The sequence below is a fragment of the Calypte anna genome, chromosome 2, assembly GCF_003957555.1.
Source record: "Calypte anna isolate BGI_N300 chromosome 2, bCalAnn1_v1.p, whole genome shotgun sequence".
Lineage (NCBI taxonomy): Eukaryota > Metazoa > Chordata > Aves > Apodiformes > Trochilidae > Calypte > Calypte anna.
Genome location: NC_044245.1, coordinates 111,221,568 through 111,293,656, shown reverse-complemented (window position 1 = coordinate 111,293,656; position 72,089 = coordinate 111,221,568). Strand labels below are relative to the sequence as shown.

Here is a 72,089-nt window from a genome sequence, read left to right as displayed (position 1 = left end):
GATTTGCTTTGATCTGAGTGCTTCTAGAAAGATCTGATGCTCCCTGGTTTTAGAATTTTTGTAGCCTAAAGTTAGGGTGCTCTCTTCAGAGATGTGGTCTGAACAGTCCTCAGGTAGAAAATATAAGCTTTGATTTTCTTTATTCCAGGTAAATTTGTAACTACTGTGCTAGTGAGTAAAAATGAGCTGCCCCTGTTGCTTCTCCTTCGGTGTGTGTGTATGTGAATACTATTTTGAGAGCTGCCTCAGCAAGGAAAGTCATCATTTATAAATCTTGCTGGAGCTTTGGTACAATACTGATGCCTGGCTCATCACCAAAAATTTAGAAGACTGTGGAAGCAGACCTGCCTTCAGACTACAGATGGAACCATGATTAGTTGACAGATAACTGTGGTATTTTGAGGATCTACAGTTTGGACTTAGTTATTCAAAGCGGGGGGTAAATCTTTAAGTCTTTTAATTGATCTGTGGTGATGTCAATTCAAAGACTCCCCAAAACTCAAGAAATTGTTGATAAGGATCCGTTTTGCTTTTAGACAGAAGGAAGTAAATAACTGAGAATGGTCATGGAAGCAGTTAAACCAAAGAAAATAGTGTATTCCATTATGAAAGCTATGAGATGGTTTGATATGGACAGAAATATGTGGGGGAAGGAATAGCTGTCAGATATAAGATTTGAGCTGAAGTCACCTTGTGTCTCAGCAAGCTGTGCAAGTGCTGGAAGACAAAGTTTTGAGTGTGTTGCATAGTTCACCATTTGCATACTCAGACCTCTCTAGGCACTGGCTAATTTTTGTGGGTAGGTAGCATGAATATCTGCATGTTCTGAGTCACTCAAGAAACTACAGTCACACTGCTGAGAGCCATGGAGGACTAAAACCCAATAAGTATCATCTGGATCAGAAGACAAACAGAGACAAACAGTGATTTGATGAAGGTTTGTTTTTCTCTTCAGTTGCTTTGACAATGATGGCACAGCAACCCTAGCTGGTTTCTGTTTTTCTTGGAGGAAGTGAGAGGAGAAATTTTCCATCTATGTCACACACCAGTGAGGGAATTCTTTACATCGCCAGCAATGCAAAACCATTTATTCCGACAGTTTCCCAGTTTTTTGTCCATCAGCTCTGCTTTTGAGTGCACCATTCCAAAGAGACCAGACACTGCCTGCTGAGTCACCCTTAGTAGCTGCCCATTAAGTATGAGACACACATTGGAAAGCAGAAAGGGAAGGTTACAGGGAAGAGATGCCTACAGACCATGTAATACAAGGTAGCCCAGTAAGTACAGCTGTCTGCTGGCCTCCAAGGGAGGGATGAATAGCTCACGGGGGATGCTTCAGTCCAGGTGGCTGATACCAGGACATGGAACTGGATTCAAAGTAGGGATCAAAAGAGGTTTTCTTTATTTAAGGACTATGGGATATTGGAACATATGAAAGTATGCTAATGTTCCAGCTAAAAGCACAATAATAGAAGTAACAATAACTCCAGGATTTACAGAAGGATCTGCCTGATTATCTTCCCACCTCCTGACACCTGACTTTTGTTCCATGATTTTTACTCCTGCAGGAAACTAAGTGATCACTGCCATCTATTGGCAACAAATAAGCTCACATTTCTGTCTCACTGGGATAACATTTGAAATTACATAATTTACCTGAAATTTAACATACTACACTGTTGTTATGATGATACACACTGTTACAGTGATGATAATGATATCTTCTCAGCCTACCGAGTCTCATGCATTATGATTTTTATTTTTTTTCTTTTAATGAGACTATTACATCACATGGAATATGCTAGCTTTTATTCTATTTTTAATTCCTTATTACTTGAATGTTTTTGTCTGTTACAACACAGCTCTTCAGTTATATGATTCATGTGAGACTGTGCTCATATTTTCAATAGAAAACACCTGTCTGGGAGAACTTCAGGGGATTAACAAACTGGAATTCACAAGTAAGAGAGACCTTGGTCACCTGAGGGAAAAATTCCTTGCTCGTGGCACAAATCTAGTGAGAAGTGCCATGAGATCTCGATGAAAGGCACTGATTGACACATTTTTGTTTATCTTTATTACATTGTTTGGAAAAAAAAAAAAAATCAGGGAAGTGCTTTCTGCATAAGAGTTCTACCCATTTAAATGTGTAAAGGAGAATAGTCCCTACCAGCACTTATGAAATTAAACAGAGGCAAAGTAAAACAAATTACTAAGCTCTTACTAATATCTAAACCATTTATTTCTAGTGTTTGAATAGCTTTTAATGAGCGCACTGACAGTACAGAACTAACAAATGTAATAATAAACCATTAGTTTCTTCAAATCTTTATTTTGATTGTTCAGCATTTAGAATATCTACATATGTACAAATAAAAAAATCAAAATTAATTTTAAACAAGTTTTCAGTGGCTCAGCGCCACCAACTATATTAATTCTTGTACTTATTTATGCTACAAAGATGACAGCATAAATTTGCTGCAAGGCCACAATTGCAGCTGTGCTATAACTAAAAAAAATTAAATTTTATCCTGTGTGCATCTTTATACGTCTGTTACATTATTTCAACTCTAGATTAGGGAATTAGGCATTGTGAATTTGGAAGAAAGAAGTGTGTTGTTGTAGAGAAACAAGATAAACCAGGTGCCTCGAGTTGCCAAAGAGTGGGTGTGAGTCCACCTGTGCCTGGTTAGGACAGGCCCCCTATTACCAGGGAGCCAATAAAGGTGGGACATGCACCCACAGAGAGGAAGCTCACTCTTGTGTGAGGCAATGGAGAGGTCAGCAGCTCATCGAGCCTCAGGAGCAAGAAAGGCCCTTTATGCTACTTGTTGTTTTCCATTTTTTAGTAAATATCTTAGAAACTTCCTTAAACACATTGAGAAAATCTAGGTCCCCTTGCAAACTAACTGATGTATTTTTTCAAAAGGCTCAAGTTTGATCCATGATCTTTATGTTGCTAGTAAGACATTGGGATTTTAATTACTTCATCTGACTTTTTTTTTTTATAAATAATCAGTGTGTAATCTACAGTCATGAACAAAGATGAAAAAAAAATAGCTATGTAAAAGTAGAATATTGATTCAAATTGATAGCCTAAAATTTCATTTTTTATTCATCCAGTGAGTATTTTTCAGATCCTTGGATAGAAATTTGACTCTTTATTCCCCCTTCCAAAAAAGTTGAAAACAAGCACACTAAACTCCTACCCCAACCTTGGGAACCATAATCAGGTTAGAAATGGGACTGGGCTGCACGTTAGAGGTAGGGGCTGGGCAGGGCTTGCACATCCACAGTGGCAAAAGAAGCACAGGAGGTGATGTCATGGTCGTGGTTTAGCAGAGCAAAAAGATTTTGGCATCATCTTACAACTGGCTTCAGCTGACCCCAGGAACTGCTACTCACTCTGATCAGGAAACTGTTTGGCACAGCCCAATGATTTCAGAGTTGTGTGCCATGGTAGAACAAGGCAAGTGAGGCTGCTTGACTACCTTTATGAATGTTTCTTTGAATTTTATAAGGGAATATTTTCATAGAGTTGTAATCTTTTTATCTCAAAAGGATTGCTGCTTAAAGTACTGGTAACAAAATCAAGAGTGGGAAGAAACAGAGGCCTGGCAGTATCAAGAAGATCAAAGCACGCTGGCATCTAGAGCTATATTTAAGTTGCAGGTTTACCATATTAAATTATTTTGGTACTTTACAAGGGAAGACATATCTCACTATCAATAAGCGATACTGCATTTCTAACTTTAGTTTAAATTGCTTTTTTTTTTCCAGGAGCACATCTTTAATTTGCCATTATCTAATAAGTAAGATTTGAAAAATCATTTCTGTAACAGGAAACAAATTTTTTTTCTGCAGTTGTCTAAGGCTTAGGGGAATGAGTGGTTTCCACATCCAAGACAATGAAATCTTGAAAACAGAAGGATTCCTACATCTTTCATATTATAACTTCTCCTTGTCATACATACAAGGAGAGGAAACTTTAACAAGCATTAACTGTGGCTTTATATTGGTTTTCTTTCTCATATTTTTTATTTTTATCTCTGAAGACTGCCAAACTGAGGTTTTTTTTCTATAAAGAGTAAGAGCAGGAGAAATGTAAGAAAAAATATTGCTGACACAGAAACCTTACTTCACATATATACATATTTGTGAATATAAATATCTCACTTATTTGTGTTTTCTCTTGCCTTCCTATTTTATTCATACTTAATAAAGCTTTAAAAGGCATTTAGTGATCAGTGTTTAATGCAGGACTAAAAAAGCTACACTCTCCCAGTGTATCCTCCCAGTGCATCCTCAGGCTCAGATATAGTTGTAATAATGTGCAGTGACAATGGCCTGAAATCTCCTTAGACAGATGAGCTCTCTGAAATTATCTTCCCTAGTTTTGGCTTCTAGTTGTCTACTTAGAAACTTCACGTCAAAGGACAGCAACAATTCTTTACAGCCAGCTGGAAGAGGAAGATTTAGTTTCTCACAAGAAACAGCATTTTATAATAGATGTATGTAAACATAGGGTTACATTCACATTAACATTTATTACATACATATAAACACACACACGTGTGTTTATCTTTCCTCCTGGTTCAGGATGAAAAGTCAAAAACTTGACACTTTTCATGGGCACGAGTTTCCCCTAATGCCTCTCTTGATTCACCAGCTGCCAAACTCCTTTGCTTCCCACCTTTCTCTTTGCTTCCCTGGATGCTCAGCTGCCCAGCTGCTGCCCTGGCTTGTTGGCTGCCTGAGGAGGCAGCTGCTCTGGCAAGGAATATGGAGGATTCTGGGGAGCAGGCATCCTGCCCACCCCACTGCCAGCCAACCGGCTAGTGCCTTGTCAAGGCAGGACTGCCTGGAAACCTGTATTATTTCTGTTGAATTTTTTTTTAATGGACTCCTGCAGGATCCATATGTCCTGTTTAATCACTGCTCTCTGATGGAGAAGTATTCCTCTGCAGACAAAACCAAATGAGCTCCAGTGTTTCTGTGGTGTGTAGAAGTGCTCTCCTCAAATGTGTTCTTTAGCTAACAACTCTGCTAATGCACACTCAACACACTTTTTTCAGATGTACAGATGTATCAGATGAGTATTCAAACAGGGACCAAGAAAAGTGAAAAGAGAGCTACAGCAGTATTGGAAGCTGATGACAGCGAAAGGCACTTGGGTACTACAGAGAGGGAGCAAAGTGGCATTCCAGAAGGATAAGAAAGATCTGAGAGAATGGGAGGAATTTGTTGGGAAGGCCTGATGAGCCAATGTCTTTAGCTTTTCCACATTAAAAGCTATGACTATGTCATGCTTCAGGAATGCTTAGGGTGAATTTATAAAAGCTTGAGATTGTTGCACAAATAGATAATAGCTAAAAAACATCATAAGTGGTTATGCAACAACAAAGCCAAGTTCACTGTCTTTCACTTACCTCATCAGCAAGCCAAATGCCAATATAATACCCCATGCCAGAGGAAATGTTTTGTTTTGGGATATTTTTCAGCTAGTAAGTAGCATAAAACCCAACCAACATACCAAACAAAATCTGTTGAAGACAATTCATGTTTTAGAAGAGTGTATGAAATTCATCTTTCTTATCTGTGTCTTTCTGATTTGTGTTTTGTGACATTTTGTCAATGGTCTTTCTCCACAAATTATTATATTTAAAGCAGTATTTTGTTTGTAAATGTCTCTCCCCTGGTTTATAAAATTTTGGAGTTTCCTTAACTTCTCTGTTGTTCAGCTCCAGATTAACTCTTCCTTTGGAAAAAACCCTTTATTTTCTAAAAAAATTAGTTGAATATTATATTTAGATAATATATTTAGATACTCCCCTCAGCTTCTTCCCCTTTATATATCAAACACAATTTTTTTACTTTTTCTGATTTCATCACCTAACCCAGCTTACTATCCTTTTCTTCTTCTCTACCTAGTCTATGCCAGTTCCTTAATTTCTTCTTCATCTGCTTCAGCTTCTTCACATTATAGCAAAGGTGTGGAGTACAACTTCCTTCCTTCAGCCTATTCACGATTCTCATTTCTTTCAGCTTGCCCTTCTGATTTTGCTGTAACAAATTTCTTCCTTCCCTTTAACATTCAATTTTTGATTTCTTCTTAATCACCTCCTCCTACTCTGCATTGACTCAGACTTTTTTTTCCTCCTCTCTTAACCCTCTCATACCTTGCATGTTTCCTCCTCCCCATACCACTTCTTCTGCTCTCACTCAACAGCCCTTTCAAAAATTTTTCTACCTCCTCCTCTCAGCTCTTTATCTTTTCTCCTTGAGTCATTCAGTGTTATTATTGTTAATAATAGTAGTAGAAAAGAAGCTTTTCACAGAGAGAAAAGGAGAAGGTCTCTGCCAATGAACTGAACAATATTAAAAGAGATTATAGAGACAAAGGCTAGGTGAATAAGACTAAAAAAAGGGAATGGCACCTAATGGGACAAGGCAGTCCTTGTTGTTTAGTTCTCTGTAATTTTGTCATTTAAGTAAACCTCTACTGGAAAAAAAAATCCAGTTAGAGATTAAAGTACCTGCAAAGCTCATTTTAGATAGGTAGCTGCATCAGATAACTGAGTGGGAGTGCTTTGACTGTGTCACTGGAGCCACTTGTCAAAGACATCTATATTCTTCCTTCTTTTCCAGAACTGTCTGCAGTATTTACTCTTCTGCCCTACACCACTCACACTGTCATACAGAAGAAAAAAGGGGTGTGGGGGCATCTTTTTATTTTTAATCTGAATTACCTTCAAAATATTTAATAGGACTTACATACAAATAAGTTAAACCTGCTCAAATCAGATTTAGTAAAGGTCCATATGTTGCAGGCAGGCAGTGTGAGAGGTTTCCCTACTCTTAGTCTTCGTCTTCAAACAGATAAGGGTTTTTGTCTGGGCCAAGAAGATCTACTTATCTGAGATTGACTAGCTTAAGTAACACATTTTTTTTACAGTGTTTTATAAACCTGCTAAAGCATCATGTCTGGCGGCTGAAATATTTTTTTTATATATATAGTTTTTCTATTTAGAAAGGCGAGGGAAGAAAGGGCTTGGGAAACAGGCTTTGCCAGCCTTTGGTCAAGTTTTGCACATCTAGGTGCTGCCTAGCAGGTGAGGTTCAGGGCTTCTGCAGGAATCTTATGCCCTTTGCTCTGCAGCAGATTCAAATTCTTGCAACAATTACATTTTACAATTGTGGAGGAGGTTAAAACAGGAGGTGAGGCAGGAGAGATGGAGCAGCAATAAACACAGCATTGGGCCCATCTTCTGCTCAGGCAATTCTCTCTTAACCTCTTGGGAAGGAGGGAAGAAGAGCAAGGCATCCCTTGTAAAGATTTTTAGTTCCTTTTGCTCCCTAGCAGCCTCATTTGGATATGCAATTTGAAAGCTAAGAAAAGGCAGAGGCAGCCAAGAAGTCTTGTAAAATTTAGAAGTATATCTGTGGGCTCATCTCAAGCACTGCTTCAGAAGTTGGAGACCTGGGATTTGAATGGATCTGAATTTGGTTTCTTGCAGACCATTTCTGCCACAATTACCTCTCGTCTCTAGAGTCTCTCACAGGCAGGATCTCCCCTGCAAAACACTTCACAAATCTTGGCATGCCTCCTCCAGAAAAAGGCTGCTCAGAAATAACCAGACTGAAGAAAAGCTTTGCAGGTACTTCTCCTGAACTCTGAATTCTAAGAGTCTGGGGGAGTCAAATTGCTTTGGAAAACCTACATAAGAATCTAAATTCCTCTGTTTCAGCTTAAGGGCAGTGTAGCTCCACTACTCCCCCCTGAGCTCCTTCAAAAAGCCAGTAATTCAGAGAGCAGATGAGTCAACTGAGATGGTTTTCCTAAGGACTTGAATGGTGTGGTTGGTATCTTTTATTCCTGTGAGGCTTCAAGCTTTGAGTGAATGAGTGTCTGATTGCTATGTCTGGTAGGAAAGAGGAATCTTATGCAGATGTCTTCCCCAGAGCAGAAGCACTAATTTTTTATGTTCAGAGAAATATGAAGCTGTCTTTATCTGCTGTTACACATCAGTCAACATGTTTGAAATGGCCAGTGCACTCAACTGTTTTTAGGATGAGCAGAGGGTATCCCAGTCTTATCTGTAGCCACATAACTGTGAACTGTAAATCAACATTGCTTCTGGAAGATGCAGTCCTGCCTCTCCCTTTCTCCCAGTTCCTCACTGACATCTCCATGCTGTCCATTGCTTCAAATCTGCATGAAGAGCTGGGTGCTATACAGTGGCCTGCATGGGGAAAATAGCCATTAGGTACTAATTTCAGATTGAATCCATGTCCTGACCCATTTCAGCAAGCAAAAACTTGAACTCCTGTGCCAGCCTAAGAGAGGTGGCAGCTCAAGGGGAGAAAGCTGGTGGCACTATAAGGAGTGGAGTAGTGTTGAGAGGTAAAACTGAGCAGTGGGTAAATCACTTCATATGCTGTTCTTTATTTCCTTTAGGTCAGCCACATCACTACTATGGCCATTCTGGTGAAAACACCTCTCCAAATAGGCATTTATCACCCCAAAAGCAGTCACCAACTAAAAACAATAGATGCCCTTCACCAGTGTCTCAGGATGTTCTCTTAGATGGGTCATGCCTTCCCTCCCTCTGTGCCTTTGCTTCATCATCTGGGAATCAGATGCCCTGGCTGCTTGCCAGCAGCCACATTTTGCTGAGAGCAAGGTCAGCAACTTCCTGGAGCCTGGGAAGGGGCTATAACACCATGACAGGCAAAACTGCTTCTTAGCAGCCAAGTGACCACCTCCCAGGCCTGTTTTCATGGTGTGCCCTGTGGTAGTCCTGCCAGTGATTGAGAAGGGTTGATAAATCTTGGTTTTTTAAATTTTTTTTTCTGCTCCATTCAGTCCTTTCTATGCCAGTGGCACTCCCTTGTTGTTACAGAACCCCCACTTTTAACAGAGATGACACTTATGTCAAGTGATTGACATGAATCAAGAAGACTCTTCTTTCAGTGATGCACAGAAAAACAGAGAGTGGAAGTTATTAGATAGGCACAACTTTGCTCCCATAAGGTCCCACTGCTAGGATTTGTGGCAAAAGATGCAGTAATTCAGAACAAGGAATGTACAACCTCAGCACAACTTCCAGTTTTAATATTGGTTTCAAACAAACTGAAAATAATCTCTAGCAACAATGCAGCATGGAATTAACACAGCTTGGTTTTCTGTCAGTCAGACTTTATTCACTTAAAAATGACCAAGTCAATTTCAAAGAAGAGTGCCACAGAAAAAGAAGAAAAATCCATAAATGGAAACTTGCCTTTGTTACAACTGAACCACACAAAAAATGTAAAAATGTTGCTTACCTTGTTTATTAAATTGTCATAGTTCATGTTCCAAGAAATGAACAATTAGTAGAAATGTTGTGTGTGCTTAGTATGGTTTCTTCTTGTTTTCCTTGGTAACAAAGAACATAATATATGGCTTTCTGTTTGTTAAAAAACACAAAGGATGAGAAAAAAAATGCATGAGTGAACCTGTGTGATATTTCAGCTGTAGTGTCATGTGTCACTTTAAATGAAAAGAGAAAGAACAACGTGGGGATGGATGGCTGAAAAGAGCAAGGCAGGATCAACCAGTATGTACCAAGGGGAAACTGACACAGTTGAAAGAATAGGCAAGGTGAGTATTTCAGGTCTGGATGTATCATGGAAGAAAAGGGAATAAGAAAAGAGGACAACAAAAGAGGCAAAGTCACAAAGAGTCAGGAAGACCTAGTTCTTTTTTGGGGGCATGATTTTGGAACTGGGTTCTGCAGCTCTCCTATCTTGCCATACAGAAGAAGGGAAAGCAAAATGAAATCCTTTTTCTTTTCAAACTTAACAGAAAAAAGCCCAGTTTACATACTGTGTAATTTATTAGTACCTCAAAACAACAAAAACCAAAAGCTTCAGCTGGGACCAAGGATATGGCAAGGTCTGTAACAGAATTTCAGATGCGTTGTTAACAAATTAAGTAGTTTATTTCTTTTATTCATAAGGTCCAAAGACATTCATATAATTCCATGGAAGGTGATTTTCTCTGTCATTAGACATAGTTTTACAAATTAACATTTATTAAAGGACGAACATCTCAAAAATAGAAAAAAATAAACTATCAAATATTCCTCCTTAATATTTAATTTTGGAGAATCAATACAAAAGTTTGGAATAAATAAATAAATAAATAAATAAAGGCTTTAGTTCCACTGCCTCTGTTAATGAAACTATGCTGCACCTAGAAGAGGTCTGCTAGAAATAATAATTGGCTGTATCTGAGTGAATTTGGTAGTTTTAGGATGTCCACCTATTCCATTTCCGATGAAAACAAGGGCCATTTCTTAGAACTCTTTCTTCTACTTTTTCTTTTGTTTCAGGAGAGGGAGACAAGGAAAAGTTTGGTATTTTTCCTTTCCTTTCCTTTGAGTCACTGTAGACTTTCACAGCTGGAGACAGTATGTCAAAAAGAGCCATTGGTAATTCATTAAATTTTGAGCCACTTGGCAAGTGTATCATAATAACAGGCTCAGATATAAATCAGTCACCAGGGTTAGAGTCACCATGATTTTTTTTCTCTAGGTTAGGTAGGCAGAAGCATTCTGACATTCATAGTAAAGGGGTGACCTGTTTCCTTAGTCAGTTTATTTTAAAAATTCCCTACTCCTACAAGGCCTAAAGGCTTTGGCATTGTTCGTGTTTTTCCCCCTGATGTTCCTTCAGATTTGTCTTTGTTATAGATTTGTCTTTTAGCCTTTGAAGGCATTTTAAATTTGCCCTAGCCTATTTAAAAATATTGTGTCATACAAAGTCTGAAAGAGCATGGGGAGTATATGTTTTACACTCTGTTTGAAGCAGGTTTCTAATGCACTCTTACTAGTAATTCAGGTTTATAGACTGAATGACCATGATGTTCTTTTCCAAATTTGTGTTCCTAAATTAACAAGTCATCTAACACGAAGTTCCTGTTTTCTGGGAAGATATTTTTAGGCTAAGCTCAAGGTTCTCTATGATAAGCTGGAGTCTTTGGCTTTTACATATTTTTTTGGAACTTAAAAGCAAGTTCTTATTTGTCTACAACTTTTGGTATTCTTACTGAGGTGTGAATTAATAATTCAAGCACCAGATTTGAGTAGCAGCCTTGTCACTAAGAAATAGTATTAGTTGAGATTCTTCTTTCTGGACACCAACCACACACTGCATTGTTCTTGCCAGTTATGACTTTATTGCCTTTTATTTCAGAGCACCTCTTTTGTTTTTCAAGTTGGAATCCACACTCAGATGCCTTGACTGTCTGGATTTGGCTGCATCCTGATAGATTGCCCTCTTGGTCCCAGCATCCATAATGGACTGCAACAGAGACCCATTTTCATTATCACTTGATAGTCTAAAATCCAATCCTGACAAAAATCTCTTACCAAATGGACACTGGTGTTCACGCTTTTCAACTAATCAGGGATATACAACTAAAATTTATACTGGAGCTTCTCATTGAACCAGTTGTTAATCCACTGAACCCAGGTCATGTTACCTTTCTAAGTTCTTGACTGAGCTGTCATGTGGAGCAAATCAAAAGCTTCTTAGAAACCTCTTGCACTGGGACTATCAGTGTGCAGCAGGTCTGTAAACTTTGCCAGCCTGCTGAGAAATCAGCCAAGAAATCAGAGGTCATCCAGGAGGGGCCACTGTAGGAGTCTGTCCTTGATGTAATACATCATCAAGAAATGTCTTTGCTGTAAGGAATGACATCAAATGTCTGAACTTCGTATCTGAAGGTGGCATGAACCTGAGCTGGCTGACTCAGTGTTGTCTCTAAAGGTCATTTTCTTTCTTTTAAAGATTACTGCCTCAGTAGAAGGGGTCAACGGTCTACAGATGCAGGCCACTGTGATGCAGCACCCCTGCAGTGACTCTCCATCTGTGGTGAAGGAAGGTTGCCATTGAACATTTCCCTTCAAAAATCCATAGGTCCAGGTTCTCCTGATTGAGAGAACTCTCATTGTGAGAAGAAATTAAGCATTTTTTCTGAATCTCTGGAGTCTCTTCAGGTTTTGAATCTAAGGTCCTCTGTTTGATATTGCCCCAGCTGCCAAAGCCTTGAAAATGCCACTCCTTTTTTTGAGAGGAATTAGATCTGTCTGTTTAGATGATGGTCCTCAGGCTGGACAGACAGAGCTCCTCAAGGAACCCATGTCACATGCACAGTTATTCTGGTCAGCTTTTTGGTGGTGTCAGAAAGTTTCTGTCTGCTGTCATGAAGGGCACATGGTGCAGATGTCTTTTGTGTCAAGAAACATATATATTTAACTGACTGCATCTGTAAATTAATTCTTTTAAGAGCTATAGTGACAGGTGTAATAAACTATTATTACCTTAGAAAGAGGAATTAATCTTCTGCAGTACATCTGACAGAGCTGAGAATCCAGGATTGGGTTCAAAGAGAAAGACTCTAACCAATGGGAATTTTTGGTGCCTCTTTTTTATTTGATGATGGGCTAAGGAAACAGCAGGCGTCTGCTGCAGAACTCTTAAGGGGATGGTCTGCTACTTCCTTCTTAAATGGAATTCTGGTCAAAATCCTAGGCCAAGCAACTATTGGAGATTTTAGAAGAAAATCTTTCAATCCCCAGAGTCATGGTAATACAAGTCTTTGCTTTCAAATTGTCCATGCTACAACATTCATGAAGGATTTCATGCAGTTCAAAAGTGTCCTTTCAGAATGGTTACTGCTCAGCCCTCAAGACCCGTTTCCTCAGCACACCACTCTTGGGACCTGCAAAATCTGAGGGAGTTTTGAAATATTTTCATTTTTCATTTTTTGAAAGTTTGAAGAAGGTCTTGTCCAGGGAACAACTTAATAAGCAAGCAATGTTCACTTCTTGCTCTTAAGTTCCCAATACCACTTGGCCTAAGAGAGAAACTATTTGGATTAGATGCTTGTGAAACAATATCTATAGACCCAGACTCCAGTTTTGAAGGCAGTAGTTTCTCCCATATACCTCCTTCAGCTGAATAGTCCTTGCTGCAGACAGTGCTGGAATAAAACCATCACTACTGAAATTGCTTTGGGAAAAATAAAAGGGGGAAGGAGAACTTAATTTAGAGTCCTACTGGGCCCTTTGGACTTCTCTGTTCCTAGCTTTCTCCTCTATGGCCTCTTTGCTTCCTCCTGAACAACTTAGGAGTTAATTTTGGGCTTTTTGCTTGAAGTACCTCAGTCAGAAGCTGCTTCTTTTCCAGCTGAGCCTTCCAGAGAGGAGGAGAGACAAAGGAGAGACAAATTGCTTCTTATGTCTTAATTGCAGGTGCAAAATGCTCCCCAAACCCAAATGGTGATAAATTCAGGGTAGAATTTCTTAATGATAAAGTCAATAAAGGTTGCTATCTCTTTAGTTAAAGCATCTCTATAGTAAAAACATTTAAATATATTTGTAATAATGAAACTATTCTGATACTTTTTAATTGGAAAGATGATCTTTTTTAATGGAACAAATATTTCAAGCCACCATTTAATATTCAGTTAAGAACATCCCTCAGTTCCCTGATGTCCTATTTCTACAAAAAGATGCTGAAAAATAGCATGAATCTAAACAATGCACTAAGTTTCAAGTTGTGATATGTATATGGCATAGTGAGCCTCACATCTCATTTGTTAATATTTACTTCTTTAACTGTGTGGCCTTCCACTACCAGACAGTTCACTGGAGTACCCCATGCTTTAAAGGCTGCTTGCAAAAAACGTCTATAGATTCATTGAAATAAAGGATTGTGAAAGGCATTCAACAAATAATCTGATCAAGTTCTCTATGCTGAGGCATGATCCACTGTTTTTATATCTGCCTCAACAGTCATATCTATCTATCTATCTATCTATCTACACATATTTATATTTATATATAAATATACACATATTTATATTTATATATATGTTCCTGCTTAAAAACTATGAAATTAAGGAAAGAATGTGTTCTGAAAACCGGCTGCAATATATCATTACTTATCAGAAATTACAGCAGCTACCTGCCTTGGGTAAAACATTCATATTTTTGAGGTAATTTTTCACTTCCTCACTTTTCTGTTAGTAACAACCCTGCATTAAATCCCAGCTCAACAAACTCAGAAGGAAATTCCCATGGACTTCAACAGAACCAGGTTTTCTCTCTGTTTTTCTTTTTGATTTATCTGGGTGGCCATGGGAATCTTTGGTTGACAGATTTATTTAGAAATGGTGAGACACCTTAATTTCAAATCTTTGCTTTAGCCTGTCTTTGAGCGTGTGCTTTGGGAATACATTTAGATAATTTTTATCTTTCATTGTAAATCCCAAGGAAAAATGTCACGACTAAACCAGTATTTACCTATTGTTCATTGAATGGATTTGAGTTGAAGTGTTGAGCTTGACGAGAAGAATTAAAAGTCAGGTTTCTTACTGAGCCCTGATGATGTAGGTACTGTTGCCTCTGCCTTGGGCAATAGAAAGCACTAGATCATCTCCCCAAGTCCCTGTCAACCCTCTGATACTTTACTAGTTTGCTTTTAACTTCAGACATAGACTTATGGCTAAGACAGAGTGGGAAAAAAAAAATAAAAGAACACGCCACATAAAAAAATGTGATAAATTCTTTAAATCCACGGACTACAAGAATTAGGTAACCAGACTTATTTGGGCTCACTATGAACAGGTTTTTGGGTCCTAAATAAGATAATGAGTGCAGTCTTAAGATGCTCTCTTTGATGTAAATCTCATGCTGAGGGTCTTTCTCCATCTAATGATGAGGAGGAACATCAGAGCTACTAACAAAAGGGCCAACATAACTGTAATCTGAGAATGGGTTTTCAACCCCCCCAGAATTGCCTGGGATTAGTAAAACAGTCATCTACCTCTGGCTGTTCTTTGGTTGCCATTCTTTCCAGTGCCTCTGAAGAATTCAAATATCAAAACAATTTAAAAAGAGACAAGGCTTTGCACAATCAAAGAAAACAGATCTTTTTTTTTCCATTGTTTTGTTTTTAAGTAAGTTTTTAAGGCTCTTGAGCATAGAAAGAATCTGAAAGAGGTTCTTAAAACTTGTGATTTAGGTGTGCCATACCTCTAATTAGTTCCTTTCATTTTAAAGCTTACTCCAACTCCCAAAGCAGTGAATGGGAAACCATTGCAGAAATCTTCAGGGCCTGATAGATTTGCCTCTCAAGTTGCACTGCAGGGACACCCACTCTTGTTTCTTCAACTTCTTGTGTATTCTTTTGAAAATACACAAAGGATAACATTAAAAAAAAAAAAAAAAAGTCCTGGTAACAAATGAAGCAACTGGCCTGTCAGTTAGGTTAAATTTATTAGAGTAATTTAAAAAGTTTATTGCCCTCTGGATGAGTATAATGTCTGTCCAAGGAGAGAAGGATGCAGCTCTTCCAAAGGAAGGAAACTTTGCAAAGGAGAATGGTATAACAGGGTGGCTCGTAATGGTAAAGGGCCTCATTTGCTCACAATACAAAACTTTAAACCCAGATTCCTCAACATGTAAGTTAAAGAGCAAAATTTATTGGCCTTCTTTTTGAATGGTATTTGCATCTTAGAAACTTACAGACTATAGGTGACACTTTTGACAATCTTTGCTCAAGTAGTCACGAAGTTTTCCAAACTAAAAGCTCCAGCATGTTGTCTATCAAGATTGCATAGTCTGTAACTGCAGTCTGCAGACCTTTTAGATGTTTGTTTTTTTTTTTGGTGTAGAGGAAGGGCCATGTAGAATGTAGATGGGTTATCTGTTTGATCTGTTTGCCTTCTGCAACATTCCTTTGAATTCTTGTGAGTATTCTGCTACCTGCCTCAAACAGACACCAAAAAAAGACCTTGTTTTTTTTTTATCAGTAGAAAAAATATTCTGTCTTAATGGTGCCACAGATCTTCTTCCCCTGTGACCTGCTTTCAGGGCTAGAACAAGTTGTAAACCTAATCCATGACTACTTATGAAGGTGGGCACAGGTGTTTGAGTCAAGGTAACACTTTGGTTATTTCTAGAGGAGAATTCAGTCTCATTATGTGGTGGCAATATGTGTCTCTGAGGACAAAATAAAAGTAAACAAACAAAAAGCAAATGCAAAGAAGCTTTAGGATCTGGTAAATTAATATGCTGCTTTATTTCTCAGTTTATCACTGCTCTCCCTTTTGTTCTTCACTCAACCTAGCTACCAGCTTGGCCAAAGAAAACTCCTTATATGTTCCAGATAAAGAGGTAAAAACAGGAAATCATGTAGTGACAAAGAGATTGACACTTCCCTTCTGTTATCCTGGGAGCCCACAGACTCAGAACAGTTTATCTAGTGCAGTACACTGACCTCTAAAAAAAAAATATAAATAAAAGTGTGATAAAACTCATTTTAGTGTTTCATCAGTTAAATTTGGCTTGATCCCTGATCTTTGTGGCATCACCCCCTCAAAGGTGAGTGAGAACAGCACAAGAGAAAGAGAATGTGAGGAAGAATCTGGCTTCCCATCAGTGGCATAGAGATGGCCTCAGTGAGATACAGGCCTCAGATAATCAGAGAAGGATAAGAACGACAGTTTTGGGAAAGATGCAGTTGGTAGAGAAATGTTATGTGCCAGACAGATGCAGAATAGTTTAAATCTCCTTACATTTATATCCAGATGTGCCAGTTTCCAATATTCAAGGATGTCTCAAATCCTTTTTCTTTCTCTGTCTCTCTTATTAAGTAAATATCTCAGTGGTACCTTCTGACAAGGAGTCATACTTGTAAATTCTGTCATAATGTGACCTATTGTCTGGTAGAATATAAAAAAATTGAGTTGCTTTTCAATCTACACCCAGACCACCTGTATTCACTGGTCCCGGAAAGTTGAAATCTTGTTCTCTAATTATTTGCTTACATACTTATGGTTCTACAAGGCACGTTTTTTTTAACCTGTGGGATTAATCATTTCATTAGGTACCTTTCATTAGTACATTTTTAAAAGATTTTCATTAAATTGCATCGTCAAAACTAAAAACCTGTTTCAGATAAACAAACTTTTACAAAGTCCCTTTACAAAGACATTTTACCACTTTCCTTGCCATCAAAACCGAGTCAAATTTATTCACACTTCACTCACGGCTTCTTTATTCAACATGAAAAGGTGGTGGTGGGGGAAATAGTTCTCTTGCTGTATTCCCAAGGGAATCCCACTAAGTTAAAGCACATTTTAATCCACTGAGCCGGCAGCTTTCTTAGTAAGCATTTCCCAGTCTTCAGGGAAATCTAATTTCACAAACAGATCAGAGCCACTTCGAACGCAGCTTTCAGTTGCCATCCACCGGGGGACAAACGGGGAGGAGGAAGTTTGTCAGAAAAGACCTTCTTTGAGCCCAAGAGTGATTACCAGAGGTGTCTCCATAGACTGCCACCCACCTAAAGTCGATAGTACTCAAATGAGTACGCCGGTGCGGACTATATAAGAGAAGCGCATGGCTCTGGAGGGCGCATCCCCCCTCTCCGGGCGCAGCACCGACCGCCCCGCTCCGCGCCCGGCGGAGCCTCCGCGGGAGCACAAGCTGTGCAGCGAGGGTAGAGGACGGCTCTCCGCAGCCCGCAAGCACTCGGCGAGACTTGCCTCTGCTTGAAGGTAAGAAGCCACCCGATGGGGACCTTTGGCTTGGAGCGAGGGGCTGCCGCTGCCGCTCCCCCTGCAGCGGTGCCCGGGTCTTTTCCCTGGTGCTCCCCGGGTTTGCCGTGCGCCCCGGCGGGAGGCAGCGCCCGAGGCCGTCGGGGAGAGCCGGCTGCCTTGTGGCTCCGGTTAACTCTTTCTCCCAAGAGGATTTGCAAGTGAGGTCAAGTAGAAAACAGTTGGTAAATAACAGAATTTTCCTCCCTCTCTCCCTCTTAATCCTAACTGTTTGCTATAATTAGAATAGCTTACTTAGGGGCATTAAGCACTGCTCTCGAAGCCTCGGCTTCTTGTAATTGTTTTTGCCCTTTGCACCCTGGTTTGCAGCAGCTCCTCATGTAACTCGCCCCGCTCACTAAACTCCATCCAGTTGCCCTGCAGAGCGCTCTCGCCCAGGACGCGCCCTGCGGCGCTGCCCGGGCAGGCGGGCGGGCAGATCCGCGGGGATTCCCCCGCATCCCCGCTCCACCGGCGGAGGAAGGAAAGGAGCAACCGCAGGCGCGGAATCGCTGGGGGCAAGAGAAACCGAGCAAATCCCCCGCAAAGCCCTGGACCACAAATATGTGTGGCGGGGTTAATGCCCTAATCCGTGTCTATAAATGCGCCCTCCGGGGCTGCCCGGGGGCTAGCGGGAAGGCGCGGCGGGGCCAGCCCGTGGCGACCCGTCGGGTCTCCGCCTCCGCCAGCTCTCCGCGGCGCTGCGCCCGGTCCCGGGCGTGCAGGAGCTACGGAGGGCGCGCACCGCTTGCCGTGCCCGCGGGGGTGCCCCCGGGCCATGGGGGGCGGTCGGTCGGGCTGCGGGCCGGGCCCGGCGCTGACCGTCTTCGCTCTCTGCCTCCTCCCAGCTCCTCCGAGATGCGAGGGGCGAAGAAACGCCAGGCGCTGCCCGCCATCGTGCTCCTGCTGCTGGCCTCGGCCCCGCCGCCGCCGGGCGCCGAGGGCAGGGACGTGTCCGCCGCCGGAGCCGAGCGGGGGACGCTCCTCGACCTCCTCCTCCAAGCCCTGGGCGACGACGGCCGCCCGCTGCCGCCCCGCCCTCTACGGCGGGACCGGGTGATCTCCCGGCGGTACAGCGGCGGCGGCGCCCCGCCGCCCGACCCCCGCTCCGTCGCCTCCGTCCCCCGCCCGCCCCCGGCTGTCGCCGCCGCCCCGCAGCCGGTCCGGCTCTTCGCCGCTGCACGCCACGGAGGTAAGAGCCGCCGCGCTGCCCCGTGCAAGGAGCCTGAGGGTGCAGCCCCCCACCCCGGGGCCCGTCCCTGCCGCCTCCCCAAATGTGTCCGAGCCCGACGGCGCCTCGGACGGAGCGGCCCCGCTGCAGGCGGGAGGGGGAGAGAGGGAAGGGGTGCGAGGGTTCGCTCCCCGCTTCCGTCGGGCAGCACCCGAGGAGGTTTCTGAGGGCAGAGCAGCCCCGTCTTGCTCCCGCCCGGGAGCCGACATCGCGGCTGACGTGAAGGGGAAGCAGCAGTGGGATGTCCCGACCCCTCTTCCCGGTGGAAGTTTAGTTATGGGGAGGGGGATATGCTGGACACAAGGGAGAAGAGGGTGCTTCGTCGCCTTCTGGGACGTCAGGTGTGGACACAGCCTCTTTGAGCAAGTCTCCCAACTTCACTGTGTTACAACGCAGCCAGCTCTGAGGAAATCCTGGTTTCCCCCAATTTTAAGACTGTTCCTCTGATTTACACATAGGGAAGAGATGACTGATCTGAGAGACAGATGTCTGGACTTACTCTTTTCAACTTCCTCTTCAACTTAACCGGTTCCCACGTGATGCATTTTTCTAAGTTCCTGGGGCAGGTGTGGAACATTCAGTCTGTGCTGGTTGTGGGAGCTTGTTCCACCTCCCAGAGGATGCTCAGACTGGGGCAGGGAGCCATCCCTGGTGCTGGCACAGGTCAAGCCGGGCACTGACAAGGTGGGGGTAGTTCTGGGCCAAACAGCTGCCTGGTGACACTCAGATTGTTCTTGGCCAGGAAAATAGGCAGTGGGTCACCTCTGCCACAGCTAGGTTTAATGCAGAGCCATACAAAACATTTCCTACTGGCATGGAGCTGCCTGAGGGGTTCGTGTGAGATTATAGTGACTGTCTCCTCGCTGTAGCCCACTAACATTTTTCTCTTGTTGCCTGCCAGAGACCCTACTAGAGGGAAACCAAGTTGAGGAAAACTAGGAAGTTTGGTTTCTTAGGGATATGTGTCCCTGGAGAGCACCCTTGTGGCTGATGGGTGATAACAGGTGAAACTGAGATGCAGCTGTCCAGTGGTCTGTTTCAAAGGGAACTAAACCCTATTTTGGAAAAAAATTGAAGTCAGGTGACAAGTTCAGAAGTTAGTAGGTAAGTAACTGATCAGGGGGAAGGCACTTGCACAGTGAGATCACAGCTCAGCATAAGGAAAGTGGATTAGAAAATGACAAGGCAAGCAAAAAGCAATGTTCTGGCCTTGGAAGCTTCTGCAGTGTATGATTTGCCCCACGTACTGGGCGGCCCATCAGTAAGGTGATGTAATCTCCCAGTAAAATTCCAGATATTCTTGCTTTTTTTAGAGCATAAAGTCTCTGGTAGTAAAGGGAAAGCCAACCCAAACCAAACCAACACAGATTAATTTGCTGACTGGAAAAGGTGCTGCTGGTATCAGCATGACTGCTCATGAGTGATTACTCACTCGCTGTGGCTTAAATTCTTTGTGCTGTCACCAAGCCCTCAGTATACACTTTTCCAGGAAAAAGTGTAAGAGGGTCTTTTTCAGGAAGAATACGTGAAGCCTTACATATGTCTTATTTTTAAGAGAATGAAGCAAAGAAAAGTATAAACTTGGGAATAATAGTTACTAATATCAGGAGGCTTAAAGAAAAAGGCCATTGTGCACATCAGAATTTCCCATTTGAGGTGTTTACTCCTAACTAAATAATGCTATTGAGTTATAAAATAGCACAAAAACTTAATAATTATATGAATTTGAAGGGAAATTTTCTTTACTTCATCAGTATTATACATAATAAGGCTTTGCTTTCTATTAACGTTACCTGTAGTAACTACATTGGTTACAGAAGGGGTGGAAGTGTTGAACATCCTCAGAGAAGTTCACCAGTTGTCTCTGGCATAGGTGCAGTGTCCTATGAGCATCCACAAAGGCATATTTCTCTCCAGCATAGAGAGATCTACAGTTTAAATAATAAAGTTTTCATATTAATTTCAATTTTTTATAACAAACAGCAAGGGTACAAACTAGTACCTGTGTTTGGTTTTGGGATAGAGAACTTTAAACAAAGCATTTCTTAGAACTCATCAACCCTTTTCTTACACTTCCCATCACCAACACCTTAACAGTTTTTTTCTCTGGCTGGTAGTACCTGAGTGTCAGCTGAAGAGAATGGCTCATCTTCCATCAGTCAGGAAAGGTGCTGCTTTCAGCTGAATACTCAGCCAAGCTTTTTAAAATGGAGTTGCATGTTTGGATTATTTGTTAATTGATGAAAAATCAACCCCAAATGTCTGATTTAGAAGAATATTGAGCATTACCATTGCTTTTTTTGTTTGAAACTGAAAGCACCCCCACCAGTGGCACATACAGAATAGAGCATGCAAGAAGAATAATTTCTGTGTATTTTCTCTTTTCCCTTTTTTTTTTTTCTGGGGATGCTGCTCAGTACTATCAATGAGCTGAACAGCAGAAGGGCTCAAATGTATTCCCCCTCCTGTTCTCCTCTTTCCTTTACTCTCAGAAGATGGTTCAATCTTTAGTCTCCACACAAAGAACCAATTCAACTCACTGGGCACCAGTTCTGCACACACCTTTATTTATTTTACTTTATTTTATTTGGGGGCTTAGTTAGCTGTTTGTATAGTGAGGATGGCTCGCTTGGAGTGCTGTTGGGTGAATTTTAGGAGCAGCACAAGGCAAGTGGCTGGACCACATGGCCAAGGACAAAGGCTGAGAGGGAATGTGACCTCCTCCTTACAGCAGTACAGACCTGCTTATTTATTTCAGGCCATAAGGAAAAAAACAAAACATCATAGGGTGCCTTTAGTGAGGCTGGAAAAAGAATGGTGTACAACTGACTGTCAGATATCCTACCTGTACCACTCAGCTATAGATAAATAAATAAGGTCTAAAAGCAGGAGTAGTTGATCTGGGATGCTACATCTGGAAGTGACTTGCAGGTGATTAAAAGGCAGGTCCTGGGAATAATAGCTGGGCTCTACTTCATACAGGTTCACTGGGGGGGGCAAAGGGACACAACTGCACTGAAACAGGAGGGACATTCAAACCTGCCCTGCATGCTAGGGCAGTGAGTAGCTGTGACCTGCCTGGAAATGACCCCCCAGGTCTTTCCCTCTTCCCCTCCCCAATAGTCAGGGATATATTCTTTGTCATGTGCTTCTTGGCTGTATGAAGGTTTGTGTCATGAATATTGTAGGACCCAGAAGGAGAGCCACATATGGAATAAAGATACCAGTTTCATGATCACTTTACCTGTCTTTTCATCTCTTTTATGCTTACATGTTCAAAAATCTTATCTCACACAGATCTGTCCCTGTTTTTCTCAGTGATCTGATTAACGAGAGCAAGCATTTACTCTGAAGAGTGTATTCAGAAGAAATAATGCATTCCAATAAACCAAAAAGCAACCTTCATCTTTTTGCTAGAATTTTTGGTAGGATGTCACTAAAAATACGAATTGTTCCTTTGAATTATTCTATCTAGTGAGATTAAATTTTCTGTCACAACATACTTTACTTGCCTGAAGTTCTGATGCTTAAGTGTGGGGTTTTTTCTGCGAAGTCTCTCATGAAGTTCTTAAGATTAGTTATAAAAGGTTCTCAATGAACAATCTTTTTCATGACTATCTGCTGTTTCTAATGCCTAACTGTGATCTATGTTTAAATGAAGAACTCAAATATGTATTTTCACAAAGAAAAGATTCAGCATCAGGTTATTTTTGAATGTCAGATTGGCATAACTAGAATAGTTTGTCATTCTTAGATTTTCTTTGTTACCTTCATCTGAACACTTTCCGCAGAACCAAAATAGCTTCCATGTGATTTGTTTTAAATGTCTGCATTAACTACTCTTTCCATACATATTCCCCATGACAGTGGAGAAATGAGCTATCCGCAGTTACAAGGGGTATGGGGCTTGAATTTACCTTTGTGATAGGAGACTAGAAAGACATTTTAAAACATTTTGATTAGCTGTTTTTCAAGCATGCTGGATTCCAGATAAATATTGGTCTCAATTTTACCAGTATGTTCAGATTAGTCTCCTGAGCATATCTACTTCAGATTCAGAATAACTTATCAAAGGAGAATTTGACCACCAAATTATTTAAACTTCAAGGTTAAACTTAAGAGTTCATATTTTTGGCCAAAATTTCTTACACATCATCTGAAGAATAAGTTGTCCCACGGCATGGTGCTAATTTAACCATTATTCATAATGATCTAAATTTGAAAGATATGTTTGAGGTTCATTTTAGTTTACGGTTGAATCAAAAACGTAACCCTATATAAGGTAAAAGCAAAGTTTTGTTCTTTTTACTCAAAAATATCTCCTGTAAGTATAATGATAGTTGCAGCTGGAAAATCTAATACTGCAAGACCTGCTGTGTCCACTAGTGTACTACTTCAGTGAATGTAATTGCAGGTCTGGAATAAAGAAAAGAAACTGCTGAAGAATGTAAACCTTGTCTAGGAAGTGAAAATGTATGGTATGGTATAGTATGGTATGCTATGTTATGTTATGGTATGGTATGGCATAGCATAGAGTTCTTTGTAATACTTATGACTCATCCAATTATTATATTCCAATTAGTAAAATAGCTTTTTTTAATTTTTTTTTTTTTAAATATAGCAATTGTTGGCATTGAGGAGGCTTCAAAGAAGATAAGAGTTACTAAGAATGACATTCTCCAAAATTATATGTTTACCAAAACAGACATTACCTCAGAAATAAGCAAAATAGTGGACGAAATTGGTTTCAAAGAGGAATAACTGTTACATTAAAAATCAAACTAAACTTAATTGTAATGTAGTAACTATTCCTGGCTCCATGTCCAATATTTCTAATAAATTATTTCCAGAGTGAAGCTGGTGGCTTTACTGGAACAGAACCAGGCAAATATATTCTGCTTTCAGAGGCTTAGTATAATTTGTATTCTTAATTATTAAAAGACTTATTTTCTTTATTTTTTTATTGAGATGGACATGATGGGCAAATAAATTACACTTCTGCATATCCAAGACCTAGTAGTTAATAGAAGTGTATTCTTGTAAATTAACAAAGCATTGAATCATCAGAAATGATTTCTCTCAGCAGAACATCTATACAGCAGTGCCTGTAGGACAGTGCAGTATGGATGCCATAGGGCAATAAGCAACCCACGCCAATGTTTACTGGGACAAGATCAGAGAGGCTGCAAGGTTCTTACCACACCAGGATGCAGAAATATGGTGAAGGGTGAAGGGACTCGAGCACAGACCCTATGAGGAGAGGCTGAGAGAGCTGGGGTTGTTCAGCCTAAAGAAGAGGCGGCTCAGGGGAGACCTCATCACTCTCTACAACTCCCTGAAAGGAGGGTGTAGCCAGGTGGGGGTTGGGCTCTTCTCCCAGGCAACTCTCAGCAAGACAAGAGGGCATGGTCTTAAGTTGTGCCAGGGGAAGTTTAGGTTGGATATTAGGAAGAATTTCTTTATGGAGAGAGTGATCAGGCATTGGAATGGGCTGCCCAGGGAAGTAGTGGATTCTCCGTCCCTGGAGATATTTAAAAAGAGACTGGATGTGGCACTCAGTGCCATGGTCTAGCAACCGCAATGGTGGTTCAAGGGTTGGACTTGATGATCTCTGAGGTCCCTTCCAACCCAGCCAATTCTATGATTCTATGTACAGTCCTGATGGGTTCAATGGAAATACCCATTATCTCTGCTCATACCAAGATCGAGTGTCAGCTCTACCCAAAAATCACAAGTAGGCTGGCTAGCTTTTTGTTACAAAGTGTTTCATTCGAGTGAGGAGAAAGAATTACTTTTCATTAAATATATTGATAGTATTTTGATCGCAAAGCCATTCTCAAATATTCCTTGGTAAATTCTCCTAACCAACTTGATATTGGCACTTTTTAGTGACCCCTTATTTACTGTTTCCTGTAATAAATATGGAGATCCACACACCAATAGGTTCAGTTCAGACAAGTGCATATTTGTAACTGTATTTGTACTTGTATGTACATTTTGTTTTTTCCATATTTTTTTCTGTTTTTAATAGAATGAGTCTTGAATTTAATACCTTTCATTCAGGTCAGCTGCTATCACCACACCAACATTTCTTACCAGAAGGTGTTACCTTTGTACTAGTTCCTCAAACTGTAAGATGTCAGTGATCTCAGTACCTCTAGTTTGCATGCTGACTTTCTTAACTTCTAATTTAATTAAGTCCCAAATGAGGCAGAGTGTGGATATTCCTTCAGCCTTCAGTTCTGTGCAAGTCCTTGGATCTATAATTGTGTCCTGCTCCTTCATGGATATGGTGCCTTTATGACATGTAACTCTTGACATTTTTTCCTTGACTCTGGGGGTTTTTAGGTTTATAGAATCAAAGAATGGTAGGGGTTGAAAGGGACCTCTGGAGATCATGGAGTGCAATCCCCCTGCCAAAGCAGGATCACCCAGGGCAGGTCACACAGAAAGACATCCAGATGGGTCTTGAAAATCTCTAGAAAAGAAGACTCCACAATCTCTGGGCAGCCTTTTCCAGTGCTCCATCACCTTTAAAGTAAAAAAGTTTATCCTCATGTTGAGGTGGACCTTCCTGTGTTCCAGTTTATGTCCATTGTTCCTTGTCTTATCATAGAACACCACTGAGAGTCTGGCCCCTTCTTTAAATACACACTTCAGATATTTGTAAACATTAATAAGATCCCTTCTCAGTCTTCTCCAGGTTAAACCAGGTCTCTCAGCCTTTCCTCATCAAACAGATATCCCAGTCTGCTGATCATCCTTGTAGCCCTCTGTTGTACTTTCTCTAGTGTATTCTTGTCCCTCTTGAACTGGAGAGCCCAGAACTGGACAGAATACTCCAGATGTGGTCTCACTAGGGCAAAGTAGAGGGGGAGGAGAACATCCCTTGACCAGCTGGGCACACACTTCTTATTGCACCCCAGGATACCATTGGCCATCTTGCCACAAGGGCACATTGCTGTCCCATGGATAACTTATTGTCCACTAGGACTCCAAGGTCCTTCTCCATGGAGCTGCTTTCCAGCAGCTTTCCCCTAATAACAGATTAGATTTCCTCTAATCTGTACTGGTGCATGGTGGTTTTCCTCCCTGGGTACAGGACTCTACACTCATTCTTGTTGAATATGGCTTATTACCTTGTAAAATTTTGTATTTGGCAAGCATGATTACCAGGCAGCAGAGCTAGGCCACTAAACAGAAGACACCTGAAATCTAGGATACCCCAGAAATCCTCCTTATTGCAGCAGAAAGTGTCAAGCTCATGAACCAACCATGACAACTGATGAGCACATGAGAGAAAACAAAACATAATTTTTACATAAATGGAGGTTTAAAATATAATGAAGTCCACCAGAGTAGTCCTTCGAAATGAAATTATGACACTTGCTCTCCAAGGGCCCTGCTCTCACTTCATTAATCACAGTGCAGACCAGGGATGTTGTGCACTCTCCTGGCACATGAAAGGAGAAACCTTGTGTAACTGCAGTATGCCAGGCAGGAAACATTTGGGATGTCAGTAAGCCATGCCAGGAGCAAGATAGGATGCCAGCAAATAGAAAAGCTTTTTTGTTGAGCTGTTGTGTATAAAAAGTCAGCAACTTCTTTATGCGACGTGAGGTGATTGTACATTTTTTTTATTTTAGTCCTCTTTCATATTTTGAAAAAAATATATTTAGCTTGGCAAGAGACACAATTACTCATGTACAGTTTCAGCCTCAGAAAAGTGAATGGAAAAGTTTTCACTGAATTACACCAGAACTCAGCTTGAAGTACTCCAAGATTTCTCCAATATGCAGGGAGGTGTAACAAGTGAAATAGAAATTTGAATTCCAAGTAGATCTAACTTTAATTTAGGAACTACACCATGCATTTTGAATTAGCTTGGCCCTGAGCCCGTGACAAACTGAAGAGTCGATATATTTTTTTGTTTTTTCTTTACTGTAGAAATGAAGATTTGATTTTCAGTTTAGAAGGAAAGGAGTGGGTCTGTGTTCTCCTGATCTGTTCTACTGTCATCTGCCAGGGAAAGGCTCTGAGAGGTGTACACAGGTAGTACACAGGTGTAAGGCTTTGCAAAACATGTACTGTTTGGTAAACAGACTTAGGCATAGAAAATACTATGCTTCTTCTTTGGAGCTTATTTTGAATTTTAAATATGTATGTATACAGGAAGAAAGATTTAAAAAGATGAGAAGTGTAATCATGCATACATACATATCTATAGGTACACACACTAATTTTTAATAAGTGGGTTTTGGGGACAGTTTGAGGGAGAATGACGTGGTGTTTCAGACCTACAAGTGGTTTGTAATTCCAAATGGAGGCTTCTAAATGTAGACTGTATTTTCCAAAATGCTTCAGATAATGTAAAAATCCTTGCATAGTACTGGTGAGTATGCAAAGCTGTAAGCAACACCTCCCAATCAATGAGGGAGCTGAGGAAGATGCAAGGGGTAAGAAAATAGCCATGAGAGGGCTGCAGAGGTTGGGGGGGGAGAGCTGGCTCCTTGTCTAGAGGTTATGCAGTGTCACTGTCCCCTTTGCAATCATTTTCTTCTTGAAGAAAATCTCTTAAAGTGACCTGGAATGAGTGTGTGGGAGAGGGAAAATATTCCCCTTATTAACACTTGCCTTCTTTCTAGAGAATTAAAATTTTTGAATTTTGTTTATCTTGTACTTTTCACTAAATTAAAAGAAATTACTCAAAGGTGAGCAAAGCTTGTGTTAGTATTTTGTAAATGCTAGTTCTGAAAAACATATGTGCACTTTAACATCAATAGTAAATTTTTTTTCCAGCAAAACCCTTCAGCTTTAATAATTTGTTGCTTGCATTTGCTTTTGATTATGAGTCTGATATTAAATCAAACTAGAAAAGTTGGAAAAGAATATAATGGCTTGTGAATGTATGCACATATGAGCAGTGCTACACAGAGTGAGATAAAGTTGCAAATACTCCTTCCTCATAAGACCACAACCTAAACTTAACCCTGGGGAAGAAATTATGCCAAAACAGAACATGCAAGATGACAAAAAAGTCAGGGGAGGAGACCTGATGGAAAACATTTTACTAGAAAAAATGTGGGTGATCCCCTGTGTTAGCTTTCAGTTGATGGTTGGGCTTTTCTGTTCAATATCAGGATGAATGCTTCATTTTATCACTTGTGAATTAGAGTTTACTACTTTAGTGGAAGTCCCACAGGCTATTCCATGTGTGTTTTGGGCATTTTTAATGTCGGTCAATTGGAAAAGAGTTGCTTCAGTGAGAGAATTGATTATCGATGAGATGCTGAGGATGGGTTATCTCTAGGGTATAAAGAAGAATTAACACATGAAAGATCCAAGCATTTGATTGGTTAGTGGCCATTTTTATATTATCGTGTGGTTTATTGTGTCTGCTGGGCAAAAAAATCATTGATGGGCAATGCTCCACTGATTTTATTAAAACAGTGCATAAAAATGTGTTTAATACAGGCTTTAGCACCAATGGAAAATCCTGTCTGGAGTTAAAAATTGTGGCTACTTTTTAACTTTTCTCTTCTTTTTTTAAAAAAAAAAACCCTAGTCTATTATATCTTTCTTTGTCAATTCAAGTAAATTGGTTAGAATGCATTTTAGTACATTGTCTCTTACTACATGATTTGAAATCTATGTCTTTGGCTTGAAGAAAAACATTTAATGTTACCTCAGTAAAGCAACTACTGTCATGCTCCTTAAAGAGTTTGGACAACATGAGGAGTTACAAGGCACAAATCCAATTAGGGCATTACTACTAAAATTATGTTCCCTTTTCACTTGAGCATGTGAAATAAAAGTGGAAAGGAAAATAAAATTGAAAAACAGTCAGGCACGTTTGGGTTTTTTGTCTGTTTGTTATTTGGGGGTTTTTTGGTTGGTTTTTGTTTGTTATTTGTTTTGGGTTTTGTTTTTTGTTTTATTTGTTTGTTTTTTCCTTAACCCTTACCTGTTCATGATATCAAATCATATGGGATGTGTTTCCAGAGAAGGAACCTTGAAAAGGAATGTGAGGAAATGCATCCTCATTGTTATATGTGACAGTAATGAATATGCACTAAATTAATAAAAAAACCTTTAATCCCATTAGATTAAAATAGCTGAGGAGATAGCTGTGAAGTTATTAATGTAATAATGATAATTACTTCTTCCTTGTCTGTTAGTGGCATAGCATGCCTAACATGTGAGAGACTTCTATTTGATCACTGAAATTGAAGGGAAATTGAAATTTAGGGAAATTATTTTTAAAACTCATCTTTAACACAGTGCACAAAGACTTAAAGCCAAAATATACCAGTAAGAAGATTTCTTCTGGTTTCCAAAGAAATCTTCTGAGTCAGAAGGACAGTCTAGAGCAAGCTCATCACTTTCATTTTATGCTGTGGACCTAAAGTTTGAATGGACCTGTAGGACAGTAATACCTTATTAAGATACCCCATACAATTTATGCTTCCCATAACCATATGATGAAATCCCAAATTTGCATGTAAAGGTAACATACATGTATTTCTCCTCTCTATTCATGAGTAAGACACTTTTCCAGATTTCAGGCAATTTCCAGACTTTCAGAAAAGGAACTGATAGAAAATAAATGATTTTTGTGGATAAGACCCGCACAGGTACAGCAAATTTAATACCCAGATGTACTGCTCATAAACAGGGTAATTCTACTGCATGGTGGAGCCACTCCATGTATATGTATCTGATCCAGCTGCATGGGGCTATAGAGGATCCCTTATCTAAGATGCAGTTATGACTTTGAGAATCCTTAAAATGGCTATAAAGTGTACATTTATTCTGAATCTGCTGACCCAGAAATGAGCAGCACTTTCTGAAAAGCCTTGCTTCTCCTTCTTTACTTTCCTCTGGGATAGCTGTTCCTTTCCTGTCAGGGAGAGGACTGAAGCAGCACATCTGGAAATTAAATAATACTAAAAAGGGAAGTGTTATTTTAGAATAGATAGAAGACCTCTTGAATATCAAGTTACTTTTCTCTGTGGTTACACTTTCCATCTCAGACTACCAGAACATCATGACAGGGAGAGCAGTATTAAAAAACAGAGAAACATCAAATTTATCAGCCCCAGAACATAGAAAATGTTTTCTGGCTTTTAAATAAGGCCAGCACTTTCTGTTGAGCACATGTTTGCCCACTGCAATGTATGGTTTGCTTGCATTTTACATCTGCTTATGATCCTCAAAGATAAGACCTCCAATGTCAATATGTCTTGAGTAGCTCACTGTGTTGGATTCATTTATGTGTAAAACTCAAATAAAATATATTTATGCCAGTTATAATTTGTAAATGTAACTGTGATAGGTTAAAAGTTCCTTAGCCTGAATATAAACATGATATATGTTCACTGGAAATGCTTTAAGATAGTAGTTTAGAATACTATTATGATAGTTCTGAATCTCTTCTAATTCAGAAAGAAATAGAAACATTTCTAAAATAAGCACAGGAAATGTAAAGTACAGCTAAACATTACCATTTGCACAGCAATCAACCTGGAGCCTATTCATATTTCAAGAAAAGCAGGGTCTAATTAAACTCTGGAAATCTCAATTCTATTTCCTTTCACTCCAATAGAGTTTGCCTGTTTGTCAGTGCTGGGTTTGGCTTGCCTGCAGTTAAGCACATGTCATCAGCTTTCATTCAGATGATTCAACTATTTCATATATTGCTTTTGATGTATTGCAGCTGCTCTTGTGTTTAATTTATGCAAATATTCTAGAATCTCCATTTATGAGCAGCCATGATACCTAAAACAGAATACTTGCATGGAGTGCTGCAGAATTGTAAGAAGTGAATTTCCTTTTCATATTTACCAATGTGTAGTCTCTGTATCTCATTCTAAGAGGGGCTCTGCCTTCAGTCAAGAGCTCTCCAGTAACTTTCCATGCATAATTTGGAGTCTCTGGATTCAGCTGAAATATCTGTCTTTGTAGTTTAATGACTTCAAATAGCTGATAGATAAATGAATGGAAATTATCTGTTACAGAAAAAAAATATAAGTAGAGTAAGATAGCTTCAGTAAATTAATGCCTTTAATAGTTTAGCCCATCCTACTTATATGTCTCATTATTTTCAGTGAATTGTCCTTTTGTAGTTTAATGAACAATTGGTATTGTAATACATTTTTCTTCTTGGAAAGAGTGAAGTGTATTTTCACAGCTTAGTATTTGAAATAATGTCAGTTTCATAAAGATGTTCATTTTCCCATTTTAATTATTCTAGGGATATCCAAACCTGTTTATTAGAATGTCCTTGTGAAAAAAAACAAAAAAAAAAAAGAGAAAAAACGTTTGCATAAACTCATACATCAGGTCTGCACGTGAGATTTTGTCTTATATTTTTAAAAGTAGATATGTATTTCAGTGTTTTTTCTGCTCATGTGTCTGAGAGGGGAGAAAAAGTGTGCTTTTGAATTATGCACATAGGGCTTATCTGTATGTGTGGTGCTGTTCAAAAGGCTCAAAGTGCAAAGGAAAGCTGCTAAATTATTTTTTTACATTTTCATTTCAAATGTAAAACTTGTCAGAATATGTAAATCCAGATCTAGACCCATTCCAGTTCTGTCTCCTAGAGTGATGGCTAATAGTAACAGCAGAACAGTAATGGTGTATACTGTGTTTGGCTCATTTCTTGATCCCACAACGTTTTCTGATAGAAACAGGGATTTACAGGGAGGAAAATAAAACAAAAATAAATCCATGCTTCTTAATGTTCTTTTGCCAAACAAATATTAAATTCTCCACAGGCAAGGATTAACTAATACAAATATGCTTTCTGAGCTGCTATTGAAAAATTACTAATAAACATCATTATAGCTGAGTTCAAGGTATTCAACTTTGTAAATAGATCCTGTTATAATTTTATTATGGTTGGCTGAAGCCCTAAGAGAAGCCAATGTTTCACCCTCTTTGTTCGAGTCTTAATGAATTATTGGAAAGCGGCTGATTAGAAAGCATTGACTCAGAAGGGGCCACTGAATTCTGAATGTTTCTCTCTTTGATGTTGTTTACCTCCCATGTTGCCTCTTTTTTTTTTTTTGGCAAAAAATCTTGATACATGTAGCTGTGAGTCTACTTTGCTGGGCCGTTATTTCCCAGTGTGTGTCAGGAGGTCTAATGTGGCAGGTAGCTATTTGCTGAACGTTCTGAGTGTTTATTAAATCTCACACCTTAGAATAGTATTGTAGCTAAAGGAGTTACAAGAAGTAGGATGCTTAAGTTTTCCTTTAGACTAGGGGCACTTCACATACACTTCACATACTTACTCTTTTTCTCTCTCTCTTTTTTTTTCCTTTCTTTCTTTGTTTTTCCTCTTTTTCTTTTTTTTTCTTTTTTACTATTTTTTATTTTTACTATTTTTTCTTTTTTTCTTTTTTTTTCTCTTATTTTTTTCTTTTCCTTTTTTTTTCCCTTTTTTTTCCTTTTCCTCTTTGGTGGATCTGCTTGCTTCCTGCTTCCAGTTGCTTCTAAAGAAAAGGCCTCTTCAGCTGTCCAAGACTGAATTTACACTGTAATGTGAAAATACACTATGACACTCAGACCACTGCTGACTGTTGGGAAGGACCTTGGACATACACTATATATCAGCATATAGTTGAACTTTCACTTTTGGAGAGCTTCAGATTTTAGGAAATTAAACTGGAGCAGAGATGTAAGAGATTAGGATGTGAGTTGCATCTCATCTTGAAAATGGACTAATATTGCTGATTAATTCCTTCACATTGTAAACATATTCAAAAAGTAGATGAAGTTTTGATAACTGGTGCTGTCTTCACAGTGGCTTAGCGTTATTCCACTGCTCCCCACTTACAGGGAAGTCCCTCAGTGAGGGTTCACCTTTCCCAGCAGATCACTTCCACACTGGTACATTGCCTGAAGTAAACTCAGATAAGGGCAGTGATAGATTACATCCTGGTTTCTTTCATCTCTGTTAAATTAGTCTCATTTAAAGATCTTTTCATTGGATATATCACCTAAAATAATGTGAAAGGGGCAGTCATTAACCCCAAGGTTCCCCACTCAGGCAATGTTTGACAGTCTATAATCAAACTGTTTTTTCAGTTCCATCTTTCTTTGGAATACCCCTTAACACAGCCCTTCTGGGGGGGAGAAAGAGGTTCAGAAAGTTGGTTTGCTTGGACTTAGGCTTTTTATTTAAGGCAGACCTTGGGATATGATTAAATTCTTAAGCATGGCCAGCACAGATGGAAGTGACCTGTAGTTTAAGGGTTCAGAGATTTTGAGATGTCTCGATGGACAGGTACTTGATTCTGCATCTTCTGAAATATGGCATAAGGAGCATTGTAACAAACTATGTTTTCACTTTAGTTACAGTGGCCTCTGGATTATTTAAAATTAACTAGATAGCTTTAATTTGAACAGGGAAGTAGTCAGGCTAAGAATATTTGAAGCATAGAACTGAGGGCTGTAGCCAGTGCTCTTACATTTTTGCATAAGATGTTGAAGGTTCAGAGGGTGCAAAAGAGGAGGAAATAACATGAAATCTGGTTTTACTAGAGAGGTGAAGACTTATTAATGCTGGGAGAATCTCCAGCTTGGAAAATCCATGGTTGTTATAGCCTTTGTGCCACCAGAATAGAGAAAAGGCTTGGCTCAGAGAAGAGAATCTGGCTTCAAGAACTTAAAATAAATATCAAATGTCAGAGCTGTGACTTAATTGTTTAGCTAAGTAGCTCATGTGAATTACACACAGATTTTAGACCTTTTTATGCTTCCATTGAAATCAAGGGGAACAGTCAGATCATATTCTCCTTCCAGTGTCTTTCAGCCCTCAAAACTGTGCTACTTGAGAGTATGATAGCTCCTAGAATCATTTATTGCACTAAATTGGAATCCAGAGAGCTGCTAGTACACAGCTGCTTTGTGTTTTATTACTGTAGACATAAGCTAAGACTCTAAACAGAATGTGTTTCTTTAGTTGGTGTTGACACTCAAACAGTGGTATTTGTGACTAACAGTGGAAGTTGGAACTCCAGGTTCAGACATTGGTTCCTGACATTTTTGAAGTGATAAGTGATGTACATGCATTCTGCTTAAAGCAGTCTCAGAATATGGCTCTGACAGTCTCAGAATTAGAGCTATGCCCAAACCTAAAAGCATTTGCTTACAAATACCCCTCTGTGAAACTAGTTCTGAAAACCTTATAACTTCATAGGGATTTCTTTTTCCTTCCTCAATGAACATATAAGATGTTATATGTTATGAATTAAAGGAAATACAACTTTTTTTTTTCTCTTATCATTACACTACTGCATATTCACTTTAGAATTTAAAAATTCTCAACAAAAATAAAATAGGAATTAAAACAATCAAACAAAAAAACCCCGACAAAACAGTCCCTGTTTAATCATAAATGCATTGCAGGAACAAGGAAACTCTCAAAATAAGGACAGTGGCAGCTGTAAACTAGAAAGGATTGTTTAGTTATAACCAAAATTAAATTACCTGGAGCTGACAATCTTATGTTCATGAAAAAGGGAAAGATTTTGAGAGAAGGCTTCAGATGTGCAATTTAAAGTACAGTTCCATTACCTGGCTAAGAGCCTTCACAGAGGTCTACTGGCAGAGTGAAATATTGTTAGATAGGTGACAGAAAGAAAAAGGTTGAAAAGGTCTATAGCCAATTTCAGACTGACATGTATTTCTACAAATTTTGGCTGTCTGATAAATAAATGACTGCGAGTAGAGCATGTAACTGATGACATTATAAATAAATGGAACATAGAGAAATTACTTAGTATCATATTTCTGGACATACTTGGAAGATACTGTGGGAAATATCCTCATCTAGACAGGGCAGTTTTCAGGTTCTGGTTTCTGCATTTACACTGCAGAGGCCATGAGAGGATGGGAAGCATCTCTGTCCCCTGTGCAGCCAGGGTTCAGCCTCTCCAAGCTCCCGATGATGATAATATCACTACTGCAGTCATTTAAGCAGCAAGAAAGTGTGATTGCTTTTTCTGAGAACTGAAAGTGCAGTGTTTGAGCAGGTAGTGAGCAATTACTTTCCCTTCGAAAATGATGAGTTAAACAAAGAAAAATTGAAGTTTGAGGGAGAGAGAAGGAATGTAATACTACCAGTGTTGGAAAACCCGAATAGTTCACAGCAGGCAAAGTTATCCTCCTGTCCTGGTTTGGGCCAGAATAAAGGTGATTTCCTGTCTTGTACTTTTGCTTTCAGCTAAGTCTCTTGTAAGTAGTTGCACTTGCTGAAATTAACAGCAAATTTCTCAGGCAGTGTCTGCTTCTGGGACTGATAACACTCGATGTTTATAGTTACTGCTAGAGACTGGTGTGCAGAGAGAGCCAAGGAGACTGCTCAGCTCTAGGGATCATTTTGCCCTCCAGAGGGAATAAAGAGATCCCACCTGCAGCCCTCCTTTGGGGAGGAACAGACAAGATAGATGCCAGAATTGACCTAACAGAGTATTCCATCCCATACACATCATACTCAGTATAAATTTGAGGGATCATGAGGGTCAAGCCAGTTTCCAGCTTTCGACTTCCTGTCCTTCTGCCTTTCCTGCTTCCCTTTCTTCACCCGTTCCCTGTTTCCTTCGGCTTCCTGGGAGGATTCCATCCATTCCTCTGCCTGTGGTCCTGATCCGTGCCAGCCCATATCCGTGTGTTCCTGCCTCCAGCTCCCGACTGCTGCTGACTCCAGAAGTCCAGCCTGGACTTTCCCAGGGCTGCCCTGCAGCCTCGGTGGTGACGTGAGAGTTACTGGGGGTAAGGGAGGGAGGAACGTGGTATCAATTTTCCTGTATATTTGTATATTTGTATATATTTAGTAATTTTTCCTATTTATCATCACTGTTTCTTTAAAGTTGTGTAGTTTAGTTTCCAACCCATAAGTCTCTTTCCCTTATTCTCTCTCCTTTCTTTATCAGGGAGGAGAGAGAGATTAATAGAGAGCATCTGTAACTCGCTTTAATTGCCATGTTAAACTGTGACACCTCCCCATCCCCTCTCCTCCTGTCCCAACACTTCAGATGTGATTAAATACTTCTTCTGTAGCTCCAGTGAGTTACCTTCCCCCTGCCTCAGGTTATGTCCTTCCCACAGCTCAGTGCCCAGGCTCGAAGGAGCCAGCTCTAGGGATAATCTGTTGCCCATAAGAAGGAGTAGGACTGTAGGCTGGCAATGCCTTTCAGGCTGTAAATAGTCACTGCTCTGCTGAGGTAGGAAAGCCTCCCTGGAATTACTGTTCGTACCCTTAGTTGTCTTCATAGCAACGATCACTGTTAACTATTCCTGTCACTCTCTGTTCCTGCTCATAGCTCAGAGGAGAGCAGCCAAGGCCAGGAGCCCAACTGGAGCACAAGGGAAAGGGAGAAATCAAAGTGCAATGGGCTGGACAAGAATTGGGCATGGGCAGGGAAGAGTGGGGGGCAATGGATGGCTGGGTTGTTCCCATGCATGTGAACAGGTCTTTACCAACCTCCAACCTCCCATAACTGCAAGTCAACCTTTTCAGATGCTGCGACTACTGGAGAGATGGTTAAAAATAGTTTTCTGCCATAGCTTGATGAAGAATTGATCTTGGTATGGAAGAAGGAAGGAATGATAAGTAGGTGTCCTTTTCCTGTGCTTTGTATCCTGTGTAGGTGCTCCAATTGATACAAGATGAACACCAAATGCTTCTGTGACTGTTTATCCTACTCTCGTTGCTTGTTACTTTTAGATGTGTTTTCCATCCTCCTCTCTTGCACTGTCACAGATGCTTTCACACTCGTACCATCTGGTTATGTGGGTCACAGGCTGTGGGAAACAGGCAACATGAGCAGATGTGGTGTCTCAAATATAGTCCTGTAAGTTCAGTCCAGAAATTTGTGTTATAAAGGAAAGAACTTCCATATCTTTCCCAAGTAGCAGCATCATAAAACGAAAGAGAGCAAAATTTATATGTATTTGCTCGCTGTCTTCTTACAATTTTGATTTTGCGAAACTTGCTATTGAAGGACTGATTTCACCTGAAGTATAAAAAAAAATCCTGGTGCTAAGTCTCAGAGGACTTTGTGTCAGTTCACATCCCTTCACTGGCATGAGAGAAGGCAGATCTCCTGCAGATTGTACTAGGGAGGGGCTCTGTTTTCAAGAGAGCCATGGTACTTGCTGTGATAGCCCAGGAGCTTTGACCTGGGCACTCTGCTTCCATTTTGTCCTGTGAGATCCAATAGAGAAGCACAAGGATTATAGGACTAAAGATTTTCCTTCTTTTTTTTTTTTTTTTTTTTTTTTTTTTCCCTTAAAAAAAAAAAAAAAGGGACAAACTTCACTTTCATTCAATTTCTACTGCAGATGAATTGAAAGAAAACTGCAGCAGTGAAGAAAAGGTAGAATCCAAATGAGCACAAATTTAGAATACTTAGAATACAAATGAGCACATAACGCCTTCTGAGACAGTATCACAATTGTGATTCTGGTGTTTTGGAAAGAGAAACTTGAAAAAAAAAAGATCTGCTTTAAAAGTTATCTGTCTCATGATGAACATCAAAGTTTAAGTACTTTGCATGAAAACAGCATTGGTTTATGTCCTGAAACATCAAAAAAAGAGCTAGCTAATGGATGTTCTTTTAATAAAAACTAGCTGAAACAGTAAACCGTTGCTTATGGATTTATGCTGTTCTAGGAACGTGGCAAGGATCTTGAGACATTTAATTTCCAATCCCGTGTACTCCTTTGTAATGTAGTAATAAATAAACTGAATAAATTAACTCAATTTGATGTTTTGTCGTAAACAAAGAGCAAAGGAGAAGGAGTTGGCGAAAAAAGCCACTGTATACAAATGTATTTTTTATCAGGTGTTTTGAATGGTTCATCATAATATATTTAAAAGTTTGGATAGTCTTTAGTTAGGATTTAACATTTAATCAAAAGGACTTCATGGGAGGAGAAGTGGTAGTGATACCAGGATAAATTTCTGCCACTTAGGTGCTCACAGACCATAATCCAGCGGGGATAATAGTCTATAAAACATAACTGAGGTACTTTTTTGTTGAACTAAAGCTAGTATTTCACACTTAGAATCATATGGCATAGACCTTTTGGATTTATTAAATCCAGCCATCTGCTATTTCAGGCAACACATCCCAGAATCTTGTTCATAACCTTTTCAAAGAACCGGAATGTGCCTAGCTAATGCAAGACTTGCTCATTTATCAGTTAGCAGAGATAAATATATGTCCTGTTCTTATTGACCAAAAATTCAAGTCGCATTAGACTTGTTTCTTTAACTATTTATATTATATTGTGGCATGCACAGAATCCTCTATACTATTTATAACAGAGTGTTGCTAAAGCTTACTAACTCCTTGCTCAAACAAAGGCTATACATCCAACTGAAATCAAGCATCTGAAGTTAGTTGTCTCTTTTCTTGGTACCCACATATAGGTCTTTGTAATAACAATAGAGCTGAAAAATATATGGGTTTAAAAACCCTTCCATAATTTCCTTGCCATTACATCAATGGGGTATTGATGAGTAAAGGGGACTATGCAGCCATTATTGTGAGTGGAATTTGATCCTGGACACTATAAAAAGGCTGTATTTCAAACTATTTCAGGACTACTTTTAGAAGTAGTAATAGTAATAATAATAAATTCCATTCCAAGCAAATGGTTAAGAGCCATTAGTTCTTGAAGTATCTGAAATAATTCAGATCTACTCCAAGCTGTAGTGCACAGATATCAGTCCAACAAACAAATGTTAGGAGGGCATACGAACACCTATTTCTACAGACAAAACCAAGGCATGCTGAATTAGGAAAGCAGTATACCTTTGCTCTTTGTGTGCTGAGCCCTGTTAGGCTTACTCTTTGAGGTCATACCATTGTACTTCTAAACTGACTGACATCTAGCTCATTTTATTGCTCAAGTTCCTGGCAAAAGTCATAAAAAAACCCCTTTCATTTTATGTATATAACACCTGGTATTTTCTTTGTGAATAGACTTGGGAACGTTTGCCAATATATCAATTACTCAGCATTCAAAAGGAGTATTATTTGCCATGCTCACATCAGAGAAATATTACTGGTATGAATGTCAGGAAAAGTAAACATTCAGTCACTAGTTGAAGTATCCTTAGAAGTACTGTTTCAAACCTGGACGAGTAAATAAGGATGAAAGCATTTATTTGACATGGGAGCAGAACTACCACTGACTAACGAGGTACAAACATTTATCATGATGTGAGTTCTAAATTTTCTCTATAAATAAAAATGAAATACTGAACAGGGCTTTTATGAGCAACAAATAAGTCCACAAATAAGAGATTAGAATACTGTTTATTCCTAGTCCTGGAGAAGAAGAAGACAAATTGACCAGGTCATCCATTATCAGTTCTTAATTGCACTCTTTTTGTATCCCTTAAGCTCTGGAGTACACTTTGTATTGCAAGAACTGAAAGGGCTCCTGTTAGACAGAGAAAATGGGAAGCCTGGTAAACTCTACTTGCAGGGTAGAAAGATATGCATGAGTACATTCAGCATAGTCTACATTCAGTAGATGGCAGTGGTCTGCAATTGTAGATTAATTCAAGATTTCCTCTTGAGCAGATGCTTTCATTTCTGTGAATCCAAGCAGTGTTGGTTTGGGGATTTATTTGAGGCTTTTTAAAATTTATTATTTTTTATTGTTTTAAATACTAAGCTACCAGGTAGCTTTTTACCTGATAGAGCAGACGGTGATAGAAAATGCTAAAAAAAAAAAAAATTGCTATTTTATTTTAATCTTCATTACACAGCACTTGGAATAATGTGCTTAAGCTTTGAATTTCAGACAGTGGTATTACATACAGAAAGGAATGTATCTGTCTGGAGCATTGACTCATTTTCTATCTATGCCCCGTGGAACTTAGTATGTACATATCAAGGTCTCAAAATAAAAGCATTCAGTAAGTGGGAACTATGTGTCTTACTTAACAAAAGTAGTAACACAATGATGTCTCGGAATGCTGCACACAGAAATAGATATTTTCCCTTGTCTAAAGGAATAAATGTGGAACTATAAGGGGAGAGTGGGGGGTATTGTATGAGCAAACAAATTACAAAGACAATTGGAAATTATTATGAAGCTTTTATTTATGGAAAGCTGGAAGAAAAGCACATAGCAAAAGCAGGAATACAGTTTGTGTGGCAGAAAACACAGATGAGAAGGTGAGAATTAAATTATGTCATTTAAGTAGATATTTCCTCATGTGGCAGTTATTTCTAAGCAAATAATAGAAAATGTTTAATGATTGATGACTGTTAGTGATGGAAGGAGTTGCTCTCTGTGCACAAAGAAATGTTTTTTCTTGCCTCCCTACGGGAAACTGCAATAGAAAATGCATTAAATATATCAGCCTGTAAAACAACCACAAATTTGTCCTAAGGATTTTGAGCACCCTTGGACAGACCCCAGAATCAATTGGTGGTTCCTGAGTAAGGAATAAAAATGTCACACATTTTCAATGAAGAAGTACATACTCTGTTTCTCTGCTGTTTCAGCCACCCCACAATGATCCAGGGAAACATTTCAATCTATATTAATATGGTATTGTTTGCAGAACAAAAAATAATACCATTCTGGTAGCAATGGAATAGCTGTATTAATAAAATACCATTTCCAGCATAGCCAAAGATGCTGAAAATCCTCAGTTTTGCAGGCAAGAACCTTTTCCAGCCAAGGCTCAGAAGTAAGGGTGCTGTCTGGTCACAGACAAAATATAATAGTGAAAGTAGGAAAATGCAGTCCATTTAATCGGTCAGGGTATTGTAGAAAGAAGTATATGTTAATTGATTTACTTCTGCCTAACATCACCTGCTGCTGAGGACTTATTTAGGAGCTCTTTTCTGAAGCAGTGTGAAACCGTGGTGTGGCAAATGCCCTAACCAGGGAGTGGGACTGGCTCCCCATGACAGCTGCCCACATTGGTCACCACATATTTCTGCCTACATCCAGCAGGAATCCCTGAATCTGGTCCACAGATGCTTCACTCACCCTTTATTCACAGGCTATTTTACCATGTGATTCCCATGTATCACACTGTAGTCAAACACCTATGTGTTACCCAATACCACAACACTCTCTTATCAAAGTGCACATAAACAGTATTTTCTCCAATAGGATGCCTTATTTCTGCATTGTTTTCTATATTAATTGTTGATTTTGAGACTTTTTAATTTTTTATTTTCGTTAAACTGAGGCTGTACATCCCTTCCTAACACTTAGAAATCATTACATATGTAAATTAAGGCATGGTTTCTGTCATTAAGGTTTCCGGATATCTTTCGTGCTATGTTTTTGGGTTTTTTTTGTTTTGTTTTGAGTTTTTTTAAAATATTGCTTTTATAAATATTTCATGCATTTTTAAGACAATCACTCTGAGGATACTTTCATCTTGGCATTGCAATGTCATCCCATTCACTCATGTGTCTAGAATATTGTTTTACGTGGGTATTTTTCTCTTCTTCCTCTCTATTTTCATCTCTCTTGCTCAAGTTCTCCTGACACCTTGTCAATTTATTTATTAATTTACATTTGAAAGATTTCACTATCCCTTTTTTTTCACTATAGATTTAATTTTTCTGTAAACTAATCTGATCTTGACATTGCTAAATGGCCAACGTACTTCTGCTGGTGTTTCAGTCTGTAGTACTGTGACAGTAGACCCGGGCTGCCATCTTTAGGCACTCTCAGGAGTTTCTAATAATGAAAAACCCCATCCAAATAAATTGAACTTTCCTATTTCAACAGATACTTGAGGCAATTTTCCTGACAGTGTTCATTTATTTGTAGAAACATGATGTTTCAACCACTGTAGGATTTATTGCTCTACTATGTGCAATTATAGACTTTATTTTAGTTGAAGCTTTGGAGACTCTTGTTACTTTTAAATAAAATTGTATTAACACATAGTTTAAGTAAAATGGATTAAACCAAATTTGGAGTAGGGACGAAGAATAAAAGCAGAGAGAGAAGGGTAATTCTAAAGCATTGGCCTTTCTGAAGTACAGACAATTGCATTAACTCAAAATGGCTTTACCAAAATCAGAAAAAAAACCCAAACCCAAATCACGGTCAAGTAAGAATTATATGGTATAATAAGATGTATTGTTATTGCTTTGACTATATCTTGAACTATGTATTATACTGTAAAATTCTGTGATGTTACAGTCATTTGAACACCCTAAAACTGTTAAGTGACTTCTTGAAGAGAAGAACAATATAAACCCAAGTAATACCTGTTATTCCATCATGTGACTTGTCATTTAAAGGAATGTTGTACAAAGTAACAGTGGATATTCTGAATTAACAGTGGATGTTCTGGAATACAGATCACTGTTAAACCTGGTTAAAGATGACAGTTTTTAAATGCTGTCATTGAAGTGTGCTGTGGAGAGCACTTGACCTTGCTAGCTCTCATCATCATCCCACTTACCCCAGCAAAGGGTAAAGCCAGTCATCTTTTACCTGGAGTCACTCGACCTTCTTTGAAGTTTCCTAGCTTGAGAAAATTAACAGTATGGTTGGAATTTAGACACAAATTTGTATAGACTTCATTCTATATGTGAATCAGAGCTGGAAAACTGAATTTGTCTTGTTCCTAGATTTTTGCCATAAATATTAGAAATTTAGACAGCAATAGGTCTGTCCTGGCACCCTTTAGTGTCCATGGCCATTGCTGTCTGTGGAAGGTGTGTGTAGAATAAATAGCATTTTGTCCCAGATAAGTTGTTATCTAAGGACACACAGAGAGGTCTCAATGTAAATAAGAAAGAAATTATAGAATGAAGATTATTTGTGGTTATAAACTGAGATTATAGCTAGGGTGAACCTCGAGTCAATAGAACCGGTGCAATTTAACTCAGATGTAACACTGTCTAGAGAGCAATGCATGTTTTGTAAGCCTGGGCACAAGAATGCAGCAGTCCAAATATTCTCTCAGCTGATTAGAAACAATCAGTCACCCATTATATATCCATTGGACATACACTGGCTCTATTATGCTGGTTTGTGTAACATGGTCTTGAGGTAAGAATGGATTGAATAAACTCTCTCCAGTCTGAGCAGTCTTTCCTGCTCACATGGGTTTCGCACTTTAAAGTCTTTATTCTTTCATTTTCTTCCGTTTGTGGCTTTGCTCAGTGTGGCTTTCAAGTGTTTTGATTTTAGTAATGCTTTGGCAATTAATCTTATCATATTCAAGCTTCTGCTTATCCTTTGAGAAATTAATTTGTCAAAGAAATTTAACTTGCCTTTACAAGTACACTGTGGGAATGGGTATCAAGCTATCTGCCTCAATAGGTGATATATACCACATGAAGGATGACTGGAGAAACTGGAGTCTATTAGAATCCAGAATAAAGATTTTGTTGTGATGATCTTTCATTGCTTTATAAAAGCATCTTGTATGGACTTTAGATCCTGCTTCTGGTTGCAGTGTGATCTGGTCAGGAGTCAGATATACATATTCTATTTAAAAAAAGATGTTCATTAGTTTGATTGAGATATGAAGTTCTTTGACACCTCAGCCTCACAGTTTCATACAGACAAGAGGGCTTGGCTGTGCTGCTGGAATATGGAAGAAAATTGCTTTGTTTGTTTTGGGCAATCCATAGTTGAGGCATTTTCCCCTCCCCTTAGAGCCAGAGGACAGAAGTGTTCCAGTAACCTGTGCTGCCTGTGATTTTCATACGAATGAGCTTAGGTTGTCTTTGTGGAGGGCTCAGGGCTTACTGATTGTGCCTTAATGAGCAAATGCACCGTGCAATTAAGAAAAAGGACTCAAAGAAAGCTGAAACATGGGCAAATGTTGAAGAGCTGATTGCTGCCTGGAGGGATGGCAGCCGCAGCAGGGGAGGAATGGGCACTCAGTATCATTCAGCCACCCCCTATCTCACAACTGACCCAGTTTTCCCTATTGGGATGTGTGTAGCTGGGCTGATGGAGGTCAGTCTTGGGGGGTAGATGCTGTAGTGTTCCTTCTCAGGGTTACCACCACAGTTACAGCTGCAATTTTATGCTTGCAATGCCTAGCTCCTTCCCTGAGCTCCTTCCCTTATCCTGTTTTACCCTCTGTGCATTTAGGGATGGAGTTTTGGCTATATGCAATTTTACAGACTTTTCCTAAAGAATTTTTTTAGGGCAAAAAGCAGCTACTGTTCCCAAAGCAAATTCAATAGACTTTGAAAGGCCCTGAGTCTAAATGTCCTTTGTCAGAGCCTGGTTTTATTTCAGACTTCCCCAGACTATGACTATCTGTCAGTACTGGTTCACTTGAGGCATCTCACTCAAAACTCACACAGATTGTTTCACTATTTTATCTTTTCATATACTCCATCTGTGTAATTTTAAACTACCTGACATTTCATGTCCATAGAACACTTTAATGGAGAAGGTATTGTATTTCCTTTGCAATAAAGAAACAAGTTAGTTAAAACTGGTATTTTAGAGAATTCTTAAGGAAATTAGGTCCCATAACCTTGCTGAGATGCATTAAAACTTGGGAATTTTAGCTTAAAATGACAGCCTAAAAATACACTCACGTGACCTCTGACAAACTGCCTAAAGCCAATAGTAAGAATTTATTTTGGCAGATATCCAACATCCTCCTATGGTAGGAAAGGAAACTTGCTCTCTTTTGAGGTAAATGTTAATTCAGATGAGAAACTGAAAAAAAAAAATGTAGGAGTATACAAAGACTTAAAATGACAGTAGTGGTAAGGAGATATTTTTAGTGAATATATATGTTTAACTACAGGTCCTAATGCTGTGACGTTGCTTGTATCAGTACTAAGAAAAGCATTTAATTTGAATTTAATGCAATATACAATTATTGTACTGAGTAATTGTCTGCAATAATATCTGCAGTTACCCAAGAATTTTTTAATGCAGTTTTTCAGTGGAAAATTTATAAGATTGAGGGGACATATGCTTCTGAGAATATTTACTTTCATCAAAAAATTCTTGCTGTAAGCCAGAGACAGAAAAAAAAAAAAAAAGTAAAAAAAGTGAGTAGAGCTTTTGTGCTAGCTCCAATTTTTGTTCTACCTGATTCCTTTGGCTGTTATGAGATGTGTACTTTCTCTTATACCTGTTGGCAAAAGCAGCATATATAGAAAGGGGATATTTAAAATACACAGCGATTTTCACAGTAGAGGAGTACTATATTTTAACTGACATTGCAATAAATATATGCATAGCCCATATCTATCTTAGACATTCTATAGGAGATTTTTCTCTTCAAGTACCTGCTATTTCAAAACCCAAAATAAGGTATTTGGTTTGCATCTATGTAGGTATTCTACATTATTTGTTCAGATACTCAAGTACTTGTCATAGCACAATAACTTCTTGATATGAATATTTATAAAATTATAGCTCAACTCAAAGCTAAGATGTGTAGAAATGTTTGTCAGAAAATCTGATCGAGTGTATTGTAGGATGATATTTTATATTCTTCTGTGAATCACAGTGTTGTATGCACAAACAAAACTATGAAAACTAATTTGACAGCTAGTTTAGGAAGCTATTGGGTCCCTTTATAGCAGGAATCTTGGCATGTTATGCTTTTGGAGCTTTTATTTTAATTCCTCTATTACATACTTTTTTTCTTTTCTTCTCTCCTCAGAAATTTTTCCAAGAGATTCCAGTCTAAAAGACAAATTCATAAAACATTTTACAGGTAAGACAGCTGCTCTTAATTTACCAACATATGCATATTTGAAATAGCCACAAGAATCACAAGCATTAGATATTTTGAGGTTCTGCACCAAGCTTAGCATTGTACCTACATGCAGTCTCTGACAAGTAATATTTTAATAAGAGAACTCAGTACATTTTAAATTTTAAATATATGTATTTTTCCATAATTTTCATCAGTCCCACTATATTTATTTTCAAGTTTACTAATTTTAAAACTTCTCACCAGGCTGCATATATATTTCAGAAACAGATCTACGAGGCCAGGGAATTTTTCTCTGTATCAGGGAAACATATTTTGTCTTCTGTCTCATGATGTGTACATGTGGACGCTTATCGAAAGAAGACAAACAAATAGAGCAAGAAAGTATTAAGGAATACAGATTAATCAGAAAAATAATTTGCTATCCCAAATATGAAAGTTTAATATGATTAAAATCAAATACTTGAACTTGAAAACGGAGATGGAGTTGTACAGTGCGCGCACCTTTGGGAGTCTTTTTTGTAACTGGAGAAATGCTCCTTCTGAATTTAAGCAAAAAGAGTTGCCAATGGCAAGATGCTTGCACTGTTCTTTACTTTCCAGTTTCAAGTGTTTCTGCACTTCAGAGTTTCAGAGTATGACACTGCAAAGCCAGGATTTTTAAACATTATTGTGGTTGGTGACACTAAAAAATAGAGAAATAGCTGGCAATGGTAGCATGAAAAAGAGAATTGGAAATTATGTTTCCTCTTTGCTGGAATTTTCAGACAGTCCTTGGCAAGAAAGGAAAGATTTTATTGTCTCTTTTGCATGGGGGAAGTGTCCTCAAAACGTTAGGATAACCACAGCTTTAAGAATCTTTCTGCCAGCTGCCAACTGCAGCCCAACAGCACCTACAGGAAATGTGCAGTGAGCAGCTGGCCCTTTACTAGTACAGTAAACAAGGGTAGTCACAAACCTTACCATTTTCTGTCCATATGAGAAAGAAATTAAAAGAACACGTAGATCCAGCTATGCTGTTCTATGTAGCACAGGAATACTGGAAATCACTCTCCTGGGGAGGACAGAGAAGAAAGATTTGCTTATATTAATAATTAATCTATTTCCTTTTCTTATTTAACGGAAACTGCTCAGCTAGTATAAAAAGCTCAACATAATAATCCAGGGAAGCTAAACAATGAATACAGAATGATTTTCATTACTCAAAAACAACAGTGAAAAACAACCATGAGTTTTTCAGAAGGTATTTTGAGGACAATAAATCATAGAAAAAGAGGCCTGTTTCTGGAGCCTTTCACTAAATTAATTGCATGAGTAGTTGCTTGCACAGTTGCTGAGAATATTTGACTCACATTAGATGGAATGAGTAAGGAAGAAAATTCATTGCAGGATTCTCAACATTTATTTCTTTGTTGGCTCAGAATTTCTACCTACATCTTTTTTCTTTCCTTTTTTTTTTTTATTTTCTCTTTTCTTTTTTTTTCTTTTTTTTTTTTTTTTTTTCAACTATGCTCTTAAGATCTTCAGTGGTGGTTTTGCCTCCATTTTTCTCTTTTCCATAGCTTTATTAAGTCCTGTAACCCACTGGCATTTTCTTCAAATTCAGCCTTCCAGCCTAACTTTTCTTTTCTTGATTCAGTTCAAATCAAAATCCTTTTTTTTTAATCAACCTCTATTCTGTTCAGATATAATCCTTACTAGTTCAAGAGTTAGAACATCCTAAACTAATGAAGTTGTGAGGAAGAAGAGAGGGATATCAACATTATCTTTACAATCTATTATCTTTACAGCCTTGAGGTTAAAATTATTGTACACTTCTAGTATGCCAAGAATAGTAGACACATTTTATAGCCATATAAAACCCATATGTAACAGTCCTCAACTATAGGAAAAATCATAAATAATTTTGAGAGTCATAAAGCTCTCCATCAATTCAGCTAGAAAAGCAAGCTTACACAGAGTGCTCTGTGAGGCACTAATAAAATCAACAGCCTATTTTGATGGTGAGGAAGAGAGCTGGAAAACCATATATTACCTCAAGGGACATGGAATATATTTAGTGACAAAAGCTGATGTTATATCCATATATCTTGGATAATTTCAAGTAATATATGTTCTCTTGTACCTCATTACTCAACTAGATAGTGATGAGTACTGATGTTACCATCTAGATTGTCTCTTCCAATTTAAAGTTACAAAGGCTGCTTTGTCAGTTCATTGAAAAGTTTACTAGTGACTGGAAAAATCTCATGAAATCTATGTATTACTGTTAAATATATCTAATGTTCAGTTGTATGCAGTGTCACAGAGAGGAATCTTCTTTCAAGTTTGTGGTAGTTTGGCTCCACTACCCAGACAGAATTGGCTTGGCATGCTTTCTCAGACTGCTAAACCACCTTTCAAGTTGTGATTTTTTTTTTTTTTTTTTTTTTTTTTCCCCAGAAGTGCTTACTGTCTTCCTCTGACAGAAAAGTAGGCAAAGCAGCATGCTGCATATGACACCTTTTGTAGCACTGCTTAAAACAAGCAGGGTTCCTTATTCAGGGTTCCTTTTTAAGGTAAATTTAGAGGATTCAAGTTAAATTTAATCTTGTTCAGTTAGTGTCACCTTATGTCAGTGTTTTTTGTCCAAATCACAGGAAACTCATCCCCAGCTGTAAGTATCAGTAGTGCTAAACAGGTTATATGACACAAATACTACATTTTTACTCTCTTTTTCAACCTGGATGTCATCAGTAATACCTTCCCAGGACCATCAGCAATTAAGGAAGAGCTCCTTGGTAGCTTTATACCTTTGACCTTTGTTTTGAAGACTACCAGCTATATATTATTATCAGCTGTTAATGCAGATAGATGGCACTGATATCCAGAGAAGGAAGCACAGTCTGGGAGAACAGAGGCACAGCACAAGTCACAGGGGGATTTGTTTCACCCAAATGTTGAAACACATGCTGCCCTCTGCATGCACAACAGCATCCTTTCTTGCTAGGACTACTTTAAGATGACATCAAGGTTCCCAGATGTGATTTGGCTCTCTTTTTTTTCCCCTACAAACCCAGATTTTATATTAAGAACTTTGTAAACCATCCATGTGGAAATCAGAAGCATTAGTACTTTGTCTTTCCAGCGTTCAGAAACTGATTTATGCTTAAATAGTTGCTTTTAGAAATAATGTTCTCATTGCTTCTACATTATTCCTTCTGCACTAGAATACTATTGACCACTGAGCAAATTAATTCTTTTGTGGTTGGACCATTCTAATTTTCATCATATAAGAAATGTTACTGTTGATTTTGAATAACTGAAATGTTAAAGCTAAGCAAGTCCATAATTTCCAAGGGTTATTTTTCTGTCATTGAGGTTATGAGCATAATAGCATAGCAACAGCATTGCTTTCTGTGATTTTCAGTAGTACAGTTATACTTGTGGTACATCGTGATTGTTTAAAGTGCAGGAGAAAATTAAACAGAAATTCATCAAAACGTGGAAATTAATTCTGTGTATCATCACGATTCATTGAAGTGGCAAAGCAATGTCACTGAAAGCTTGTGGTTAACTCCTGCTTACTTTCAAACAGGACCAGTCACATTTTCATCAGAGTGTAGCAAGCACTTTCATCGACTGTATCACAACACAAGGGACTGCTCGACACCAGCCTGTAAGTAATAGTTGCAGTAGCTGTGGTACTTGTTTAAAAGCAGCCTGCTGCTTGATGTGCTTGTGCTTTTGTAGCTGTTATGAATGACACTTCTTGTCTGCATCACCTCAGAAAGATGGTAAGCACTTTTGTGAGCAGCTGAGGTGCTCTCTTACAGAAGTTCAGCACTTTGGAGGATCTGGCTTTTGAAAGGGACTGGAGTAGCCCTTTTTCTATCTGTCCTACACTGATCAGAAGTTGGAATGTAGAAATCCATGGCTGATCCTCAAAAGCTATACATACAGCTTTCTAAGTAGACATATGAGTAGGTTAGACGTGTATCTCTTACAGGCTGCATGAACAAAATCTCATGCACGTTGTGCATTGCATACCTTGATAGATGGATCCAGAGTGTATGAATATATGATTATTTGGATTCCCCTGTATTTCCTGAGTGTTTCACTTTATTGATGAAGAATCTCAGTAATAATATTTCCATTCTAATGAAACAGGTGTTCTCTAAATGAAAACCCAAGATTGTAGTTAGGACGGTGTGAAGAATTAAGTTATAAGTTCAAAAAAAGTAAAGTCAAATTTGCAATTAAAACTAAAGCAGATTTTTTTTTCTTATTTATGTCAACCAAACCCAAAGCAGATAATGAGTTTTGTTTAACCTGAGATATTCTGGTGGCCTATGAAGGAGACTTAAATCCTCAGAACTGTCTCCACCTTATCCAGCACTAAGGGTTTAGAATAATTATCAAGGCTTATTAAATCCATGATCTTTTCCTGTCTCTTTAGAGGGGTTTGATATATTCTTACAGTGACATCTTAGCCACCATAGGGTGTCCGAGAATGATTTAATTTCTCTTCTGCTGACGTGGTTATAGTCTGTGTAAACATTCCCTGAAAAACTGAACCCAGGCTAGAATTCAGTTTGGCACAATTTTGGTTAACTTTTATTAAAATATTTGTCATGTAGGAGAAGAAAATTGCACCTAAGTATTCCTTGTCACTAGAAAGATCTTTCCATCAGAAAGGACAGCAGTGGCTCAGCAGCCACTTGAACCAAGCGACCATTTAAATCAAGGACACCAGAGAGAGAGAGCCAGTAAGACACTGGTATCTCTAGTCTGGAGATTAGGAGATATACTTAGATGGATGGATGGATGGATGGATGGATGGAAAACATGGATTTTCACCAGTTTTAACACTAAGTGGAACAACAAAAAAATCATGAGAGCCAGACCTCAAACTACCTCATAGTCTGCTGGTTAGAATAGCCTCCCAGTTAATGAGTTAAATTCCTTCAGAAAAAGGTGGGGGTTGAACCTGGTCTTCTGCATCTTAGGCGGAAGCTACCTGGTAGAAAATTAATTGCTCCCATCATTCACATTTCCTTCTTCTTAGCCACGGGATGAACTGCAATCTAATTTTTCATCTTACACATATAATTTAACGAATTAAACAGAGAATGGTTTAACTGTGTAGAGTGTCTGAAATTCTAATACAAGTTCTACATTTCATTTTCTGCAGTTTCTTGGAAGGTATCTGGCAACTGAGATTCATTATTTCTGTGGGTAATTTTGTTTTTTAGATTATAAAAGGTGTGCAAGGTTGCTAACGAGATTAGCAATGAGCCCTTTGTGTACACAGTCCTAGGATGTTTGCTATGTAAGTATCACTTTTCCCATTCATTTTCTAATTTGTTGCATGGTCTAGTGATTTACTTCACACTTGTACCTTGTTATCATGTGGGCATAGAGAAACGTTATATTAACAGAGTGCATCAATGAGCAGCTCTGGCATTGCTGTAAGGACTGATTCATTCCTCATAGATATATATAGAAGCACAGATATCTTAATAGGCAGCACTGTAATTTTCTACAAGTCACTTGTGGCACCATGGTCCAGAGTTACTGACTGACTGACCTCTTACTGTTCAAAAATTTGGTAGGAACTCTGGTTGGTGGAATTAAACTGCATAAGAACTTCATCAACACATTTATTTCAGACCTCTAAGAAGAGAAGAAGAATCAGACTTTCTTGCTCTCATGTCTGCCAGTGCAATCTTTGTATGTACCCAGTCACTTTATTAATCTTTAGGACCACTCATCATTCTTAGATTGTCTTCTGAGAATTTCTGTAAAGTTATTACCACTTAAAGGTGGTGAACGTAAAGATGTGACAAAGCTAAAGGCTTCAAGTAACTGTGAATGGAACTACTCCATTCTTATCTAGGAAGAGGATGTTGTGTTAATTAAAACACCTTGTCCCCGATAAAAGGAACATCTTCAAGTGAGCTGTTTTTTCCAGTTGTTTGAATATCAATAAAATGTTTACACTCCCAACATAAGTTTGAAAAACTGCATTGGTTATTACTGACCATTAAAGTATATAAAATCAGTGAATTTAGTTTTACTTATATTTCTTCAAAGATGATTTCCTTTCACCACCTCCTCCTGACAAATACTGCAAGCTTGGAGTTTGGAGGAGCTGTGTATGTCACATCTTCCTGCATCAAGACTTCAATTCATACTAATCAAGAATAAGAAAGGAAGAGTAGGATATGAGTCAGTGTTAGCTGATTTGATTTCCAAGTGGAGGTGGGATTCATTTTGGTGACTGCGAGAAAAGGCTTTGAAGAATATAGCAATATTTCAGTGCTTAGAAGAAATGACATAATTTCTTTTTCTTCTTATTTTATTTTCTTAACTATTTTCAGTCTGTTTTGCCTCTTGCTCTCTAGATCTTGCAGATGGTTTTGAATATATCATGGGCACTGAACCAGAAACTGACTAGACATGTCATTTCTTTGCCAGAATCTCATTTTCATAACTAAAGACAGGATTCCTTTTCTGAGTGCCCTTTCTTAATACTTTTATATTTTGAGGTACCTAAATTCCTGCTTGTTTGTTAGTGTCTTCTTTCCAGTCTCAGCATTCCGAAACATACCAACACTCTCTAATTTTCTTTTCTTTCACCTATTTAGTTGTGTTATTCTCTCATTAGTATCCCTTTAAGCTCTGATTTCATGGCTCAGGGCTTTCTGAAAGATTTCTGGGTGTTCCAGTAATTTTTTTTGGGTTTTTTTTGGTTTTTTTTTTCTTTTCTCTTTTTTTTTAATTTTTATTTTTAATTCTTTCTTTCTTTTTGTTTAAGAGTTAATGATCTGCCTCCATATCCACAGCACAGAAGCATCTATCTAATTCTGTTTCCATCTTTAAAATACAAAAGGATCAGAAGAAATGATTTGCAAATCCAGGTGCTCTAATTTGCCTGCCAAAAATACACTGAAAGGGATGACATGTGAGGAAGGGAGGGTTTAAATGATAAGCAATGTTAGCAGCTCTCATGCACTGTTCACTTCAACTTTTTTTCCTAGGGTGACTTTCTCTCTGCTTTTTAAAAGCAGGGAAAACATTATGGGAAAAAGAAGAGCTGTGATGAGTGTTTGCAAGCTGCCTGTGTGCTTCCTTATTCTGCTCCTCCACTAAGTAGCTAAATTCCACTAGGAATAAGACAGGCTCAGCTCTTCATGCTTGTTCATATCCAGTATCTTCTTGGAATAGAAACATTTTCCAGACAGGGATGCATGTTGGTAAAAGTCACTCTCTCTTGCCTCCAAACCAGTACAGGACTTACTTATGTTCATCCCTCAATAGCAATGCATTTCTAGCACTATTCTGTGTTTGCTTCTCCTCCATCTTTTGGCATTGAGGATGCATTTTCCACACTGTCCTCACAGTAGCTTAGAGAGGACAGGTCATGATTCCTGTTTATTGTAAACAGGGGGAAAACAAACCAAACCAAACCAAACCAAGCCAAAACCAAAACCAAACCAAACCAAACCAAACCAAAACAAAACAAAACAAAAGTGGTGTGTTCATCTCCTGATAGAAATCTAAGAATTAAGGTTTTCCCGGGAAAAGCCCCTATCTTCCCACGGGATGTGGTGGCAGAAGCTGTCCAGGGAGCTGAGGCAGCAGGGCCACGGCTGTTTCAGCACCATGGAGAGGGCTCCAAGGGGGCGGGCGCCGCTCCCCGGGAGCTGCTGGGACTGGGAGCACTTGGTGACCTGCACAGCTTTTAGGTTTTGTTTTGGTTTGTTTTTGTTTTTGTTTTTGTTTTTGTTTTTCCACCCTCTAATTCAGATCCTTGCAAATGGAAGTAAAGCATCTGATGAACCCCAGAATCTAGAAACGCGTGTGACTCGGTGCCTGGGAAACATCCACGTGCTAAACCTCTTAGCATCAGCGCTGAGGATTTGCCGTGGCAAAACTCATCAGTGTTTACAGGAGAGGGCAAGACCCACTGGCATTCTGGAGTTAATCTTAAGATTTGTGGAATCCACAAGAAACTGTGATTTATGCACAGGATTATCCTAAGCAGTCTCCCTGTGGGTTTTGAAACTAGTTATAAAAGAGTGTGTCCTTTTCTCTTGCAGACTTTCTACTAAGGAGTGAATTCAGATTTGCCAAGAAAGTGCCTTCAAATCTTCCAAGACAGCGAAGACATCTTTTACCTTTTTGATTTACAATGTTTTGTTACTAGATGCATTTTATTTTCATATATTTGTCGGACATTCCATATTTGTGTGAAGCATTATTTTATTTTAATTTGTAAATTTATTGCCTATAGTTCAGATAAGCCAATTATTTAAATACAGTGTATATAAAAGGATACTAATGATATACTAATTATATATTGTAACCATATGCAGGGACTTGGTAAAATTTTGCTGTTTCTCTTGTTCCATTGTATTTACATCATTCTGCTCAGGCTCTTACTTTCATTATTTGCACTAACTTGAAATGCAGAAGTCTATGTAACTGAAATCTGAATAAGCTGTAAGTGGAGAAGTTTTACTTGCCATGGAAGATATTTTATATTTTGAAGCTTTGTTAATATATACATATATATTATTGTGCATCAGAAAAACTTTGCTCAAAAATGCACCTTGCTTTCAGGAACATTTGTATGACTATTCTGGATTTTCATCAGTTACATTTGTACTGGCACTTATGGAAAGAGTTGCAAATAATGTAAATATAAAGACTGGAAAACTGCAATGCAGTTTTGGTGGAATAAAGGACATTGAACTATTTTTTGGAGAGGTTATTTAAATCTTTTAAGAGGCTACTTATTTAATATGTAGATTTAATTTATCTGGTTTACTTGAAATAGAGAACTGAGACCCACTGAGAACTTCAAACTTGTGGGTTTAGTTTTTTACAACATTTGATTTTCATGTGGTAGGAAACCCACTGTGAAAACAGAAACCTGTAAGGATGGAAAGAGGGTAATAAAATAGACTAGTAGAAAAGAAAATACTGTATAATATCATAAAACCATGGGGAATAATGTATTAATTTGGCTGGTGACAAATCAAGCTTAGCTATTTGGGAAGAACTGGAAACAAAATTGCTGCACTTTTCTTATGTAAAATCAAATTTTTCTGATAACAATTGCTACCAATTTGTCTCAGCTCTTTTATTGCAAGCTTATATGATTGCTTAAAAAAGAACCAAGTATGAAGGGAGGCTTTCATAGCTAGGCCTGAAGTGATTGACAACACACATTGATTACTATGCCCAAGTTGCAATTCTTGTGATTAATTGGCTATTCAAACTAATTCCCTCAGATTGGATGTTGTCTCTAACATCTTCTAACACAATCCCTCAGAGTGGGCTTCATGAGCACCTTAACTTCTACAGCCAGAAGTTTTCCCTCTGCAAAACAGCAAGGAAACTGCCCTGGGATTCCTTGTCAGATAGCATAGTGCTGCCTTATCACCCACAGGGCTTTTGTTTCTTCTTTCTGCACTTTTCAGTGCTTTAGCACCAAAGTTGTGCAGGGCCCTGTGAGGCATCAGTCAGTCCAGTCCACAGCTTTTGCCGGTAAGAAAAGTGTTGAAGCCTCATCCTAATCCATGTTAGAGGCATTATTCCCACTAAACATGCAGCAGCATATGGGAAATCCCAGTGGCTGAATGGCAAGACAGATAACTTGTGTCTCTCTGAGAAACATATGCATAGGAGGATTTTTGGCTGATCCAGACGCATTACGGCCAGAGGAAAAAGGATGGGGTCTATAAGAGAGATGAACATCTCTGAGAAAAGCTTCTATCTTTAGCCCTACTTTTGTATTTGCACTCTGATTTTATTTCTCATTTTTTTAATACAGTCCCTCCTCAAGGGACTGGAAACAATGGCAGGGGAAGCACTGTCACTCCAGTAAACTGATCACCTCTCTCAAACAACTTAATTGCTCCAAATTTCTGACTTTCTAAAGAAAATCACTGTAGGCAGATGATACTCTTCCTCCAGCATGTTGCAGAGGGATTCACCAGCAATTCATGCTGGATCTGGGTAATGGGGACTCTATATCAAAGTTCCATTTTTTCTATTTATTGCTGAGGGGCCATCTTATTTATTTATTTTCTTTCACAACATTGTAGAAGGGGTCTGCCTTTTGTGTGCTGTGCAAATGGAGGACAAAGACCTTATTCTCATCTCAAAGAAGTTAGACCCACAGAGTAAAACAGCAAGATAGAAGTGTGTATGGAAACAATGACCTTGTGATGACCAGAGAAGCAGATAATGGCTCTGTTAAGAGTTGTCTAAAGGTATCACACAAAGAGAGGTTTGACAGCAAATGACAAGACAGTCAGGCAGAATTTTATGAAGAACTCTTCCCACCATAAGGACTCTGATTGGGGAGGAAATTCTTGGAAGCTTTTAAAAAAAAAAGCAACAGACCAAACAACGAAAGAACTCTAAACTAACAGAAGCAATAAGTAAAGGTATAAAAACTTTTTAAGGGTCAGAACGGAACCTTCACATTCAATGGAATGAGGCATTAGTTTTAAAAATTAAACAATAACCATGACAGGCCTTAAAAATGAGGACACACAAAGATAGAGAAAGAAAAAACTTGCACAATCAGCAAAGTTTTCATGTAGCTTCACTGTAAGAAAAGAACACTTAAATAGTACTTTGAAAGATAAGTTTAAACCATTAGATAACATAATTTTTCTCGCAAAGATGTGTATTATTTTCAACCATATCAGCATCACTTTACCATTCAGGTAGAGTGTTATTGATGTATTTACATTGCACAATGTAACGAGTGTCATTAATTTACCTTTGTTACTCCTTTGTCCTTATCACTCCCATAATTCTATGGAAGTTCCATGTGTCCACCCTTTGCAGTATGTGGTTCATTTGCTTACTGGCATCATCAGAAATAGTACTGGTCCCAGTACTGACTCCTAAGGGACTCCACCAGATACAGTCCTTCAACTTCATCACTTACCTGGTTGAAGGAACAGAGTGCACTGTGAGCAAGTTTGCTGATGACACAAAACTAGGATGAGTGGCTGACAAACCAGAAGGCTGTGCTGCCATTCAGTGAGTTTGGCCTCTACTGTGTGATATGCTCAGGCCAGAAGAGATAGCAGTTCTTCAGGCCCGATGCAAATTTACTGGAGAGTGGCAGTCATTGTCACTGCTTTGCTCAAAGAAGGCTTAGAATCAAAAGATTTTTCAAGTCATTTTTCATTCAAACTTGAAGGCATCACTAATAGTAACAATCTGAGAGAATTTTCTTTTCAATTTTAATTATCATTTAATTATCATTCACTTTGAATAGCAACACGAAGCACTGATTGAGTCACACTCTATCTTTGTATCACAATACTGATTTTTTGAGAGAAGGAAAGAAACTCAGACTCTTATCAGCATGAGACAAAGCAGAGTGTTTCAGGCTTATTGGACTAGAATCTCCCTGAACTCAACAGATCCCAGAGACCTCACAGACTAATGCGCTTTGAAAGAGAAGTAAGCTTTGTTTCCAAATGTGCAAAATATTAGTAGAAAAAAAAATCAGAGATGAATTCCAGACTGGTTTATGTTTGAAAGGAGGGAATGATGGCTAGAAACCCCAAAATTAAATTGCATGGCTTTAAATTTATAAACAGAAATTAAATGCAGATGCCAGTGGTAAGACTTCTCTGAGGAGTCAGGGAAGAGGTAAGATACCTATATTGTTGACAGAACAAATTATTATAGAAAAGGCAAAAGCTTCTGCTTGCACTAAAGTGCAAAAGCTTAACAGAAGCCATCCTACAGCTCCGGAGGGAGAAATATAGGGCAAATTATGCTAAACCAAAAAGAGGGGGTCCAAGGTGTCATGAATGAGTGACAAAATATATCGTGAAGTATGCAGATACAAAATTTAGAGCATAGTTATCCTTTTCCTAATTAAAAAAAAGGAAATAAACAGGACTGTAAAGCTTTTCCAGATATCCAAGGCAAGTCCACATGGGAGCTGTCAGAAACCTGCTGTCTCACATGTAAGCTCGGTAACATGCATTCTCCTTTGGTGAATGAAAAGCAGTCCTTTGAGTTTGTTTTAATTTTAACTTTTCCAGCATAAGATTGTGAACTATGTTATTATTTGATATTGATAATGCATACAGTGAGAGCATGGGGAAGAGGAGAGAAAAGGATATGTGATGTTTTCAGTAGACTCTCTGGTGGACTAGGGAGTGCATATTCCAAGGCATCTTTCCAGTTGGGGCTCTGCCCAGAATAGAAAACCCTAAACCAGAACCACAAGATGTGAAGCTGCTTCAATAAATCTAGCTTACACAAGTGTTTAAGTTTATTAAGACTTTACTGCCTGAAAGCTACTTGGAATTATTGCTGCAGCTGGATTATAACATTCTCTTCCTGGTCCAGTATTCTTTCCTCCATGGAAATCACATAACTTATGTCTACTCCAGCATGATAATTACTAGTTTTGAGCCAGAGAAGGCAAATGTATGATAATAGTTTTGTCATTTGGAATTTTTATTTAAAAATCAGCATAAGGTCTAATAGTAGCTTGCAACATGATATTTGCAAGATATCTCAAGAAAGATGAGATCTAGTCAGATCTTTCACTACAAGCAGCTGTCTGTATGCTAAATCTGTTGTAACTACTTGTTAATTAAAGAAAACACAATGGTAACAAAAAGATTTGGAGGTGACCTTGACATTGAGCCTTGACTCACTCCCTACAAGATTTTGCACTTTCTCTCACTGATAAAAGTTAGATCAATTTATTATACCTCCTGGCATCGAACCATGGGAAAGAAGGGACCTAGAGAATGACAAGGAAGTTATGAGAGTGCAACAAAATCAGGAACTTCACAGCTTTTAATCAAAATATTCCAATTTCACCACATGTCTTAGGAAAGGCATTCTAGTATTAAGCTGCACTGGTTTTATGTGGCTGTGGCCGTTGGTGAAAATGTGTAAGCTCTCTGCCTTTTTACTCTTTCCCAGTGCAAACTCAGGTATATGAATAAGGAGAGAAATGCAGTTTTTTTTTTATAGGCTGCCAGCCTGGAAGAATAGAAGTGGGAACATAGCATGTGTATTCACTTCATTGCTTCTCAGGCAATGAAATCCTAACTGAAACTATATTAAGGGCATAATGTGAAGTTAGGACTCCCACCAAAGGTTTTTTTCCCCCAAAATTTTATGTGCTAGATTGGGTGATTGCAAAAAGCTGTTCTGAAGAAGGCAAAATGTACTCTTTTCTCATTTTAATAAACTTTATCATTTCCATGAACTCACTTATGCTTTTTTTTCTATGTTGTCTGTATTTTAAATTTTGTCTTAGTGGAACCCAAAGGCATATTTTGACAGATTATAAAAAGTTAACAAACTTCTCTTAAAGGAATTGTCCATGACAATTTATTATTTGTGAAAGTTGTTGAAAAGGGCCTACAAAGAAATTAAGGCTTTTAAAACCTATTAAATATTTTGCATTTATGATATAGAAGCATGAATTTATTGCAGGTAACAATCATTTTAATGAATCACAAAAATGTGGTAATAATATGGATTATTCTATGACTAGACTAATTTATAAAGCAGACCTGCTTTAATAATACTTTAATATTAGCAAGGCTAAGACTATATATCTAGAAATTCCTAACACGGAATATATATACAGAATGAAGGATTACATCCTGAAAAATCTGGGAAAAGTTTAAAATTCATATCAACTGTGTTAAGGAGCTTTTTTTTCTGAGAGACAAAAACGGCACCACCTTTGTAGTCTGTGTATTTATCTTATCTGTATAGCTCCATATCTGTACCTTTTCTATATGGCTCCAAGATATGTAGATTTATTGCATAAATGGAGAGACAACAGCTAAGGAATACGGATGCGTTGGAGTTGGAAAGTATATGTTAGGATGACAAAATTAAAGGCTTCAGTCTGCCCAGTGGATTTTAAAGTCTCTCAAGTAATGAATAGATTTCCATGTTTAATTACTTTCCCAAGGGAAAGGCACAAAGAGACTTCATAAATTTGTATGGAGAGGTACAAATAAATACCAAAAGCTGGTGTTATGCACATTCAAATTTGGAATGGCCCTAAATCACTGATCATCTATCCAAAAAGTTAATCTATCAAGGAATGTGGAATTCTCTGGAAACATCAGGGAAGAATTAAAGATGGAGATTTTTCTAAAAACTGGACTAGATTAATTCATAATTTATTAGACTAAATAAGTAGCTAAACATATTAAGATGTCTTGGCCTGCAACACATGAAAAGCTGGATAATCAAAAGATCCTCTCTGGCCTTAAACCCTATTCTTTTCACTCTGCCAGTTTCTTTCTAAAAAGGACTTCAGGACAAGACTGACAACAGTTATACTCTATAATTAGGTTGAAAAGGCCTGCCCTTTTCAACAACAAAATGCTGGTTTATTGATACTGCACTTATATCATATAAATAGTCTGGATGTACCTGAAATTTCAGATGCAAAGGCATTTCTAGAAAGTGTAGATGTGGCACTTCAGGGTGTGCTCTCATGGATGAGACTGTAGGGTTTTGGTTTCATTTACATTTAATTAATTCATCAGTTAATTAATTCATTCTGTAGGGGTTTTATCTGTTGGAGTGTGTGTGGTGTTTGCATTTGTTTGGGGTTGTTTTTTGGTGTGGGTTTTTTTGTGTTGTTGTTTGTCTGGTTTTTTTGGTTTTTGGTTTTCTGTGCATATGGTTGGATTCGGTGATCTCAGAGGTCCTTTGCAGCCATGACTATTCTGTGATTCTGTGGTTCTACTAAAAACTGTTTCATTGTTCTGGGGTGAAAAATAAAAACTATTTTGATTGATATCTCTCCCCCCATTCCCTAAAGATTACGCCTTGACAGCTTTGTTCTAGGCACAGAATGAATATAAACAAGCCAAATATTCCTGTGATAAGACTGAGTTAATAGGTAATGATATATCATATAGTTTTGGCTTTCCCTCTTAGTTGCCAGGTATGTGACAGAGAGGTATGTGATGGGAGATCAGATAGAGGAAAGAGCTGTTCTATGTAACTCAACTTTTTCTGAAGTTGACAGAACACAGCAAATGCTCCTTTTGTAAATTTAAAAGTATTTAAAACACTTCCATGGTTTCCCAGTATTATTCTAATACTGTACTTGATGTGTGTGTTTGCTGGTTGACTTTGTGAAGTTACGTGAGCTCTGTACAATTGGTAGAAAGAAATGGGAAAGGCAATGTCTCTCTGGACTTATCCAAACTACAAAACACCCAGGAATTCTTGCTGTACTGTGATATTAAATTGTTTGAGGATGAAAACCAGGCTAGGATGAAAAACACCAACCCAATAATTTTGTAAAAAGTTATGTTTTATGGTATTTTAAAAGAGTTTTTGATTATGTCTTTTCTCTGCCTGATTTCACCTACATAAATAAAGTTGACATAATAAATGACATGCATAAAAGATATATATAACAATCTTTGGCCCAACTGGTCATTACAGGAGATAATCACTGGCAACTTTAAAGTATTACCAATGAATAGCAAGGTGGTATTTTATGCACTAAATTTATATATGTCAACATCACATGGGCAAATGTTTCTCATGTCTAATACAAAAATAGAGGCACAGGGGAGTCCTGCTAGCACTGTTTACTTTGGCTGTCATGGAATAGGCTATGCATCTTCTCCCATGCTGAACTTCTACATAAAGGTCTGCTAATGTCTAGAACAGTCTTGGCTTGTGATGAAAGTGACCTTCTCTCTATGTCCTGCATGGCCTCCTTCCCGTTTGGCCAAATCTGAGTTCTTGCATGCCAGAGATCTGCGCCATATATCCTTTATATATCTGAATCATGACAAGGGTCAGCTGATATAAAACACGAGGAGAGACATGAAGGTCATGTTCCCAAGAGCTTTGTGTCTGCGGGGTGCAGATTTGCACCAATTCACATCAGTGGTGTGTGTCTTCAAAGAATGTGACGCCATGGTTATGTCCAGAGGAAGAATATCACACTAGCATCATATTTATGCCATCTGGCACTCAGCAGCCCTTGTCCACAAGGCTCACTGTGCCAGACCTGTTCTGCAATAGCAACACAGATCTCTTGACCCTTTGATCTAAAGGATAATCACATCGATAATCACTCACGAAAAAGCTCTATTCTGTAGCACAGATGGGACTTGAAAAGTGATTACTCTACTTAGAAAGATTGCTCCAGGGCTCTGGATCATCAGGGTTGACTGCACTGACTTCCTTATAAAGAATGGTCTGAATGTCAGAAAATGGTAAGAACAGGGAGTCTGTTATGCTGAAAAAGCATAATGCATATTTTAGCATATGCACCAACAATACAGATAGGAGTGACATGAAAACTATAAGGAAAGATTACAGAGGATTGGGAGCACCTGTGAAGGACTTGGGAGCACAGGTAGTGTTCTCATCAATCCTTCCAGTCAAAGCAAAAGGGCAGGAAAGGCTCAACAGAATTGGAAAAGTGAACATATGGTTGAAAGACTGATGCCACATTCAGGGCATTGACTACATAGACCATAAGGCTCATTTTGATAAACCTGGTCTGCTGGGGACCGATGGGATCCACCAGTCAGAGAAGGGGGCAATAGTCTTTGGCTAGAGGCTAGCAAATTTAGTTAGGAGGGCTTTAAACTAGGGATGCCAGGAGAGGGGATTCTCAGTTTATCACACACCCACCCCACTGAGGACAGAGCTACTAACAGACACCCTGGAAGAGAATCACAGGCCAACAGGAAGGTGTGTGTAAAGATAGATATAAGACCTGCCAGTAAGACTGCTTTGAAGGGGGCACATCTCAAATGCCTCTATGCCAATATACGTAGCATGAGGAATAAAAAAAGAGTTGCACATGTCTGCATGCCTGGAGGGCTGTGATGTTACTGGTATCACTGAGACATTGTGGGATGGCTCCTATGACTGGAGTGTGGGGATGGCTGGGTATAAACTGTTTAGGAAGGACAGGAAGGGCAAAAGAGGAGGTCTCTATAACAGTGATCAAGTGGAGTCCATGGAGCTCCTCCTGGGGATGGATGTGGAGCTGACAGAGACCCTATGGGTAAGGATTAAAGGGAAATCAGGGGCAAGTGATATCATAGTGGGAGTTTGCTACAGACACCCAAGCAGGATGACCAAGTGAATGAGACCCTCTTTAGACAGCAGCTACTTCATACTTGCAAGCTGTGGTCCTCATAGGGGATTTTAATCACCCTGACATCTGCTGGAGGGACAACACAGCAAAGCACCAGCACTCCAGAAAGTTCCTCAAGTGCATTGATGACAACTTCCTCCTCCAAATGGTAGAGGAAGCAACCAGAAAAGGAGCTTTGCTGATCTTGTCCTCACCAACAGAGATGGGCCGGTGAGTGATGTAAAACTTAATGGGAGAGTAGGCTGCAGTGACTATGACACTGTAGAATTCAAGATTCTTAGGGCAGTGAGTAAAGTGCAAAGTAAGCTGAAGGCACTATATTTCAAAAAGGGCAGACTTTAGTCTCTTCAAGGATCTGCTCAGTGAGGTAGTCTGGGACAAAGCCTTGGATGGGTAGGGCACCCAGGAAAGCTGGTCCATATTCAGGGATCACCTCCTGCATGCCAAGGACCAATGTGTCCCAATGAAGAGGAAGGCAGGCAGGAGAGCCAGGAGGCCTGCATGGATGAGCAAGGAACCCCTGGACACATGTAGGGATAAAAGTATAGTTTACAGAGGATGGAAACAAGGGCAGGTACCCTGGGAGAAGTACAGAGCAGTTGTCAGAGAAGCAAAAGATCAGTTTAGGAAAGCAAAAGCACAAAACCACAAAAACTGGATCTGGCAAGGGGTATTAAGGGCAACAAGAGAAAAATTAATAGAAATTTAATGTAACTTAATTAAAAAAAATACAAAAAAGTTGGAGTTTGGTTATGACTTCCTCAGCCCAAAAAACCTTACTTTACTGTCTCCTGAGAGCAAGCACCGGGGTCTTCAGGCTTTCATGAGTTTGAAGTAAGGACATTGTAAACAATCTCAGTCATGTCTATTCTTTTTGAAACTCCCACAATCTGCTGTGGTTGATTCATGTAAAAGTTTCTGGGATCTGTTCTGATTAGCAGAACAGCCTCTTTTAAACTGCTGTTCTGGGGCCGCAGGACAGTGGCTAGGTTGCTAGAAGGAAAACCAGTTGATCAGAATATAAGAAACTACTCTCTGTGTCAGGCAATGTGAGAAGCCAAGAAAAGCTGCTGATGGTATAATGAGAGGGGGCTGGTTTTCACAGGTAGTAAAAGGGTGATGTGAGAGCCATCTGAACCTACAGAGCAAGGGGAGAGCTCAGGACCTGCAGCTGGCAAAGCCACCAGCAGCCCATCCTGTCCCACCACCCCGTCCCATCTCAGCTTACAATGAGGCTGCAGAAATGTTTCTCTGTGGCACTGAGAGATGTTTCCCCTTGCTGGGCCAGCATGTTGTCCACATGGGAGCTGCATGGGAAAACTCAGCCATCTCAACGCAGCAACAACCTCCAGATTACTGGGCCTACAGGTTCTCTTTGTATCCTCCACATCCCTCATATCCTACTACTTTCTTTTCTATTTGTATTCTGCATAAGTATACATAAGCAATCTTGCAGACATACATACAAATGTATATGTATGTGTATACACACCTCTATGTGATTTGTATGTGATCTGACCTGTGTTGATTTAGTGTTGGCAATAGCCCAGCTCTGGGAGATTGGACTAGAACTACAGAAATTCTTTCCAGTTAATATTTCTGTGATTTTTACATTCTTTCCAGTTAATATTTCTGTGATTTTTACATTTTCATATATACATCACTATATTCAGTTTTCATCTTGCAGGTATCAATTTATATATTATTTCCTAGCAGAAATGCAGTTAATATTTTTCATGAGAACAACCCAGCTTTCTTACTCAATGTGTTTATTCATTACAAATTGAGTTAAATGGAGAAGACAAACCTGAATCTATTTGCAGTACATTGAAACATTTATTTTTTTTACTGTGGCATTTGAATACTTGTCAGTTTTTAGTATATGCACCCTCACAATTAAATTTTAGAGGTGGAAAATCTGTGTTAACTGTATTATACCTCTAAGAAATTGAAATTCAGATATAGTGGGGATTTAGGAGCCTATATTTGATCCTTAGATTACCCAAGTAATTTTTTAGCTTCTTCAAGCCCTGGTAATGAGTATTTTTCTGAGGTACATAAAATCTCACCTTGCAATATTTCCATAGCCACCAAGACCCTATAGCATCTGTCTCATGAATTAAACCACACAGGACTTATAATGAATCCACTGAGCCTGGGAAAAGCCAAAATCCTAAGGTAATACCTGTAGCAAGCAGTGATAGTGCTGCTCCATTAATGCTGCATGTCTGTAGTTCAGTCATGGACCTGATCTGCAAAACAGACCTGAAGCAAACTCTCTCTTCTCCCTGTACCATGCTTTTGTCTTTAGGTTCTACTGTATTTAATATATAAAATTATCATTAATGGGATTAATAATATTTTAAATTTAATTATCATTAATGGGATTAATAAAATTATAATTAACTGTCTACCCTATGCAGGTGTCAGGACTATTTGTTTATTCTCATAGTTGCCTTTCTTTATCCTGAGGCCCTATTCAGGCCCTGTTTCATTTGTTTCAAGGCCAGATTGGACAGGGCTTTGAATAACCTGGTCTAGTGGAGGGTATCCCTTCCCATGGCAGGGGGGTTGGAACTACCATCTTTAAGGTCTCTTCCAACCCAAACCATTCTATGACTCTAGAATTCTGATTCTATGATTCTGATTTACTGTGTAGTGAAGTAGCTTCAAATATAGTGGGAAAGCTACCCACTCTGAAAGACTCTTATGAGCAAAAGGAATAGATTCCAATCTTATGAGAAAAAGTGAAACAGTAATATAGATGGAGGGGGGGAAATGTGTGCAAGATAAAACATTTTTATCTATTTGAGCTTGATAAAATTGTATCTTTTTCTTACTACATTGTGCTTGGTAATGAAACGGAATAGGCTAAAGGCAAAATCTGACTCCAGGAAAGGGCTTGTATTTTTGAATTGCAATTTCAGCATAGTGCCTAAGTCACCCTCCTCAGTGGGCTTGTGGTATGTGTAGGGAGTCACTACTGATTTATTTTTTTTTAATAACATTCTCTTTTTCAATGCTTAGCTTTACTGTTGTTTTGTAGGAAGTCTATGGGGAGACTTTCTATGTCCTAACCCTTGATACCTACCGTATGTACCCTTAGTGGTAAAGTGAGAAAGATAAGTTCCACTGGTTGTTGTTTTAGAGCAGCGTTTATCTCCATTTGCTGTAAAGGAAGTGAGAGGAGACGGCCTTATTTCATTCTCTGCTTAAAGTTATGAAGTGAATCAATTATGTGTCTCAATGATTTCACTTCAGAGGAATCACTAAAATTGCTATAGAAGAGCAGTGACCCATACCCTTTATTTTCACTCAGCTAAAATTTTGGAAAAAAAAAATATTTGGCAGAGTAAAAAGTATATATATTTTATGTATCTGGTATATATACACTCCATGTGTATATACTATATATACAGTATATTTATACGATTAAAATATATTTTAAAGAATATGTAAATTAAACAGGTCAGGACTAAACCCCACGCATTTATTTAAACTTTGCATATTTGGCTTTTTATGATGAATTCCAGTGGGTCGATGAGATGTAAAAGCCTGATACTTCAAACCTGATGCTTCATGGGAAACAGAGACTGAACACTGCTCAGAGAGATGTATGAAACACTTGGACTCCAGCTCTCAGAATGGAGACATTCTGACACCCCCATTTTCCACAGGACTGGGTGCTCTGGCATGCATGGGTGGCCATGGGGACCTGCAATTGCTTCTCTCATGTGACTGAGCCATTCCCTGTGTTACAATGCCCAAGGGAGGAGAGGGAACGTAGCTGTCATTGGTAAACACTGTCTTCAGCCACATGTCTCTGTATTTTTGAAATGTTCAGTTTTGGGCAGGTAATAATTTTTGTTTCATGATGAAACCCCATTTTTTCTGCCTTTTCTTGTTTTTTTCTTTGCTTGTAATTTTCTTATTTTTGACTGAGCTAGAAATCCCTATTCCCATCAAAAAAGGTTTTTTCCACTCCAAATACCTGAGCTTTATTTGACCTCCTGGTATCTCAGCCTTCTTTCAATTAGTAGGCTGAACAAGAAACCACAGAGCTTTAACCTTTCATTTTACCTTAAATTTAAGAAATGACTCAGAATTTGTTTTCAATATTCATAAATATATGGTAAATCTCAAGAGAAATCTGTATAGGCCACCTATGTGAAATGCATTATATAAAAGCAAAAAGCTCCCATGCTATTGCCATAACCACTTTACATGATGGAAAATGGTTTGTGGAGATGGTAATGGCTGCTTTGTTTGTAAAGACCTCTTGGTCTTTACTAGTTCTTTAAAGAACATTTTTATTTTGTCAAAGGACCATTTTCTCTGAAAAATTCAATCAGGGTATCAAGTTCAAATAGTCTCTGGCAAGGGAAGAAGTTTTGTGTTGGGTAAGCACTTTCCTAGGTCTTGTAAAGTACTGTGTTAAATTAGATCTTTCCTTAAAGTGATGGGAAAGCCTTTTTTGTCCAGGTCAGGGAGTTCCAGATCAGTCCAGCCCTAATTAACTGTAGAGAGCAAGAAAAAGTGAGACTAAAAGGTATCTTAGGTCTCTGAAAAAGCAGTTAAAATTTCAGTACTGAAAAAATGTTAAAAGTTTGGAGGTGGTGGTGTTAAATTTGAGGATAAATGGTTTAAAACCCTGTTCCATAGCTTTCAGAATGAAACTGAAACATAAGAAAATAACATGATAAACCTCATTTTAAAATTCTGCCCCTTGGTGCAACATATAGCATGTAAGTCTAAAGACTGATTTGAATATCAAGTCATTGGTTGTTTTCTAATTCAGGCAGGAAAACTGGGTTTTGAATAATGTTGTTGCAATTACTTTGGCAAGGATATAAATCTGAAATTTGCCTGTGTGCTGTAGGTTTTAATTTTTTTCTCAGGGGATTCATTATGCCACAATAAACATTTGAGCATAGAATAAGTTATAAGATGAAAATAAGATTAATATTTTCAAATACAATGAATAGGTTTTAAATTTTCTTTCAGAGGAAAAGTATTCCTTTCAAAACATTCAAAAGGTACAAAATATAATTTTTAAAAAAAATCAGTAAATGTGAGCAAACCATCATACATACCAGCAAATGATCTATTTTTCATTTTCTACCTCTTCTATTGTTTTTTAGCCATCACTGCTTTTCTTAATTGTTGTCTTTAAAATTGTGCCACCAGTTCATGTGACAGGATCGTCTAAATATGCCTTTCATATGTGGCTGAGGTGAGATTTTGCTTATGAAAATTTCTAAAACAGTTTGAAAATACTAACTACGAAGAATACTAGAAGAATACATCTCAACAGATTTGGTAGTATACTTTGCAGATTAAGTTGTTTGCCACCAAAAAAGCATTCTTATGGACTGAAGAAAGGGAAGACAGCTGGGTGAAAGGAGTGTTGCTTGAAAAGTAGGGAGAGAAATACAATGAGTGTAACTCCTCTTTTAAATTTTTTTATGTAGCTATCTTCTTGCTTAAACTATCATGGAGATTATAAATGGGCACATATGCTAAAAAAGACGTACTTGCTTCTCTGCGAATAAGGAGGATGCAACATGTGTTTCTCCATAGGGATTAAATATAAATATTTGGGTACGTTCTGCAAAGGCCAACCTTTCTTCTGCCTTTTATTTCAGTCTTTTTTCAACTTCTCTGCTTGTTTTGTCCTTTCTGCTTTAGGATATCTACTCTGTATCCCCTGTTTTAGGCAGATGTGCATATCCCTGCACCTGCATCTGCACAGGAATATTAACATGTCAGAAGGAATCTTTCTAGGAAGAGTCATGTGCTAAATCTGGCCTTAGAGTTATTAACAGGAAGGTACAAAGTGGCCAAGAGGATTTTCTCTGGCATTCTTCAGCCTCTTATTTTTCTTGCTTTGCTCCTCTTTTCAGAAGCTGACTTGGTGCTACAGTAGATGGTGAAGAGCTTTAAAAATAAGATAGTGTTAAAACCATTGAGTCATAGAGCTGCCTCATAGCATTTGTATGAACAACATTTGCTTCAAACTGGGGAGTGAGAAGGAAAGTAAAAACTAAACAAAAAAGATGAACTGAGTTCATTTGGGGTTTCATTTTGTAAAGATTACTGCAATTTCCCTCAAAATATAGTGGAAGTTTTCGTACTTGAATATTTAAATTTTAATTGAACAAATACTTAGAAAAATGTATTGTAGGGAACACTCCTGACTTAAAAGTCATTGCTTCTGAATTAGGTTCTGCTCTCAGTAGCTCCTATGGTGAAAAAAAATCTTGCAGAGCTTATTTCTGTTTACTGCACCTGACCTGTGCAGTAGACTTGAGCTGGGTCTGAGTCTATGATCTGAGGGTTATTCAGAATAGTGGGGTACCAGTATAAAGTGTTGTACAAAAAAGAATCTGTAAGTGAATTAATAGTGGGTAAAATGAACTGTGCATTATTTCATGTACATGTCTATATTTTCTGTGTGATAGTCCAATAAGAGCAGCTGATGACTGGGTCACGTGTAGTGAAAAAAATAGTCAAAGACAACACAGAGATCAGTGAGCCTAGGTGATTAGAACTTGAAAGGATAAATGTTATTAGTATATTTATGATTTAAAGACAGATGGTGCTGAGCTGAGCTCAGGGATATTGGAAAAACACAGTTGGCAAGCAATGTCTCTTTTTTTTTTTTTAATAAGACATTCAAGATTGCACATGCTGTTGCAGTGCTCAGTTTGATTACATAAGAAATGTAAAAGATGGATAAGCTTTTGCACAGCTTTTCCTCAGCTCCCTTCACAGAGCCCTGGAGAGAGATGGCCTGATCTCTTCCCTGGCCCAAGTCCTCTTCCCAATCCCTCTACCAATCCCCTCCAGTCCCTCATCCCAATCTGCAGCAGAAATTGGAGCTAAAGAGTGACTGCACTTGCATTTTTTTGCCTAAAGACAAGCTGATGGCATCACAGGATTTTCCCAAGATTTCCTGGCCATGCTTTCTTTCCTTCCCAAAATGCTTGTTCTACTACTGAACACTGTAGAGACATTGGTTCTGAGCCTAGAATAAAAGCAGTGACCACAATTCTGGGCAAAGCGTGAGCCATATTACAACACAGAAACCAAGGTGGTTCAAGGAGTGAAACACGATCCTGGAGCAGCCAATGTCAGCTTCTCCTTCCTACTATTGCTCCCCGGATTTTCTCTATGGGCTTGCATTTTGGGATTGGGATGAGGGACTGGAGGGGATTGGTAGAGGGATTGGGAAGAGGAGTAGCACTCATAAAGTGCCATTAGAATTTAAGGAATCCTATTATATTTGGGTATATGCTGATAGAAGGACATCATTTGGTTAGAAGGGTGGCAGCAGAATAGTGAGTTTGCATAACTTGCAGCACACCTGTAATAAGGTTTTATTAAAATCAGATAAGAATTAATGGCTGAGTTGGGATTGTGACAGTGACTCAAACACAAGCAGTGGCAAAGGTGAATTTAAACTAACTACAAATTGGTCTAAAATTTCTTGGTTAAAATATGTTTTCATGCATGAGGTCAAGGACAGCAAAATATTCATCCAGTTCCATATAGGACAAAAGAGGACAGCAACTATGCCTAAAAAGAACTCACAGAGGGATTGTGCACTTTTTTGTTTATGTTGAAGTAAAGAACAATTCCTTCTGATTTTGTCTGTATTTTCTCCATTTGCTTTTCAAATGATATTTCATGAAACCTACAGCTGCATCTCAAAAGCAAGTGGCACATTCTAGTTTTTCAATTTTTATTTCATCAACATTATTGAAGCCTTTGGAACAATTTCTCAAACACTGAGATTTAGTAGTTTCTATAGCGATGCTTTTCAGCATGATTCCTCTTCCAGACCATAAAGGGGGTGATGCAGAGATAGGAATCTCATATAATTCTAAATGCCCTTTGCTATCCTTCCTTATTGCAAATTCAGAAACAAGAGGTTCCCTATTTCATATTTGCCATCCCAAAGCACATCAGATACCTGTGGGTAAAATGATACCTGTACCTAAAATGGTACTACTCCTCATATCGTTGAAACACTTCTTTGTTAGTGGCACCAAGTTTGGATAAAAATCCATTTCACCTACAGACATTTAGTTTTGTGTTTTGACTGGAATATCTTCACATAGCCAAGGCTTCAGCTTGGTCAAGGTCTAATGAAATTATGTTGCATAACTAAACCAAAATTATGTTTATTCTTCAGTTTTTCAACATTATTTTTTAAACACAAATAATATTTGAGCAGGTTACTAGTAAAGTAGCACTGAGGTTTATATTTTTATTACTTTTGCATGTGTGAAACTAGAATCTCAGGTGTCCACATGAATTGCTATAGCTAAATGATCTTGTCTAGTATAAAAAAATCCATATCACATAGCAAAGAAATTAAAATGTGTTTTTTAAACTTTAAAAAAACTTCTTTGTACATAAATCTTGGTTGTTGTCAGCTGACTAGTAATGTTTCAGCATTTAATTTGACATTTCACTTATATTTTTAATTATTTTGTGCTCAGGGAATGAATAAATGATTGTGAACATTAATATTTTCTCCTCACTTGGAAGTGTAAGGAAAAACATAACACATCTTGGACCAGAGAAAGGAATAAAGACAAACATCTGTTGAAAACCTGTGCTATATCTGTTTCTGGTAGTATATGAAGTTATTTTGTTCATGTGCTGTTACTATTTATCAGGCATAAGAGTATTAAAAAATATGGAAAAATATGAGTGAATTCCACTGTGTAATCTAATCAGTGAATTTTCAGATATTTATGGTGTTACCCAAGTATTGTTGAAAGATGCACAGACATTTTACAGTGTCTGCTTTAAAATGTATTACCATTCTGAACAATCTGATCTTCATGTCTCAACAGATATAGAATCTTGGAGTCATCAAATGGTTTGGGGTGGAAAAGAACATAAAGATCACCTAGTTCCAAGCCCCCTGTTGGACAGTGACATCTCCCTCTAGACCAGGTTACTCAAAGCTCCATCCAGCCTGGCCTTGAACATTTTGAGGGATCATAGAATCATAGAATCATAGAATTGGCTGGATTGGAAGGGACCTCAGAGATCATCGAGTCCAACCCTTGAACCACCGTTGCGGTTACCAGACCATGGCACTGAGTGCCACATCCAGTCTCTTTTTAAATATCTCCAGGGACGGAGAATCCACTACTTCCCTGGGCAGCCCATTCCAATGCCGGATCACTCTCTCTGTAAAGAAATTCTTTCTAATATCCAACCTAAACTTCCCCTGGCACAACTTAAGACCATGCCCTCTTGTCTTGCTGAGAGTTGCCTGGGAAAAGAGCCCAACCCCCACCTGGCTACA

At 38.6% G+C, this 72,089-nt stretch overlaps 1 protein-coding gene across 1 annotated transcript; it reads left to right on the top strand.

The window, feature by feature from the left end:
* Window positions 1–17,519: 17,519 nt before the first annotated feature.
* ALKAL1 (ALK and LTK ligand 1) lies at window positions 17,520–54,336 on the top strand. Its single transcript, XM_030446009.1, has 6 exons — window positions 17,520–17,614; window positions 18,502–18,845; window positions 45,550–45,603; window positions 49,181–49,261; window positions 50,838–50,914; window positions 53,688–54,336. Exons 2-5 carry the CDS (start codon window positions 18,512–18,514, stop codon window positions 50,900–50,902), a joined length of 534 nt encoding a protein of 177 aa, XP_030301869.1. The 5' UTR covers window positions 17,520–17,614; window positions 18,502–18,511; the 3' UTR covers window positions 50,903–50,914; window positions 53,688–54,336.
* The last annotated feature ends 17,753 nt before the right edge of the window (window positions 54,337–72,089 follow it).

Excerpts from the sequence above, each read along its gene's own strand:
- ALKAL1 (XM_030446009.1), top strand. The coding sequence starts at position 18,512 with ATGCGAGGGGCGAAGAAACGCCAGGCGCTGCCCGCCATCGTGCTCCTG. Across the intron at positions 18,846-45,549 it reads CGCCGCTGCACGCCACGGAG|AAATTTTTCCAAGAGATTCC; the intron begins GTAAGAGCCGCC and ends TTCTCTCCTCAG. Across the intron at positions 45,604-49,180 it reads ATTCATAAAACATTTTACAG|GACCAGTCACATTTTCATCA; the intron begins GTAAGACAGCTG and ends ACTTTCAAACAG.